Source organism: Bidens hawaiensis, unplaced genomic scaffold (genome assembly GCF_021521415.1).
Source record: "Bidens hawaiensis isolate Kalapana, Puna unplaced genomic scaffold, B.hawaiensis_p1.1 tig00012550_1, whole genome shotgun sequence".
Classification (NCBI taxonomy): Eukaryota; Viridiplantae; Streptophyta; class Magnoliopsida; order Asterales; family Asteraceae; genus Bidens; species Bidens hawaiensis.
Window position 1 is genome coordinate 268,204 of NW_027492026.1, and position 72,089 is coordinate 340,292.

General features: G+C 38.4%; 1 protein-coding gene and 2 pseudogenes across 1 annotated transcript; 1 reads left to right on the plus strand and 2 right to left on the minus strand.

Annotated features, from left to right (window-relative positions):
* The first annotated feature begins 5,523 nt into the window (after positions 1-5,523).
* LOC143541327 (histone H3-like centromeric protein CENH3) lies at positions 5,524-7,723 on the plus strand. The gene is made up of 5 exons (XM_077034177.1): positions 5,524-5,569; positions 5,867-5,991; positions 6,884-6,958; positions 7,051-7,126; positions 7,662-7,723. Exons 1-5 carry the CDS (start codon positions 5,524-5,526, stop codon positions 7,715-7,717), a joined length of 378 nt encoding a protein of 125 aa, XP_076890292.1. The 3' UTR covers positions 7,718-7,723.
* Positions 7,724-8,237: 514 nt separating this feature from the next.
* On the minus strand, positions 8,238-27,772 carry LOC143541328 (bifunctional protein FolD 1, mitochondrial-like; annotated as a pseudogene).
* A 7,759-nt stretch (positions 27,773-35,531) lies between these two features.
* On the minus strand, positions 35,532-35,632 carry LOC143541334 (small nucleolar RNA R71; annotated as a pseudogene).
* Between the last annotated feature and the right edge of the window lie 36,457 nt (positions 35,633-72,089).

Here is a 72,089-nt window from a genome sequence, read left to right on the forward strand (position 1 = left end):
CACTGGCATTCGCCAGCAGTCTTCTGGTCATCAGTATCTTGAGAAGACATGGTGGAAGAAAGACGAAAAGAGATTTCAGGGTAATGCTTTACTGAACAGAAAAATTCGCCGGAAATTACTTGAGAAGAAAAGATGAAAGTGGAAAGTGTGAATTGCAAATAACCCTCTCCCCCTTTATATAGTAATCGCAATTAATGCGGTGAATTTAATGCGGAGGAGAGAGAAATCAAATGTGCAATGAAACTATGACACGTGGCAAAAAGCAAGCTGGCAACAGCTGTTGAAAGGACGTGTGCCAGTAATTTCGCGGCCACGCGCCCGAAAAATCGCTCCCACGCGCCTGAAAAAGCGACTGGAATGACCATGTTCTGTCACGTCACCATAACTTCCTGCACGTCCTGACACAGTCAGAAGAAACCGTCGCACGACGTTTCAGAGGTTTATCTTTTCACCAACTCTTCGAATTTCAAAATTCAAAATTCGAAAGTATTAAAAAGTAAGCGGGAAAATACCCCTTACCCCTTGGCAAGCAAGTAACCGTAAGACGGATGCGGGTACAGTGTAAAGGCAAAACCCTTCACATACCTAGCACCCGCAGGGAATTGAAGCCAAATAAACCTTGGCAAACAAGTAACCGTAAGCCGGCTGCGGGTACAGTGTTAAGGCAAAACCCTTCACATACCTAGCACCTGCAGGGAATTGAAGCCAAGAACCTTGGTGAACAAGTAACCGTAAGACGGATGCGGGTACAGTGTTAAGGCAAAACCCTTCACATACCTAGCACCCGCAGGGAATTGACGCCAGGAGTACCTTGAGAGTAAAGTAACCGTAAGACGAGCGCAGGTACAGTGTTAAGGCAAAACCCTTCACATACCTAGCGCTCCGCTGGGAATTGAAACCAAGAAGGATCTTCTGGGCAATGCTTGCGGAAACGGAAATAGCATCCCCGCATAGCGGGAACATCGAGAACTACGTTGTTTGAAGCTCCAGGATGGAATTGGTGGTCTTAACATAATTGATCACTATGTTCAGAACTACCAAAACCTCATGGAAAATACATACAACTGGGACTCAATGCTCCTGACTTGCGAGGAGGTTACAGACCTACCCGCATCATACCCAAAGACCAAGCAGGAAACTCGGGCATTTCTGCAAGTGACAAGGACTTCCGCGGAAAGAATCCCCATGGAAAACCTTACAAAACCCTTTTCAAAACCCCTTGCTTAAAGTCCAAAAGTTCACCTCACTTCATTAAACACTCATGAGAAGAACATTGGACTGGGGGGACTTGAAGAGGTAGGTCCCAGCAGAGCCCAGTTGGACCCGCAAGACTCACCTTAAACAGGGACGTCTGCGCAGAGACCAACTGGATCCGCAGGACCAACCATGCTCAGAGACGTGACGTCCTTACGCGCAGTACGCAAGCTGGTCCCGCAGGAAATGCCTCCCAATGGTGAAGGACTCCGCCTGTCCCCGCAGCCTCGGATACAAGCCATTAGGGAAGGCCACCCGCGCAGCATGGCTACACGCACAAGGCACTTAGCTCTCAATCGTTCAGTGTCACCTGAAGGAATGAGCCAAGCCGGGAGCAATCCCGCACAGAGGCGGGAGGGGGAATACTCCCGCCCAAATAAGCCAGTCCGTATACTGAAGGATCTTTTACTGTACCTGACGAGGTATGGGCAAAAGATCTGATCAGAGATGCGACAGCTCACTGACAGCAGCATGGCAGACAGCACGCCACAGCACTGTGACCAATAGCCGCCGCCTACCCACCAACTCCTGCCATACCACGTGCCTAGCCTGTAGTTGGCAGAAGAGGAAGAGTGCACGACACGCCTGCTCTCTGTCAGACGCTACCTATCCACCACTCACAGGCAGGGCACGTGCATAGGTTACAGTTGGTAGCGTGTTGGGCCGGCTAAACCCCTTGGAAACCTACCTTCGGCTATAAATACCACAAATGGTATGATCATATCTTATCATATTATCATCATATATACCTGATATCTGCTCTAGCAATCTCTTAATATACTTTTATATTTAAAGAGCAATCTAGTCTGATTCTCACGCCGGAGGGTGGTCACAAGGAGGAACCCCCCCCTTCTCAGTGACGAGCTCACGGTGTCTGTTTTGCAGGTTATCAGAAGAACCATCTTCCAAGGGTCTAACCCCTCGTGGGAAACAGCTCTCCAACCCCTAGGTTACCAGTAACCTGCCCGGGGTCCGGTTAGTGTTTCTTCATTAAGCTTATAACTTAAAAGTGACATGTTCAAACTTTGTGGCTAACATCCATTTCTTAACAAATGTTTTATTTATTTAAACCTAAATTTAATGTTTTCTTTATTTACTGTCTTCTATAATAATTCTTATATCAAAAAATAATTACATATTTAAAAATACATAAATCTTTGACTTGATAAACGGCATACATAAAACTAAAAATAGTCATATCGTCTTCGAATAACAAACAAAGTTATCATAGAGTTTCAATTTCTTTTATTTAACTGTCATCGAATTAAATTACAACCAACCATAAAATCAACAACAGCAAAAACCACTAGTTAAGCAAAATAATACCAAGAATATAGGTTTAATTTGGCCATGTGGAGCAGGTTCCTTTTACCCTTCACATGGGCTTGATCCTTGATATCAACAAGGGAACCAGGTGGTCAGATTTAGTGACCCTCGCCCGGGGCCGGTCCTGAATTCATAATATGTGATAATTTAGAGACAAACTCGTATTTAAGCCGACCAAGTGTATGTGGGATTTTGTGCCCTTCACCTGGTGCCGGTCCTGAATTCATGATCCGTAATACTTTGTGCCCCTCACCTGATGCCGGTCCTGAATTCATGATCCGTGGTATTTTGTGCCCCTCGCCTGGTGCCGGTCCTGAATTCATGATCTGTGGCATTTTGTGCCCCTCGCCTGGTGTTGGTCCTGAATTCATGATCTGTAGCATTTTGTGCCCCTCGCCTGGTGTTGGTCCTGAATTCATGATCTGTAGCATTTTGTGCCCCTCGCCTGGTGCCGGTCCTGAATTCATGATATGTGGCTTTTGGTGCCCCTCGCCTTGTGCTGGTCCTGAATTCATGATTCGTGGCATTGTGTGTTCCTCACCTAGTGCCGGTCCTGAACGCATCTCTTGCACTGTTGATGTATCAATGTTGATGGATGGAGTTCTATTCGAAGCTCCTGAGCGCATAACTTTCCATTCCAATGCCTCGGTTGAATGCTTAGACATTTGCACTACAAATAGAAGAAGAAAACCAGTCATAAACAGGACAATTTTCATGATTATTGTTAGCAAGAAAGAATAGATATATCTTAACAATTTAATGGATGGTTATAAACTCAAAGCACTTGTGTATTTATAAGCATTTTGAGTCTTAATCATTTAATGTGTATACTTTCTGCTACTATAAACTCTTTTACTTATTATGGTTATAACTAATTTCTAGCTATTTTTGCCAGAAAAGTCATTAATTTTCACTTAAAACAAGTAATATTAATCATTGATGACGAATATCTCTCATCAATTAAACATATTTGGGTTTAGTTTTTTAATATTATGGTAAAATAACATATCAAGAATTCAATCTTTGTAAATGAAGTCTTTAGACGTAACCTCACCTCAACCAACTTATGAATTTACTAAAATGCTAACATAAAAGTTATTTCCCATTTTTAGATTATTTGTAAAGTTATTATACATTATGTGATTTGTTACTTTATTATTATTTATTTACTGTTTGGTCATATGAAAATATCACAATCCGATGTTGTTCCTTTCATCTTTTGGTTTAAACATTTAACTTTTGTCTATTTCGGTTTTATGGGAATGTAGCTTAGATTTATATGTTTGATTTAGTGTAAGGCTAAAAATTGTCAAGTAAAATATTCATCATTCAAAAGGGCCTTAAATTTTTTATCTTGCTTTATGTCTATAAAAAGGTTGAGCCAGCCATACATCAAGTAATAACATCACTACTTATTTGCTAGGTTCGCGGGCACTGAGAGTACTTGTTTGTGGTCGTATGTTAGTATGTGGTTATAGTTTACTCGTTGGGATGCCCATTACCTATAACTTGTTTTAAAGTTACCCAAAAAGTCGATATGAAAAATCAAGTACTCAACTACACTTCTAGCATATTCTGAAGTTAAAATAAAAGAAATATAACTTATATATTTTTTTTTCATGTTTATCTTTTGTTTAAATTTTATTTATAGATACTTTTATATTTGAAAATTAAAGCAATTAATATAGTTTTGAGATCTGTTAATGACACAATCAAATGAGAATATTACATAACACTAAAGTTACCACGAGTCTTCTGATATAGTATTAGACCAGTTGTTTGTTTTAGGAGAGGTTGTTGATTCAAGCCTTAGCACATGCGAAGGGGTTGGGGGAGGCTACTTTACTCGGTTGTCGCTTCCCCCTTTTATGAAAGCCAGCAGATTGCTTGATTTTGAAATGAAGGTCTCTCATTGATTTAATCTAAATTCATGGGGATGGGTCTTACCAAAAGCAGATAGCTCTTAAACGGGTTATAACATCTCATTAAATTAAAAATTAATATTACCAATTATTTGAGATGAAAAATCCTATAAAATATAGATATACTAAAACTTAATATCCAATTTAAAAAGAAAAAGATATTATTTATAATTAATAAACAATTTTATAGTAAAAAACATAAGTGGGTCATGGGTCACCAAATCCAGATAACTTTTAAACGGGTTATAATATATCATTTATTTATGAAATCATTTCATCATCAAACCCTAAGTATATTATTAACTTTCTTATAATAAAGAAAATTAAAATCCAAAAAATAAATATTAAAAAACGAAAAATGTAAAACAACCATTCGCTCAAACCACCAGATTGCTTTATTTGTAAATGAAGGATTCTCACGCATTTGACCTGAATTCACGGGTAAAGGTCTTACCAAACTTAGATAGCTCTTAAACGAGTTATAACATCTCTTTATTTTAAAAATTAATCTCATCAAATATTTGATATGAAAATCCTATAAGATAGGAATATACTAAAAATTAATATCCTATTTTATTTAAAAAAAGATATTATTTATAATTAAAAAACAATTTTATAATAAATAAAATAAAAGGGTAATGGTTATCACCAAACCCAAATAACTTTTAAACCGTATTACAACATATCATTTATTTGTGAAACCATTTTATCATCAAACCTCAAGTATACTTTCTTATAATAAATAAAATTAAAATCCAAATATATATATATATATATATATATAAATATTGAAAACGAATAACGTAAAACAACCCCTGATATAAAGTAAAATTCCAGTAAAGCCCGGATCCAAATTAACCTCGACCCGAATTCAAGATCCCCGTACCCGAAATATCAATATCAACCGGGTAGAGAATCGACCGTTGTTATCACCTTAAACCGCTTCTTAAGGATTCGAAATTATAATAACACAAACTGCAGTCGACCGTTATCACACCAAAAACCGTTTCAAGATTCAACAATGGCAAGAACCAAACACCCCGCTAAACGCAGCAATCGATCAGACGGTAATTAATTAATTAAATATCCCCCTCTTCGATTCGCTTTTCGATTCCAATTTTGATTCAAAGCCCCGATTTGCAGGTCGAGCTTCCGCTTCAGCCAACACAAACACAGTAATCCTTTCTTCATTAACTTCTTTTGATCATTTTTAGTTATTATTTTGCTAATTTGTTTTTTGAATTTGAGTCTGGCAGCCGAGAAAAACTCCGGCGAAGGGTCAATCGAGTGAGTGATTACGGTTTATGTACATTTTGATTTGGGTTTGTGAAAATTGAGTGTGAATGTGTGATATTGGGATTTAGGTTCGGGAAGAGGGGAAAACAGGAAGCCTCATAGGTTTAAGCCCGGGACTAAGGCGCTTCGTGAGATTAGGCGGTTGCAAAAGTCCACTGAGCTTCTCATTCCGGCGGCTCCGTTTATTCGAACTGTGAGTTTCTGTGGGAATGTTTTGTACATCTAGAAATGAAGCATGTGTAAACGAAGCAAACGAACGTTCTGTTCTAAGGGAGGTTTGTTTATGTTTGTTGCTTAAAAAACGAACAAACATGAAAATAAAATTTGTGTTCGTTTAGTTAAACGAACAAACGTGAACTCGTGTTCGTTCACTCATTTATGTTCGTGAACACGTTCGACTGTGTTCTATATATGTTCGTTTATCCGTGTTCAGTTATGTACATTTATGTTCGTGAACTGTTTGTTTAGATTAAAAAAAAACGAACACACACATGTTTGTTTTTAAAATGAATAACATGAACACAAATATTTGTTTGATTAAGTTTTTGTGTTTTTAAATAAGTTGTGATGAATACGTATTGTGGAGTGTTTAATCTAATATTTGACTAACTGTATTGTGGCTTTTTAACTTGGATTGTTATATACACTTTTTATTGCAAATCTCATCTTTTGCAAGAGAAAAGATAACATATGATAATTGATAAATACATCAGTTTTAGGTAAGTTTTTCTCTTTACTTTTGAACTGTCTAACTTAGTAACTTTTTGATTTGATAAATTCTATGTTACTCACTTACACATATTGAATTTGACTATCTGAGATTAGAAGAACACACATTTAACGCGTGCACAACTTAATTACAACTCATTCACAGCCACCAACCTGTCAAATTATTTGACTCAGTTAGATATAGGGGTTACACTTGTTTTTTAACTGTGTCCGGGTTAGGTTTGGTGTCTCTAACACGAATATATATATATATATGGGACGTGCTCGGTTTCATCAATTCAACCCACTAACTCAAAACATATCAATTAGTGAACCTGACATGAATAAACTAAATGCTGTTTATTAATATCTTGCAGGTAAGGGAGATAAGCAACTACATGGCTCCCGACGTCACTCGCTGGCAAGCTGAAGCTCTACAAGCCCTTCAAGAGGTAAGTTAATTAATATGTCATAATCTTTTAAATTCCATACTTAGATTGAATTGTTTCTAAATATATAACCAAGTAGCCTCATCATGTTTCAGGCAGCAGAAGATTACTTGATTCAGTTGTTTGAAGATTCAATGCTATGTGCGATTCATGCTAAGCGTGTTACCCTCAGTAAGTTTTCATAAAACTCTAAATGTGAGAATCTCGACCCATTTACTATGAATAGATCGATTTAGATCGGTTTAGAAAATTTTCCAACATGGCAATTTTCGACACTGATTGAAAATAATCAGGTTTTGGGTTGTCATACTTAACTTGTTTAAGATATAGCTCTTGTTCGGGTTGACTTGTTTAATTAAACAGGTCGTGTTTGGGTTGACCTGTTTTAAACAGATCAGCCCGTCAACCTTTAGTTAAATAGGTTGACCCGCTAACCCGTTTATGATCCGCTTAATCCATTTTTACAACCCATCAACTCGATTAACACGTTTACCACTTGGTTATCACCCGTCAACCTGCTTGACATGTTTAAATAAATAGGTTAAACGGTTTGTATGCGCGTAAGAGTTGGTGTTTTTGACACGAATAAAAATACATGTGTTCGTGTTAAACAATTCAACCCACCAGCCGACACAATTAGCACTCCTAAACTAATTATGCATTAATTCAATCTGTACTCGTGTTTTTATTATTGCAATTTTTACAGTGAAAAAGGATTGGGAGTTGGCAAGGCGGCTTGGGAAGAAAGGGCAGCCATGGTAGCTAATTAGATGAAGCAGAAAATTGTTGTAGACTGCAGTGTGTATAAGTAGGCATATTTTTATGATGAGACATAGCTACATCATTAGCCTATTAAACTTTTAAGTTGGAATATTGGTTATTCTGTAATTGCTCTATATATATAGTCTGCAAGTTTTATTGACTTTTAATGAAAAATGTACTGTGGTTTCATGGGTCTTCGGGTTCATGGCAGATTTAGGTGATTTAAGACTGTGACCGGTAAAAGTTTGTGTTGTATATTGTGGTTTCGTGTTTCCCATTCATGTCGCTAAAATGAACGTTACTTCACACTGCTTTATCACATGTGCACACCAAGAATGTTGAGTTAGCGGTGTGTAATAATGCTGATGTAGATAATTACAATCAAGGAAAAATGTTCATATAGATAATTACAGTAAACAACACTTTCAACAACTATATTTACCTACCCTGAGTTAGTTTCCAATCTACATGGTATATGTGTTGAATCCCCTTATCTACAAACTAGTCTCATAACAAACTGTCATGATTTTTCATTCCCACTGATACGCTTTGCAGCTTCCACTGAATTCCAAAGTGGCATCGAGATAGTAACGGGTCCCACACCGCCTGGGACAGGAGTAATTAACGATGCTTTACGTATCGCCTCTTCATAACAAACATTTCCAGTCACTCGGGAACCACCTTTGCTTCCTTTGAGCGGGCCCCACCAGATTTCAGTTATTATGGTTAAAGCAGAGAATATTTCAAAATAATCCAAGAAATAAAACTAAAGAAACAAAAATGTACCGTGACCAATGTTGACCCCATGTCGATTATTACGACCCCAGGTTTTAACCAATGACCTTGAACTAGATTTGGAACTCCTACGTCTGAAACTAGAATATCAGCTTCGCGTGTTATTGCCTCCGGATGCTTTGTGAATGAGTGTACTACACTCACTGTTGCATGATGCCTCTGCATGTACAAACACAAGTTAAGAACAAGACTGTCTAATATATGTAAACATAAAACCGAAAAAATAACCGAATTGGTTTAGAAACCGAAAGTTCGGTTATGATTTCTTTGATGACCGAATTAACCAAACCAGTTGATAAACCAATACTTCGGTTATGATTTCTTTAATAACCAATTTTTATGGTTTAATTATGATTATATGTATATAAACGAACTAACCGAACCTGTTGGCAAACCAATAGTTCGGTTATGATTTTTTTGATAGCCGTTTTTTATGGTTCAGTGATGATTATATGTGTATAAGTAACCAAACTAATCAAACCTACGTTAAAGTTAAAAGTTAAAACCAATGCTTATGCCTTTTATAAATAGTTAGTTATAAATTCAGAAACTTTCGTTATATTTTTTATAAATAACATATTAGTTTAATTAACAGTAGTACTAATTTTTATTTAGCTAAATTTATTAATTCACATTAGCTTGAATATACTTAAGGGTGGCAAAACAAACCCATTTGGGTTGTTTTGGGTCAATTTGGATAACTTTTAAAATTGAGATGGGTCAGGATGGATCAAAAGAATTTTGCAAGAAGGTCAAAATGGGTCGGGAAAATACTAGTGAGTTTTGGTTATAGGTTAGAATGGGTTTGTTTATGGGTTAGAATGGGTTAAAGCAAGTTTTATCCAATTTTATTTCACAAAACCCACGGAACCGAATAGAAACCGAGAAATCGAAACCGAAATCGTTGAAACCGAACATATACCGAAACCACCCGAAATGAAAAAAAGCAAAACCGAAGCGAAAAAAAACTGAAAAAACCGAACATGAACCGAGACAAAACCGAGTTTTTTTTTTTTTAAATGAATGAGGAATACGGGAGAAACATTTTAGTTATTTTACTTTTTGCGTTTTCGATTTATATTTTGAGTTATTATTTTTTTATTAATTTTTTTGAATATTTTTTTGAGGGGTTTTTGAATCCTTTGAATTTTAACCATTACTTGGTTCAAGATAGGGGTTAACTTTACCCATCTTGAGTTCTTGACCTATATCCATCCTAAACCGAATGAAACCGAGAAATCGAAACCGAACAAAAACCGAAAACATTGAAACCGAATAGATACCAAAACGAAAAAAAGCAAAAATGAACCGAAAAAAAAAACCGAGCCTAAACCGAGACAAAACCGAGTTTTTTTTTTTTTTATGAATCGAGGACAACGGCGATGACATTTTAGTTATTTTACATTTTGCGTTGTTTATTTATATTCTAAGTTATTAATTTTTTATTAAATTTTTTGAATATTTTTTTGAGGGGTTTTTGAAACCCTTTGTATTTTAACGTTTATTTGGGTCAAAATGGATTAACTTTATCCATCTTGACCCATACCCATCCTAACTCCCTATTTCCTGACCCAAACCCATCACCCAAATCCAACCCAACCCAGTCATATTGCCACCTCTAAATATACTAATGTCTAAACCGAATCATTGGTTGTAGTTTCAGTTTTAGCTCATAACCGAACTGACCCGACCAATATTGATAACACTTTAAATTAACAATTACCTGCAACAGCAACGAAGTGGGCAATCCCGTAATTACTATTCCCAATTACCAGCTTTCTTACCTATAATTTCCACACCATATCGGTTAAGCACCTCGATACACCCACTAGCTGCGCACGGAATAAACAGTGATTCCTTGTGATTCAGCATTGAAACAGCATCAATAACTTGAGATTCTGTCGAATCTTCAGGAAGATCTATTACTAATGAGGTGATCCCGACGTCTTCACAAGCTTTTTTCTTGATGCGGATAAACGAACGGGAATCCTTTTGTTTGCCTATTAATATTATGGCTAATCCGGGTGTCTTTCTGACTGAGTTTTTCATGTTATTAACTGTGGTGGCTAATGCAGCTTTAATGTCGTTTGCTATTGATTTCCCGTCAATTTCTATTGTTGTTTGATGTAATGGAGCATTTTAGAACCTTCTATGTTACCCTTATTCCTCCAGTTTTAACTTATGTTTCTTTTAACTTGAAAAAAAAAAAAAATAAAAAAAAACAAAAGTGCCGTGCATTTATGCATATATCATATATGATTTGTGATTGTTATATTATTATCATTATTTATCTTAATATTATTATCATTATTATTATTAGTATTAGTTTATCTCTTAATCTTTAAACAAGTTTTATCTTTATCTAAATTAAATTCAAACCTTAATTTTTGGCCTATAAATAGAGCCCCTCATTCTCATATTTTTTTCACACCAAATCTCATTCTCTCTAAGCATAATCAAGTAAGTTTTATATGTTTTCTTAGTTGTTCTTCATATATCTTTGATTTTGATCTTGTTCTTTTGAATTTCGTTTAGTTTGTTCCTATGTTCTTGAGTTTTTTTTTGAAGCTTCATAATTGTTCATATACTCTCACCATGATCATCATAAATTGTTAATAAAACCCTTACTTTTTGCTCTAAAAGATTATGATGATCATGTTATTCCAAGAAATCATAATTGTTTTCTCATAATCTTGGATCAAATTATAATTTTTCCATGAACAACTATGAATATTCTTATGATCTTCAAAAAAACTTAAAAAGTTATCATAACTAAAAATTATATTTACATAATTGGTCCTTATACTTTCATAAATGTCAATAAATATCCTAAATTATAATATTTACACTTTAAACCCTATACTTTCATAAATGTTGATAAACATCCTAAACTATAATATTTACACTTTGAACCCTATACTTTCTTAAATGCCAATAAACACCCAAACTATATGATATTACACTTTTAACCTCGTACTTTATTATTTATGAAAACCATTCTAAAACATTTTGAGTTAGTATACAAATAGAGTATAAACCGGGTATGTATGTATCTGACAAGCAAACGGTTCTGTCTAAGGCAAGAGTGGCGTAAATAATCCCATTGGACCCGTGACTCTTACCTGGGAATCAACTTGATGGAGGTCATGCTCTTGGTTTAGAACATTCTAGTATGCGACACTCTAACTAATTTAAAAATCAAACTTAATCTAGGGCATCCCGTAACCGGTTCAACAAACTCTTGCTCGTGTTCGTGTTCATCCGTCAAGCAAGGTGAGTTCATAGCCCCTTTTCATGCTTTTAAACGTTTTATACTTCGGGGTGGAAACATGCAACTTATTTACTTTATGTTTTATACATGCTATTTGATTCAAGATTTATTTCATTATATTCGTTATGTGTAATCATTACAAGTGTATACTTAATCGCATGTACAACCATTAACTTGTTAAGCCCGTGGTAGTATGATGATAGATCTATTGGCCCGACCCGCCTACTCAGGCCTCGGGTAGAGGCATGTGTGTTCAGAATCAGACGATCGTTAAACATTAAACATAATAGTCTAATCGTGGATTAGACGACTCGCTAAACGTGTCAGAGGTTTGGTTGTAATCACTAAAGTATACAAAGTAACTTAACACATATGGAATGTTTTCAACATAAAACTTATTTTTTTTTTCAAAACCTATGTTCTCACCAACTATTTTTAGTTGACACTCTCGCATGTTTTTCAGGTGATGGAAATTAAGTTATGAAGATTCTTGAAGTTTCATATAGGGCATGAGTCAGACTTAGAAGTTGAATGAATAAAGTGCTATGTCATATTTTCTATTTGGATTATATTTGAATAATTCGTTGGTTTCTTTTAATAGGAGTTTTGACATTTAATACCATGTACATGATTTCAATCTACGCACACCCCGGCGTTTCCGCCTTCGGCCGGGGGGTGTGACATTTGATGATCATTATCTGTTTTAATACACATTTTGATCCTTAACCACTTCAAAATAAAATAATTTAAATACATATTATTTAATATAATATTATTAAATTGAAAAGGCACGTTTAGCGCACGAATGGTATGAAGCAAAGAGAAAGAAACGTGCAATGACGATTTCTTAGTTACTCTAAATTAAATAATTTTGCTATAACAATATACAATGTGAGTAATAACAATTACCATGCACTTTATAAGTTGTGTAATTGTTATTAATCTAGTTCATTTTATTATTTTACAACAAAATGAACTAGATTAATAATAATTACACCAGACTAGGTGTAAAGTGTAACGCAATTATGATTATTATTATTATTATGTCTTAATGTAGTTACTCTATTCAGATTAATTACGAAAATGCCCTACTTTTTCTTCACTTAGTATACTTCATACCATAAATATTGTTTATACTTGATCCTAACACATTTGTAGGCCAGTAAACAAAGTTCATTTATGTTCATTTATTTAATAAACCAACAAACATGATCTTATGTTTCTTTTGTTCATTTATTTTCGTTAACTTTCGTATATGTTTGTTCATATATGTTAATTACTTTCGTTTGTGTTTCTTTGTGTACATTTATGTTTGTTCATGCTCATTTAAGTAGGTCCATATACATTCAACTTTCAAAACAAATGAAATATTTGTTGGATTAAGTGTGTGTCTTTGTTTAAAGTTAAATGAACAAACACGAGCATACTCATAATGTGTTCTAATTCGCTGTTTAAACACTGACCTCAAAATAAGATAAGTATATAGTAATTAATAAAAACCATTGGCCGGCCAAAACAAAATTATTATTATTATTATTATTATTACTAACTTTCTATTTCTATCCCTATCTATCTGGCATCTGGAAGATAAGAAAGAGCTTTCTTTAACTTGAACAACAATAGTCTCATATATAAAAAAAATTGTCAAAAATTAAAACCCAATTTTGTGTAATGTAATATAGCAAATGAATGCTGCTGCTTCTTACAGTAGGGTGTTAGAATTGGAGAATCTTGTGGGGGATGGGTTTGCCAGATATCCGGGCGGTCTAAGGAAACAAGAGGGAATCTGGTTGGCTTTGGCCTCACACAAGAAGAATTGAATGATCGGTTGCACACTAGTATGCGCAAACAAACACTTGGCAGCTTAAACATGGAGAAGAAGAATATTATTATTATGAGTCAAAGCAATGATTCCATATATTTCTTAACAGTACCTTCGATTTTTTTTTTTGGTTGGTTTGTGACGAGGTGTTACCGATGCAAACTATAATCTACGAGAGTGTTATTGATTGAGTCAAACTTTTATTGGGTTTGGATTTTTCAAAGCAACTACATAATTTTTTTTAAACAGAAATTCGGATATCCGTTTCACTATCCGAACGGATATTTGAAATTTCGGATATCCGAAGCTCTGGGATATCTGACTTTTCACCCCTAATATGGACAATGAGTTTGTTGCAGGTCAAGTTGCGTTTAAGGTGGAATCAGGCAATGTTGTAAAACACGATAAAACTTGTATAGAAAATCAACGCGTATTGTTTGTCCTTTTACCTTTGATGCATTTGCTTTGTTAGGCCTCAAGGTTATGGACATTTGGACAGGGTTTAGCAGGTCATACGTAGTAATTTTTCTTCCCTAAAACCCAAAATTTTATTTATTTGAAAAAAGGTTGAGAGCAGCTTATTGCCCGTTTACCTACTCATTATAATTATAATTGTTTGGATGATATCTTTGAATCAGTCAATGTTAATTAAATGTAAATTTGGGCAAATATCATAAAGAAAAATCAATACCTTCCTCTTAAAGAAGATATATTAATTTACAATCCTTTTCGTAGAACAACAAAAGGTGAGACCAATCTTTGTTTCATTGTTTGCACACCTAAATGAAGAACCGAGCCCATATTGTGATGCCCAATTACCCTAAAGCCCATCATCAAAAAAGGTGTTCTTCAACCCACACGAATTCAACGTCCATTTCCTAACAAATATTATATAGCTTTTCACATGAGGTTGGTTTTAAATATCAACCGTCGAAAAGTTAGAATCATTTGAAAACATAAAAACCACTTTTGGCTCTAGGATCTGTTTGATTAATATTTTTAGCACGTCACTCATAATAATTTGAATTATGAATACAATATAGTTTATAATATCGTATTCGCAATGAATATATTGTAGTTTCTAATAATATATCCAATTTGTGTTTAATTTTACACACCTGAATCCGCTATATATGATCTAAAAAATGCTAGCAGCATAGCTTGTTGCATGTTTGTCTTCTGCATCAATTTAAACACTATTTTTATGTACTTTAATTCTTGATAAGAAAAAGATTTATTTTGGAGGAAAAATAAATTTCTTTTGATTAGTTATGGCAACATGACACCAATCACAAACTGATTCAAATTTCTTATTAATTTTGTAATTAACGTTAATTTCTTAATATAATAACAATCATGCACTTATTTAATTATTTTTATTTTGTTCATTTAATTTGCTACTTAATTCTAATATAAAAAAAGGGACATATATGAATATGATATCATATTCAATCTCCATTTGTAGGGCATCTTAAAAGATTATGTATTCGCTGGAGATATTTCAGAACATCACTATCCAACATTTAATGTTAAATAATTTTATTGTTAGTATAAAAGACTATATGAACTTTTTAAAAGCATTTTAACTTTTTAAGAGAGAGATTTAATTTCAATTTAAAACGATCATCAATGGGCAATGAGTTTTATCACCGGTATTGAGAGGAGAAGTGAATATTTGAGCTGGATGCTGCAAGTTTTCAAATTTGAATCTGTTGTCAATTAAATTTTACTACGTTGGACTTTCGGCTGGTTTCATAGAGATAGTGAGTTTAGGCTACCCAATGGCCAGCACTGTCTAGAAATGAGAATGTATAATGTCGTCTTTTGATACTGAATTACCCCAATTAATTGTGCTATATTCATTAGTGATTAAAAAAAACGCTGACTATGGAAAGGTAATAAGAGCGGGCACACTTTGCCTTACCTAAAATGTAGAAACTAGAACTAGAAACCCAACCACAACTTACGAGTCATGCTTCCGGACGGCAAAACTTGTTTGACTAGCCCTAATACAGGCAGTGTTTTGTCTTTTTCATACATAATCTATATAAACAAGGTTTTTGTCTATTTTTAGTACCTTGGTACGGAATTTATTAGAAAAAGGAAAAAAGTTGGAAAAACTTGTTAAAACATTCATACAAATTGCTTATCAAATAAAGTAATCTATATGATCGAACAAGATGCTTGTCTATTTTTAGTACCTTGGTATGGAATTCAATAAAAAAATTGAAAAAAGTTAGAACTAAATAAACATTCATGCATATTGCTTGTCAACTACGAAAGAGTGTTAATCATGTCAGGTTGGCATATTGAGTATTTTGAGTTGATGGAATGAATATAAAAACCCGAATCAAACCCACATATATTCGTGTAATGTTCGTGCCAAATACACTTAAAATCAGGTCTTGTTTTTGTCGAGGTTTTGGTTGACTCGTTTAATTCTCATTCATGGAAAATTTATAGCATCTTATGACTTGGTAACAAATTAATAAACCAATAAATAAAGCTCAAATAAACAATTTTTAGTTTTATTTTTTAGAACGACGACTTTCTTGTATTTAGGCTACTGCACTCTCCAAATTTGGAGAGTTCCAATGCCCTACTCAGGCCAAACTATGTTGTCTTAATCGGGTCCATGCTGGATTCAGAGTTTGGATTGGGCGTTCCCTCGGGAAACCATACCGTCGACTGCCACTTGGCAGTCGTTGTGCCACCACAAGAGCAGAACTCTCTAGTGTAACACATAGTGAAACGAAAACCCAGGTGAGCTCAGGGTTCGAACTGACAACCTTTGCATAAGACTAGCTCAAATCCTTCATTGCCAATATTCTTCAAAAAGTGACACAAGTGAAGTTCGAACTTGAGTCTCCACTAAAAAATCCAAGCCTCCTTCAATTAGACCACATGTGAGGGCTACACATTTTTTTAGTTGATGTCTTTTTAATGATTTTTGTTGCTTACTTATTCCCATTTCTAAATTACCAAATATAACCAGGCAACATAGATATAAAGGTCATAACTGTAAGTGTGTGCGTCTTTCCAACTTCACAAACGGACTCTACACATGGAATCCCTACACTAGTGCATGGGTTTTAACAAGCTGCGCGTGCAATAACGTGCTTCACACCACTTTCTATCAAGAACACATGCATGATTGAAGATTGAATTATTAAAATAAATGTTTCATCAACATAGAAAAGAGTAGAATGCATTATCAAAAACATAAACACTATCACTTTACTAAAAATAAATTATTAATTCATGCTAAGCTTCATCTTTACCCAAATTACACAAGAAGTCTATCTAAGAATGGTCATACTAAGTTATTTACAAGCAATTATCATGGAAGAGATCATGGTGAACAAGTTCCTTGGGGTTTCTCTTGCTTTTCTTTCTTACTTATAACTACAACGAGCGTTTATGGAGAGATGACAAGCTCCAAAGGCTATTCACATAGCCTAATAGGGTGAAAATATCGATGTACTGGTGTGGAATAAGATGATTGAATTGCTGGATATGTACCATACTGGCATACTTCTAGGCCAAGTCGGTTAAAAAGGCACGATCGTGTTTAGGTGAGCACAACCGTGAATATCCTTTCTATCCCCCCAGTGAGTATATATTATCTCATCCTATAGATTCCTGTCCATTAGAGGCTTGGAAGCACGCACGTTCTTGCACTTGCTTGGCTACCTGGAATAACGACTTGTCAGCTTTGTCAATTTTAAAAACGTCTGGATTTTGTCTTGACTTGAACACGCCCATTATATGCGAACCTAACACGTGTTTGAATGGAATTAAATCCAAATCCCATTTCAAATTATGTGAATTTCACAAACCAAACGAGACCTTAAAAGAACTAAATCAATCAACAACATTATAATTGATTTGTTAAACTAGTTAACAACCTTGAAGAATTAACAAACCCTAATTTGTTGGATAAGTTTATTAGAAAAACAATTTTTAGCGCATATATTAAGTTCGTGGTCTATGTCATGTAAAGAGGATTAAAACCACTTCACAACAATGAATAATTTTCAAATTTTATTAAGATGAACAAAACATAAGAACACAAACAAAATTTTAACACAGTGTCCCAAATATAACCCAACGATGTAGGTATTACAAACGCTACTCGGTATTAAGGATAAGTAGGTGCCTGACCTTACCTCTAACATGCAATCACACCACATTCACTACATACGAATGTTTTACAAAGACGTTGAAAATAAAAAACAGACCATGTTAACTAATTTGTACACAATATGCGTACCGCTAAAACATCTTATAGCTAAACAAACACAAAATACACTCCAACCCTTGAGCTAATAAAAGTTGCGCACTTTGAACCCTTAACTATCCGCAACCATCCACATATAAACCAAACATCATTTAACAGGAATTAGAAACAACATAATTAATTGTAAAAAATATTCAAACCTACACAAAAAAATGAATTAGAATTATTATATAATCTAAGGCAATTGCATAATTTTTTTAACAGCTCGTGTACTATCTAATTTTACTCTTAGATTACACCCATTTTTTCAACCACGAGACTTGAACTCTTGCCCCATAGATATGCAAAACTTTATCCAATATCTTGATATTGTTAGTCAAAGTCCTTTTTATTTATGAAAAGAAATGTATAAAAGATGATGGTAGTTTCATGACAGAATAAGAAACATATAAATTAGAGGATGCTGATAAATGAAACTAAATTTCTATACCAACTCCACCATTTGGGAGAGCGGGTGGGTTGGAGCAAGCGGCGGTCCCGATATTTTTTTTACGGAGTTAGTTTTCATTGCTTTGATGCCTTATAACACATGGTTCGAATATTCAGTTCAGGTCTCATAGAGAAAGATAAATTACTTTTACTATTGTGAAAAAAAAAACTAAGAGCTAATTGAGTATTTTAGGTAATCATTATCACATAAACAGTAAGTATTTTGAAATGATAAATGAAGTACTCAGAGCATTCTTATTTAATTCTTCATCTCTATCTCTATCTCTATAATTATACTAAAAACACTATCTTTTCTCTCTCATTTTCAATTAAATAATATTTTTTTTACTTTTATCATTACCTATTATCTCTCATTCACTCACAACCACTTTCAAAAATATTAAAAAATTATAGAGATGAACAGTACGTTTCTTCAAATTTAACCATAAACAGTAATATTTTATCTTTCCTCCTCTCACAACCATTTTTAACCATCTCTAAAAAATAGAGAACCCCCTCACATAATCTAGGGAATCCTTTGAGAATGCTCTCAATGGAACGTGAGACTAATTTTTTTATTCATTTTTTTTTTCAAACGCAAGGCAGTTAGATTCATCTTTCATAAGAAAGTTGAAAACTTTGATGATCAACTTTCCAAAATTTTAGTGGTTGGTCGAAAAACTGTAATATAAGTTACACACATGAAGTAAAAGAACAGTGTCGGGTTAGTTTACCCAGACCCTATAGCAGGTCCTCACATGGTTGAAGCTCCATCGTTTAAGGATGTGGTTATTGGACCAACTTCCCAAATTTGTAGGCAAAATTAGTTTAAAGTATAATAAACCGACTACAAACACACAAATTTTCACATCAGAAATACACATCCTCGTCAGCAACTTCTATTATATTCTTTCACCTTTATGTTAATAAATTCTCAAGTTATGTGGTGTTCATACATTCTCCATAGCCGAGCATCTTGCCTTAGCCTACTTTAATTCTGGTTCAACCAGTGAGTCGGTAAGTTGACCGGTTCGTTGTCCGGTCCAATTGTAAAAACATTGATCATTGGATGAAAAAGGAGTAGAAGGGCGTGGCCATGAATTTTCTATTTCTGTTTTAACATATTTATCTTTTAGAATTCTTTATCTTTTGGCATTAAAAGTGAAATAGAGATTTTGCACTCACTTGAAAGCAAAACTTAACGGGAAATTCCCATAATAACCATTTTAGAATCTGCTTTTTTAAATTTGCCCATCTTTTATAAAGAATTCCTAAAATGTCCATTACAAAATAGGCGGGATGACTTTTTAATAATTCAAGACCACTAGTAAGTAGAGCCAATAAAAAACGAACACATGTCCATAAAGCTAACGCGACGATTGGTTCGTGTAGCCAATTTAAGTGCCAACAAAGCAGTTGGCCCGACGACTGCATTCATGTCTATGTCGGGCCGACTAGATCGTGAACATGCCGACTGGATCATGAAAACGCCGATTAGTAAATTATGTTGGACAACTAGATCATGTTAAATGAATATTTTGAAAAGGCGTTATCAAAAATTAGGGACGACTAGATCGTCAACATGGGCTAGATCGTGAACGTCGACTAGATTGTGAAAATGCTGAGTAGATCGTGAATGGCCGACTAGATCGTGAATTTTTCAAAAATGCCTACAATATATCAGTTAATATAAAGTCACAAAAAATTAACAAAGTTATATGATTAATATCATTGAATTTCCTGTTACAAATATATCAATGACAATCTCAAATTTTTAAAAACAAAATACATGATATTTAAATAAGTTGGTGTGCGTGATTGGAACCAGCGACTAGATGTGTCGCTTTCTCTACATCCTTGACTTTGGCGACATAAACATCATAATGTTGGGTGTTCAAGGTTTCAGTTGGGTCGCCTCTCTAATTATCCAGCATGACCCCTCGACGAAACCTTCCCGGCGAAATATGACGGATGGAGCAAAGACGGTGGTACCTGGAGTAGTGTGATATGGTGTACACCCCCATATCCACACTTATAGCTCACATCCTAATTCTAAGGCCACCTAATCTAGCAATAGAGACGAACCATACTAACATATGTTGATTTTGGGTCTGAACGTGGTTTTGTTTTTTTACAAATCTCGAAGACATTTTGCAAGGATATTGGTTTTGGGTATATTTTGATTGTTCATATTATCTATCCCGATTCTTGCCTATTTATAGTATAAATGTTGGTATTTTTTCAATTTTTAAAATGTTTTTTTTTTACTATACACCCGTAACTAAAACCATTTACAAACCATTTTAAAATGATAATCTAGTCGTCCCGTGTGTTTTGTATCATGATCTAGTCATCCCGGTTTTTTTGTATAATCATCTAGTCGTCATGTTCACGATCTAGTCGTCCCTAATTTTAGATAACGCTTTTCAAAATATTCATTTGATATGATCTAGTTGTCCAACATAATTTACTAGTCGGCTCGTGTTTTTAACAATGTGATCTAGTCAGTTGTGATCTAGTCGGCATGTTCACGATCTAGTCGGCCCGACATAGACATGAATGTAGTCGTCAGGCCGATTGCTTTGTTGTCGCTTAGATTGCCTTCACGAACCAGTCGTCGCGTCAGCTTTATGGGCACGTGTTTGTTTTTCATTTGCTCTACGAACTAGTCATCTTGGATTATTAAAAAGTCGTTCCGCCTATTTCGTAATGGACATTTTGGGAATTATTTGTAGAAGATAGACAAATTTAGAAAACCACTTTCTAAAATGGTTATTATGGGAATCACAACTACACTAAATGAGCCGAGCCTTAGACTACTTTTATTCACAACCCAACCCAACTCAACTTCTTAATAAAAAATTATTTTCTTCCTCTTCCACCTACACAACCTAACCCAACCCAGCTTTTCACTTTTATTCACAACCCAACCAAAATCAATTATTTTAATACATATATCTTATTAGCTTTTAATTTATTCTATAAAATTTAGTAAAATTAATAAAAATATTTATTTTTTAAACAATATTATTTAAGTATAAAAATCATTTAAAAAGATAATATCAAAATTCTATTAAAAAAACCTTGAAATTTTTACAACTATTAAAAAAAACAAAATTTTATATATAATAATATTAAAAAATACATATTTTTAAAAGTGCTCCGTTTCTAATAAAAATGATATCGAAATATTCATAAAAATAAACTAAACAAGACTATGTTTTTAGATTTTTGAAATAAGTCAAATAATATAAATTATTAAATAAAACTCAAATTATATAAAAAACAAATTGTTGGAAAGAAAAAAATAAAAGAATATTTAATTAAAATATGGGTTGTGACCTAGGTTGGGATTGTAACCCGGGTTGTAGTGTGAACATGATTTAATCTTTTTATTTATTCTTTAAATAGTGTCATGACCTCCTAAGAGGTCACCAATAAAAGTAGTATTAAGGACAGTATGCATGGTAATGTTATCTTGAGTAAAGAACCGTAGTGTAATTTTTCATGCCTGAGGACCAAACATAATGTGTGGCCGTATGGGTAAGCCACACGTACAATTAGCTTTATTTTCCAGATTAAAGGGGTAAGACTATCATCTAAGTATCTAACATATACTTAAAATGGGTAAATGTTTTTGTGAACCTTTTAAAAAACCTCATTTGCTCACGAGCAAAGTTAAAAGGGCAATTTGTTTATATAAAACATATTAAGACATGAATGTTCCAACTATAGCTCTTACGGAATCACCGTGATATGCTTTTTGATCAATTCGGTAAACAACGATTCCGAACCGTATCTGTATCGCACCGATCCCGGAACTCAAATAGTTGGTACCGAATCGGTACCAACGGTACCTGTTTGTACTGATTTGGTACCAATTTCATAGGTAAATACTGGTACCAGTACAATATCGATCCCAAAACCTCAAATAGTTGTGCCCGAATCGGTATTTACGGAATCGGTACCGACGGTTCCCGTTTCGATACTGGTTCAATACCGATATCATGTACCATTTGCTTATCCTTGGTCGTACGTGTATACTCAATAATGCAAATGACAATCATTTCGCCTAGAAGACAAACTTCACATTTAAGAGGTTTATCATTACCTGAAAAGTCGTTAGGATGATATGACAACTCATAATTTTTTTGCACAAACTTTATCTTCTCCAAGTAAATCTGTTAATGTGTTTTGAATCTTTGGTTTAGGCTTGTCACCTGACATCCATATCACTATTCACTACTTGAATTAGGAAATGTTAAAATACAAAGAAAGATAAAAATTGTGGTTTAAAAAAAACTTTTAAAAATAAATTCAAGAAAAAAAATATATATATATATAACTCAAAATACAAATCAAAACAAAAAAAGATAAAGAAAATAACAAAAACAAACAAAAAACACAATGATAAATAAAAAAAAGACACAATATAGTAAAATAGAACACAATGTCAAGCAAAATATAATATAATGTTGAGTAATATAAAACAATATTAAGAAAAATAAAGGCACAGTGCCAGGAAAAAAAGACACAATCAATGACGAAAATAAATAAAAAAACACAATGAATAATAAAGACACAATAATTTTTTTTTCTGAGAACAAGGAAATCGAATGAAACAGTTTAGTTTTTTAGTTTTTTTTTTGAGTTATTATTATTTTTTTTTATTTTTTAGGAGTTTTCTTTGTGGTCATAAATCATTCTAATTTTTGTCCCCATTTTTAGATTAACTTGACCCTTGTATAAATATGCAATAAGTATATAATATAATGTTTGGTAGTATTTTAATGATTTTATTAAAAGGTTCTCTTTGAATTGGTCAGCACCAATATACGTTTGATTCATTAAAAGAAAACTTTTGAATCAATTATGAAGCCTCTTACCCGACCATATTTATAAACATATTGAATGAAACATCTGAATCAGTCAGCCTTCTTAGAGCATTCTCAGCTCATTCCCTATATTTTTGTGATGGGGGTTTTGTAAATTATATGGTATTGTTATGAGTGGTTGTGAGTAGAGGAGAGAGAAAATGTTATAGGGGAAAGTAAAATTTGGGGATTCACTATTCATACCGTATAATTTTTTAATATTTTCTAAAAGTGGTTGTGAGTGGAGGAAAGAGAACAGATAATGATAAATATATAAAAAATATTATTTAATTAAACAGAAGAGAGAAAAAAACAATGATTTTTAATGTAATTATATGAAATATATGGATATAGAGTAAGAAATAAGCTAAGAATGCTCCTAATAGCTCAAATGGTAGATTTTAAACAGCCCCTAACTTATATATTCATGGTTATCAATTTAATTTAGTTATATATTGTTAAGAATCATATGATTGTTTATAACATCTTATGAAAAAATCTAAGGCAATACTACGAGCGGTGTCGAACCACATCTAAGCCACCCGAGATCATCTTAATAAAAACTTGATGAAACGTAGGTTAAATGAACTCGAGGCTCAGATGAAGGTCATTTATTAGAACTCGAGGCTATAATGAAGCTCACTTAATAAACAAACTCGAGCCATTAAACTTATGAGCATAAACGAGTTTATTACCTTCGTAAATACACTACTTTTATACAAAATCATATATAATAAGATTATTATTATTACTATTATTATTATCATAATAAAAACTATATTACATTACATTATCTTAATTAAGTTACATTATATATAACTTTAATTTAAGTATATTTAGAAAAAATAGATTTTAATCCCACCTATTTAAGATTGCCTGATAATAATCACACTTTAGATAATTTTTGCCACTCGTTACACCTTTAAACTTTAAAAAGAAAATTTCTTAACGTTGCTCCAAATGACGAAACGATGCTTCAATCGGGTGTCCAAACTTCCAATTAACAAAAAAACAAGCATCTTGAAACATCGTTTCGTGATAAGCTTTACGTCAATCGACTCATATCCTCCTACCAATCAAAAGCCCTAAATCATCAGTTTTAAATAGGGAAAAACTAAACAGAGTTAAGTCTTTTTTTTAATGGGTGTCCAATTAAAACAAATAGTGGGAAATGTAGGACCGGTGGCAACAATTTTCTGAGATGGGATTATTATCGGCTAACCTAAAAAATATTAGATGAATAAAATCCAATTTTCCTATTTAAAATATATTAGAATAAATATATAAAAAAAAATAAGCAAGCCGAATTCGTGCCTATAAAATTAATTACGAGTCATGCTCAAGCTTAATACTAGACTCGATTTAACCTACGCTCACAAGTTCTCCATCCCACGTGTTAAGATGAATCACAGGACAATCGATAGGGATGACAATGAAACCGAACTCGGTGGGAATACCGGAAACCTAAAATGAGAGTATGAGACCGAGTATGGGATTACTTTTGAAAAATTTTTACAGGTATGAGATTTGTGATGATCTTTAAACAAAGGAATTTTCTTTAACTTTCGTTGGGATCTGTTTGTTTATATTTGGATTTTGGCACTCTAAGTAAGGATGTTGAAAGTAATAAACTTAGATATAGGATTTAAGCATATGAAAAGATATAATAGTGCATACTCTATTGTCAAATTGGTGTCCAATTCATTCACGTGAGTAATTAGTATGTACGTATGGATATATGTAGGGGTGTGTGTTTGTTAGAATTAAAACTAAACATAACATAACTAATAAGAATTTATGAATATTCAAACTATAGGTGTTAGTTAAATAAAGAATTGGTTGGTGTTCTGAGTAAAGTTATGCCATGTTATCCTACTTCTTGCATGACAAAAAAAAAGGTTTTTGTAATTCAAAGTTATATATATAAATGTTTATATTTTGAAAACTTAAAACTTTTGGATAATTAGTAAAACGATTATATGACAAGTAGTTTTATTAATAGATCATGATTTATAAGTGTGGCCGTCGCGGGAAAATTAACGAGTCGCCGAATTTAATTAAGTTATATATGTTTAACTCGTAACATAAATGTAAATAAATGATAGGTTCTTATACGTGTTATGGACGACTTGTTCATTTTTGCTTTGATTGCTAAACCAAGGTACGGTTTCTGTTTTTGTTTCCTCTTAGTACTATTTATATTCCGTTACTTTGTGGTACGGATTCTGTTTTTCTTCACTCATAGTATATTATATGTCGTTACTTTGTAGTACGGATTTCCGTTACGCGTCGGTTATATTTTGAATTCAGTTATGTTATATTATATAATATATTTTTATAGCATGCAATAGATTATCTATTTTATACTCCTTATTGCATGTTCCGGTTTGAATATGCTTAGTTATATGATTTTAGTTTTTGTACTCTGTTACCCGAGCAAATTCTGACTTGTCGTTTGGGCGTCAACGAGATGGCACTTATCGTGACAGTGCGTAATCAAAGTTCACGGCGTCTCTGGCAGTACTCATGTAGTACCTTAGCCATTTAGAGGCGTATAGATCGATCTTAGCTCCGACTCCTGACTCCTGACTTCTGTTTGAGATGGAACAATGTGTGCACGCCACCCACACCGTCTCCTTGGTGCATGGACTAGCTAGCTGTGTACCCCTCTGTTTAGGCTCTGGGTGCTTCCGTATTACACGACCTATTTATTTTAACATCATCGTCGTGTATTTTAGTAATTATATTTTGTTTCGCTATATTTCTGGTTCGTTTTGATATGTGTATACGCATTTGGTTAAATTTGAGTATATTCAGATTACGTCCCGATCGTGTATCGGATTATGTTTCGCATCTAATTATAGTTCGGTCTAAAACGTGGTTTTATATCCGCAATAGTTTCAGTTTTATTTCAGTATGTGTTTTGTCTTATGTATGCCTTTACCTGTACTATTGTTCTCTCCGTTACTGGGCAATTTTTGGCTCAGCCGTATTTTCTTGTTTGTGTCTGTCTTATTTGCTATCAGGTAATTCGGGAAATCGGGGAGATCAGTGATGAGAGTAAAATGAAGCTCAAGAATAAGGACTTGATTTAATTTTCTTTAAGCATTTAATAAATTTGACTTAGAATTTCTTTCAGTGTTTTTAACTCTTTTGGTTGCCATGGGATTCTTTTCATTTCATTTAAATGGTTTTTGTTTGGTCTATGATATCTGTAATAGTGACACGTCAGCCTGCTCCGGGTTGGGGTGTTACAATACGTGAAGTGCGGATTCCTTTGTTGTGTAGTATTGGTTCTAGTCCATTTTATATTCGATGTCCGTCACTTCGTAGTGCGGATTTTTGTTATCTAGTTCGGTTTATTCGTATGATATGGTTATATTAATTTTATAGCATGCAACTGTAACATCCGGCCCCTCGCACCACCAATATTGTCCGCTCTGCCCACGAAGAGCTCACGGATTTGTTTTTGGTTTCCCAAAACGCGTTGGTGATGTTAAGAGGCAGGACATTACTTATGAACCAGTGATCTCTCTTGTCCACGGCCGATGTGGGATAGCCTAAGAGTGGGACGATGTTGTGTTTGCCAAGGGTGTTACAGACAACCCCCCTTTGGACTCATCGGGCCTCGATGAGGCGTGTCCCAACATCCCGAACGGCACAAGAGTGGCTTTGATACCAACTGTAACATCCGGCCCCTCGCACCACCAATATTGTCCGCTCTGCCCACGAAGAGCTCACGGATTTGTTTTTGGTTTCCCAAAACGCGTTGGTGATGTTAAGAAGCAGGACATTACTTATGAACCAGTGATCTCTCTTGTCCACGGCCGATGTGGGATAGCCTAAGAGTGGGACGATGTTGTGTTTGCCAAGGGTGTTACATACATAAACGAACGTTCATGAACATAAATGAACAAACGCAACATGTTTTCATATTCGTTCGTTTAATTAAGCGAACACAAATTTTTTATTCGTGTTCGTTCATTTATTAAATAAACGAACATAAACGAATTTCCCACCGAACGGTTCACAAATAGTTCACCGAACGTTCGGTTCGTTTACAGCCCTAGGAAAAGCACATATCGTAAGGAGAAATTCTTTAATAAATACAAGCTACATATTTATTTCTATAGTGATACAATAATACAAGTCATTCTATACTATCTAATAAATAAAAGTCTCTCATAACCCGAGTCGTATTCATATCCTTTTGCCAAGACATCGCCGCTTGAAAACTCCGGTAATCACCTACCCTCTTCTCTGGCAACCACCAACCCTCCAATAAACAATGACGTTTTCCGGTCGACCAGTACGGAAATTATCACCGCTGGTGGCCGTAATTCACCATTTTTTTAGCTACGGCTCAATAGGCCTTGAAGAGTCTCAACATCAACACCTAAGCAACGGAGGATATGATCTTGATTCTCTCTAATTTCAATAATTAGCTATCTAATGTTTATCTTCCGGTATCCTCGAAATTACCTAGACCAACGAGGCCAAAATCCATCAACATGCAGCCTCGTTCAACCATGCCAGCTGGCATATTCTCGTCAAGATACCCCATGATGTCCTCTGAAGTGCATATCAAGGATGATATCCCTATGCAGACGTCACCTTATCCTGAGGATAACCTCGACAAAGGAACTGGTCGCCAAGGCTCAGGATACCAAGGGCCCAGCCACGATCTCGGTAACAATTCTTTTAATGCAAATTTATACACTAACCGTGGATCTGTGCAAGATAAGGGAATATCCCCCGAGATAGCCAGGGAACTACAGAAAATGAAGGATATGATTTCCAGTATCCCAGGGATAATACGTCCCATAGCTGAAGTGCCCGCAAGTAGCCATAAGTTATCCAGGTTTACTTAGCCTATATGCGATGTGGAGATCCCCAAGAAGTTCCAGACGCCCAGCATGAAACTCTACAACGGCACTACGGATCTTGAGGAACACGTAGCTCAGTACAGAGAAAGGATGGAGATCAACCCTATCCCCATTAACATCAAAGAAGCTTGCCTATGCAAGGGATTCGGTTCAACATTAACGGGGCCAGCCCTCAAATGGTTATTGAGTATTCCTTCCAACACAATTACATCATTTTCTCATTTGATTAATTTGTTCAATAACCAATTTTCTTGTAGTAGATCTTTTGAGAAGATGACAGGTGACTTATATAGAACTGTTCAGCGTAATAATGAATTCTTAAGGGATTACATAACCAGATTTAGCAGGGAAGCTTTGGAGATCCCCAACCTTGACATGGCAGCTGCTGTCGAAGCCTTCAAGATGGGACTAAGGAAGGATTCTCCTTTCTATGATAACCTTGTCATGACTTCATGCAGGAACCTTGATGAAGTCAGAAACATGGCATTAAGATATATTCGGCTAGAGGATGATAAGAAAGCTCATGGAAGCTCGGTTATCCCAAAGTATGAATCTACCAATAGAAAGTCAGACACTCCACAGAAGTACACCAGGCCCAAGCCTTATTCCAAGCAGGATAATCCCAGGATAAATGATGTGGAAGAAGATGAGGATGATGAAGAGTATCATAAAATCTCTGAATATTGTTTTAATATTGACATTAGTGGTGTGATTTGTGCAATTCAGGATCTAGGTGACAAGGCCAGATGGCCTAAGAAAAATGAAAAGCCCGGATCCATCAAAGACAAGTCCAAATGGTGTGAATTCCATGAAGACTTCGGCCATCGCACTGAAGATTTCCTAGCACTTCGGAAAGAAATAGGATATCTTCTCAGCAAAGGATACCTGAAGGAACTATTTGGGAAAAACAAGAACAAGAGTCAGGATCCTGTCAAGATACCTGAAAGGGCACCTTCTCCTCCACCCGGAGCTAAGGTTGTATCCTTTATCTCGGGAGGATCTGACATCTGTGGAACCTCATATTCAGCAGCTAAGAAGCGTTCAAAAGAAACAAAGATGGACAACGGGGAAATACCTCTCCGCACTTCCACTTTGACAACTCAAAGAATCATATCCTTCGATGAGGAGGATCGATGTGATCTTGTGGATCCCAACCATGATGGTTTGGTGATCACTTTATGTATAGCTAACTGTTTTGTGCGTAGGATACTAGTTAATGGAGGAAGCTCTGTGAACATTATCCAAATGGATGCCTTGAAGAAGATGGATATCCCAGAAACGGAGATTATCCCGAAATCCTCAGTTCTCGTAGGATTCAGTGGCAAGACCAAGAACACTTTGGGAAAGATCAAACTTCCAATATATATTGAAGGAATTAACTCCTTACAAAAATTTTGTGTTATTGACTCATTGTCTTGATGTAATGTGATATTAGGCAGGCCCTGGATCCACAGCATGAAGGCAGTACCCTCAACTTATCATCAATGTGTGAAACTCCCAAGCCCTTGGGGAGTTATCAAAATTGAAAGTGATCAGCAAGATGCCAAGGAATGTTATGCTTCATCTATGAAGTGGACTACGAAGCCTACTCAAGCATAGCAATTACAGAAACAGCCATGGAAGGTCTTGCAAGCAAGAGAACAGGATGTAAAGGAAGTACCTTTGGATCCTCAAGATACTGAGATCAAAGTATTGTTAGGATCAAGTATTCCTGAGGATATTGAGATGGAATTGATATCCTTCCTAAAGAAAAGAGCTTCTACCTTCGCCTGGAAACATGAAGATATGACAGGTATCTCTAAATCTATAATTACTCATAAACTTGGTTTAGATATATCTTTCAGGCCGGTACATCAAAAGCGAAGGAAGTTTGCTCCTGAGAGAAATGTTATCATACAAGAGGAAGTGTAGAAGCTGCTCAAGACCAAAATGATAAGGGAGGTCCATTATCCTAGATGGTTGGCAATCTAGTTGTGGTCCAGAAGAAGAATGGAAAGTGGAGAGTATGTGTGGACTTCATAGACCTGAATAAGGCCTGCCCAAAAGATCCATTTCCACTCCCACACATCGACTCAATGGTGGATGCAACCATTGGCCATGAACTGCTAACCTTCATGGACGCATCCTCATGATTTCAACAGATTCAAATGGAGCCTTCAGATCAAGAAGATACATCCTTCATGACTCCCACAAGTACATACTGTTATACTGCAATGCCTTTTGGACTTAAAAATGCAGGTGCAACATACCAAAGGCTCGTCAACATGATGTTCAAAGACCAATTGGGAGACACAATGGAAGTCTACATAGATGACATGGTTGTAAAATCAAAAAAGGCCGAGGATCATCCCAAAGACTTGGCAATAGCATTTGATATCCTGGATGAATACAACATGAAGTTGAATCCAGCAAAGTGTCACTTTAGGGTCAAAGCAGGAAAATTCCTAGGATACATGGTCACCAAGAGAGGAATAGAAGCAATCCCATAGCAGATCAAGGCTATCCTGGATATCAAATCACCAAGAAATGTCAAAGATGTCCAAAGGTTGACAGGTAGAATAGCTGCTCTCAACAGATTCATCTCAATATCTTCAGAGAAGTGTAAAGACTTCTACGATATCCTGAGGAAGAACCAAAAATTCGAATGGGGAGAGAAGCAAGAAAGGGCATTGGTATCCTTGAAGGAATACTTATTCTCAGCACCACTCCTGATGAAGCCGGTTGATGGTGAACCATTATCCTTGTACTTAGCTGTTTCTGGAAGTGCAATAAGTGTTGTCTTAGTCAAAAAAATCATGAAGGTCAACAGCATCCAATATATTATGTAAGTAAAAGTGTACTAGATGCTGAATCCAGGTATTCTTATCTTGAAAAGTTGATTTTAGCACTTATAATGGCTTCTACTAAATTAAGACATTATTTTGAAACTCATGTTATTCATGTAAAAACTGACTATCCTATTAAAGCTGTTTTGAGAAAACCAGAAATGTCAGGTAGGATGGCAAAGTGGGCTGTGAAGCTTAGTGCATACGATATCTTGTATGAACCAAGGACAGCCATAAAATCTCAGGCACTTGCCGACTTTGTGGTTGGTTTTAGCCAAGATATACTTGAAGAAGTTGAAATGGAAGTTCAACGATTGGACGTCAAGGAAAGTTGGACATTGCATACTGATGGTGCCTCCAACATAAGAGGAACAGGTCTAGATATCCTGCTAAAATCGCCACAGGGGGACATAATACCTCTATCTAGTTTTAGACTACTAATAATGAGGCTGAATATCAAGGAGAGTTGAACTTTGCATACCGATGGTGCCTCCAACATAAGAGGAACAGATCTAGGTATCCTGCTAAAATCGCCACAGGGGGACATAATACATTTATCTATATCTTGTGAATTTTAGACTACTAATAATGAGGCTGAATATGACGCCTTAATAGCTGGTTTGCAATTAGCTAAGGATATGAAGGTCAGGTATCTTCAAGTTTATGTTGATTATTTGTTATTAGCTAATCATTTTAATGGCTCTTATGCAGTGAATGCAGAAAACTTAGTAAAATATTTAGAAATAGTTAAGAAATTAGCTATGTGTTTCGAAACATTTGATATAGTACAGGTACCAAGGGAAGAGAACACTAAAAGCAGATGCCTTAGCAAATTTGGCATCATCTCTCAAGATACTAGATGATGTCAAGATACCTATCGTGCATATCTTGACTCCAGCAACGAAGGAGAACCAAGAAGTCCTGGAGACTTCGAATCCTAAAGATAATCCAATATCCTGGACCCATCCCATAATGCGGTGTCTTCAGGATAACGAGATTCCAGAAGGAGAAAATCCAAGAGCTTTCCGAATGAATGTAACCCAGTATATTATCCTAAATAATACTTTATATAGAAAATCGCTTGCAGGTCCATACTTGAGATGCTTGGAATATCAAGAAGCAGAAGAAGTTCTCAAGGGTATACATGAAGGTGATTGTGGAAACCACACTGGGGGCAGAGCCTTAGTATCCAAGATACTGAGGACAGGTTACTTCTGGCCAACAATGAAGAAGGATGCAATGGATTTCTCCAATAAGTGTTACGCTTGCCAAAGATATAGCAACATATTGCATCAACCAGCTGAACCATTATATCCCCGTGGCCATTTATGAAATGGGGTATAGATATTGTGGGAAAGTTGCCCAAGGCTCCTGGTGGAAAGGTCTTTATGCTGGCTATGAAAGATTACTTCTCCAAGTGGATCAAAGCAGAGGCATTTGTCCAAGTTAAAGAAAAGGATGTGATCTCATTCATCAAACGCAATATCCTGACAAGATTTGGTATCCCGGTAGAGATTGTCTGTGACAATGGATCACAGTTCATCGGTGGTAGAACAACCAACTTTTGTGAAAGTTGGGGAATCAAGATGGTGACTTCAACTCCAGTACATCCTCAAGACAATGGTCAAGCAGAGTCAAGTAACAAGATCATCATCAACAATTTAAAGAATAAATTGGGATCCAAGAAGGGAAAATGGGCTGAAGAACTACCATTTGTTCTTTGGGCTGATAGAACCACTTCAAAAAATGCAACGGGACAAACACCTTTCTCCTTGGTGTTTGGGGCCAAAGCTGTTATCCTTATGGAGATGGTGATCCCCACAGCAAGAACCAGCATCCAAAATACTGAGTCCAACAACCAAAGCCTTACTGAAGACCTAGATACCATTGATGAACTTAGAGATCTCGCCAAGATCAGGATGGCAGCATACCAACAAAGGATAGCCAAGTCCTACAACAAGAATATCAGAATTCGAAGATTCCAAGTAGGAGATATGGTGTTAAGAAAAGCATTCTAGAATACCACTAATTCAGCAGATGGAAAGCTGGCTCCACCACGCATGATTTAAAAATCAAATTTCAAAAATTTTACAGCTGTAAACCATATCTACAACTGTCAAATTTGGGGACAATTGTTAAGCATGACGGGTGGATTGTAGAGCCACCCTTAAGTGTCGTAATTCGAGTTAAAACGTGTGCGTTTATGTATAAATTCAAGGATTTGGATTACTGCACTATGTTGTGTTAACGCATGTACAAATGAGGAAAAAGGTTGCTCGAGTGTTCAGATGAAAATGAACAAGAGAGTCAATGCGGGAAGTCAACTCCCAAGAATTGATAAAGAAAAATGGAATTTTGAACTAGGTCTACCGTAGCTTACTGTAGCCACCGTAAGCTACGCTAGGGGTCTGTCGTAAAAAGCCACCGTAAACAGAAACTTTCCACCGTAGGAACTTCAAGGCTACCGTAGCTAAGGGTAGCCACCGTAGCTTACTGTAGCCTCAGCATTCTGATGTCGGTTACAACTCGAAAGAGTGGTTTTAAAGGACTTTTGGGTTCCATTCTTTGGCATTCCGACTTAGATAATTGTGTGGGGTGATTTTGGTGCTTTGGAACAATATTTTGGGTGTTTCTAATTGAAGGTTAACATCATAATCTTGGATTACTTCGGATTAAACTTGGTATGATGATTTCAATTATGTGTGGCTAAAACTTCTAGTATTTCTCTTGGTTGTAAGGTTATTGCAATACTCTTTTTGTTTATTGTTCTTGCACTTAGATTGATTATCGAATCGTTTAGATTAATATAATTATGTTGTTTGTTTGATTGTTTGTAATTTGTCCATATCGTTTAACCTAGTTTCGTTCTATACGTTCTTGGTGTTGTTAACAATCGAGATTTAGTAGAAGAAATTAGGGTTAAGATTATATTGATTACCAAGTAACGACCTCGCGTTATAGGAATCCGAGTACTTAGTTCTTGATTAATCACAAACAATTACACTTACACGAAATCAAGATATTATGATTTATCCACTAAACTTAAACAAAAGAGTTGCGTAATAACCGAACTCCAAGAGGAATGCTCATTTAATCAATTGTTTACAACCTTCGTTTAGTTTTTTTAGTTTATAAAATCAAATCAAAACCAATTTGAGAATTACTTTTTCGTCATTTACATTTATAATAGCTAATTGTTGAGCTACTTTGTTAACACATATTCCACTAACTCTTCGTGTTCGACACCCACTTACCGCTATCTAGTTAGTTGTAATTGGTTTATTTTTGCGCGAGTCTTCGACCTCGTGTCAAATTTTGGCGCCGTTACCGGGGAGTAGTGCGCAACGTGTGTTATTTTTGTAGTTTTTATTTAAATTGTTATTGTCAGTTTTTCGCGGGTTGTGTTAGTGTGCAGGTACTTACAGGTATATGCATACAAGACGCTCTCGGTCTTCATCACCGTTAGCGTTTGATCCTGAAATCGAGAGAACCTTTCGTCAGAACCGGATTTTACAAAGGGAAAACAAGGTTATTGGGTCGCCAAGCACAAAAAGTCGAACAACTGACACCACAATCATGGCTTCGAAACAAACCGTACCGCTGATGCCACCACCCATTAATTCATCAAACCCACCATCCATTGTACCTATTAGCACCACCAGTTCCACAAATGAACCAAATTCAGTTGTATTTAGCTTTCAACCACCAATCAACCTTCCACCCTTGACAAGTTTTATGCCCATTCAAGGACAATCTTCAAATTCATCACAACAATCACCTTTTCACTCTCAACAATACCCACTTTACAGTCAACAACCATACACATTTTCTCAAGACCCACCCATAACCCATACTTCACCGGGTCAGAGATCGGGCCCGCATTTGTTTGGTGGGCCACGGTATGGTTATGGCAATGAAGGGTATGAAGATTTTGAAGAAGGGTATGCAAGTGGGGTTGATGGGAGTCAATTGAGGATTCAAGGGCAATTCGGGTATGGACCCGAAAGTCAACCGCAAAAACAAGTGCAACAATGGGGTGGACCTCCAATTATTCAAGAACAACCGCAACAACCACAACCATTGCAACAAGTTCCACAACAACCGCAATATCAACAACCTCAATTTCAACAACCAATTCTCCAATCGCAATTTCAACAAAATGTGCAACAAAGGCCTGTTTATCGGCAAATGGGCCAACCAAGAGTACCATTGGGGGGTACCAAGACGTCATGCAAGAGAGATGGTTAGGGGGATTGAAGCTCATTTTTTACCGGTTATCACCAATAACCCGTCTCTGGTGGTTATTCCTCAGAATCAAAATGGAAGAACGTTTGAGGTTAGAACCAATGCGCTCCAAAGTTTACCATAGTATAAAGGTTTAGCAACGAAAGAACCTTATTTTCACTTGGAGGCATATGATTCTATTTGTAACACAATCGGGGGTCAAGGTTTTACACCGGATGAAGTTAAATTGGTTCTATTCCAATTTTCATTAGAAGATAAGGCAAAGAGATGGTTTTACACATTGCCTTCTATATCAATTTATACTTGGGCCGAGATGTAACAAAGATTTTTGGAAGAGTTTTACACGGCCCAAAAGACTAATGATGCAAGACGAAGTTTGAGAAGCTTCCAACAACAATCGGGTGAGATATTTCATGAAGCATTTGAGAGGTTCAATATGATGATCAAGAATTGTCCTCACCATGGTATAGCTCTTTGGGAGTTGTTAAATGCGTTTCATGAAGGGTTGAATGCGGAAGATGAGAGGGATTTAATGTCAACCACAAATGGTACATTCGGTACCAATTATGAACAAGATGATTGGGCATTATTGGAGCAAAGGTCGGTCACATCAAAGAGAAAGGCTCAAACCGCAAGAAGAGCAAGACCGGCAATTGGAAGACCGCAAGTCCATGCCGTAGAAGATGTAGGGGTACAAACCACTAATCAAAGAATTGATGTTTGTACAAATTGCAACAAGTTGGGTCATGTGGCGGATGTGTGTACGGTGGGACAAGCACAAGTGGAGGAGGTGAATGCACTTCAAGGTCAAGGGGGAGGTGGTCGAAATTATAATATGAATTCAAACACTTACCACCCGGGGTTAAAAAATCATCCCAATTTTAGTTATGGGAATCCGGCTACTCAATCCAATTCGAATTTCCATGGGAATCAAGGAAATTATGTTCCATGCCAACAATACAACAATGAAGGCTTTCAAAGTCAATTTCAACAAACAGGAAGTGGTCAAAGTGGGTCTTCGGGTCAAAGTTCTTCAAGTGGGAATGAAGTCATGGATATGCTTAGGATGATGCAACAAGACATGCAAATGAGAAATCAACTTGATGAAGTGCGCATGCAAAAGGATGAAGTTCGTGACAAAGCCATTCAATCGTTGACCACTCAAATGGGTCAACTTGCAACCGATGTTGAGAATTTGAAGAAAAACATCTTGAGCTTAACGAAGGGGAACAACGTTCATATCAATGAGGTAAGTCTTTTACCTAATTTTGGAATTTCTAGTGTTCAAGCTGATCCTACACCATAGTTTGTTGAGGGGGTGGTGGAAGATATTAGTGATGAGATTGAAAATGTTGGTAATTATGAAACAATTTTCCAAAATAACTTTGAATTACAACCGAATGAAACATCTTTTTGTGAAAATTGTTCTTGTGATAAATGTTTAAATGACAAATTAACCAAAATAAGGGATAAGAGGGTTGATAATAATATTATCCCGAGTAAACTTCAAGACCCAAGAGTGCCCCTTTTATCAATCCAAATTGGTGAATTTAAAACTGATCGGACATTGCTAGATCTTGGAGCTTGTGTTAGTATCATGCCCGGTAGTTTATATGATCAGTATGAGTTTGGTCTGATGCAAAAAGTAAGCACCACGTGGTTTTAGCGGATCAAACCCATACACTTTCCCGAGGCATGATATATAATATAATGGTACATGTGGAGGATTTCTGTTACCCAGTTGACTTTTTAGTACTTAATGTGTGTCTAATAACCCTATAAATATAACCCTCACAACTAAGCTTTAATATTAAAACGAAAATCCTAAAACCACACACAACCGGAAAGTGTACCGATCGCAAGTAGTATAGACTTAGGAAGTCCGAGTATCGAACACGTGGACACGTAAGACGCCAACGATCACTAACCCTAGACAAGACCTACCTTAGAATAATATTTAATTGATTTTTGATTTTTAATTACTTAACTGAACTAACAAGACTGACTGACAAAAGTTACCTAAAATAGACAACTTAACGGAAAACTAACTGAGTTGACTTCGGATGGAGAAAAACGTCTACGTAGGTCTGAATCAAATTGTAGGCCTAACAAGCTAATGGATTGGATGACTTCAAGACACCGGTCCCTAAAGATGACACGACTAAGGATCGCTCGGGCTCACTGGATTACCTCTCAGTCTCACTCAACAAGCCTAAACTACTCAAAATCGCCTAAAACGACCAAACCGGGAAATAATTGCTAACGTGTTCTAATGAAGGATCACCTCTCGGTCTCACCAACACTCGACCCTAATGGTAATGAATACTACACAACCAAGGATAGAGGAACAATTCAACTTAAACCAAAATAGATCAACTAGTCGCTCAAACTTCCTAAACCTGACAATAAACGAACTCGCTCTCGCGCAATCCCTATTCTAGCATGCAAAGGCAATGAGACGACCCTACTTCCTATCACCTCTCAGTCTCAAGAAAGATGTTTAACCGCTGTACTTTAATCACAAATTCACGCAACAAAAACCTACGGTTGTTCCTACCGCAAACAAACCCTAAACACAAAGTCTAGAATCAAATAATGCACCGATCAATCAACACACAACTAATTAACCGACACACGGGGTTCAAGCAATGAATAACCAAAATTTCCAGCCACTAAACATAACCTATTTCAAGTCCAAATCAAACTTTACAATAGCAATTCAATTCCATCCATTAAACTCATCAAAACTCAACAATTTTCATCTTCCCTAGGTAGAACTAACAAGTTTAGCCGAACATAGTTTTTGGACAGCAGCTAATGATCAAATAAAACATCATAAAACTCCTACTAATCATCTCAAATATCATTCAACAATTAACAATACTCATAAACAATTCAATCTCTCAATCAATTGCAAAAACTAGTAAACAATTGAACAAGATAATCAAAGTAATGAACAATATGAAAAGATAAAGGATATATGATGAATTCCCGGCCGTTCCTTGCTGTGTAGACTGATGTCGAACCTTCCCGAGGCTTGGTTCTTGTGTCTTCTTCCTTCCCTAGCCGCTACACGATCAAACCCTAGCTCCAAAAAAACTTTTTCTCTTTTTTTCTTTTTCCTCCTGCTGCGATCGGAACCCCTGTAGCAGCTTAGGGTTTTTATTTTTTTTATATAATATAATATAATATGGTCTTGGGCCTCCATGATGCATACAGGTCGGGCCTTAAGTTGTTTACTAGAAAACGTATGCGTAAAATGCTCGTAGAATGCTCGAAAAGTCCCGGTTTCTTCCTTTCTTTTACCCAAAACCAACAAGATTAATAAATGTATGTAAAACCTATCTATAACGAGTTAAAACATATAAAATATAATATAATACGTAGATAAAACGTGCAGAAAATACGAGTGTTTTACAACACATCAAATATCCCCACACTTAAGACTTTTTCGTCCCTGAAAAAGAATACTACACATGATCATACCCGAGTTCAACCGACAACTCTTGGTTTTATTTATTTACTTTTATTATTAATATTTTTTTTTCTTTTTAAAGTATTATAACAAGTGACCCGTTACCCCTTCCAACTTTCACCTAATAAGCCAGATCAGGTCGATTGCCGGTATTTCTGTCCACTTTAAACCCATGCCCCTAATACTTACCGAGGCAAATAAGGCGTGACAATTCTATTAATTTGTATGACTAAGTGGAACCCACACCTAAAAGCCTTGCTGCCACTTCACCAATTCCATTATGGTTTTATCGGGCCGAGCCACCCCAACTTGACTTAAACCTTTTGCCACATGATTAAAACATTTCGACTCGAATACAACCTATAAACTCTAGCTTGGTCAAGATCGACCGACAGTAGTTTCCTTCACGGTGGTTTTGATTTAAAATATTTTTTTTTCTGCCTTTGGCTGTTTGCATTTTTTTTAAATACACCATGTTGGACGAAACTACAGAAATGCATCAAGGCTTAGATCTGCGCCACCGCGCAACAGAGGGCCGAGCAAAACTGTCTTCTGCTAGCATCAACGTTCAGGTCTGCGCCACCGCGCAACAAAGTACGGAGCTTCACAGGAATAGACACATATACAAAAGATTATAATATACAGACGATCATGCGACTCGAGGCTTGAGTATGACCCGACTTTTGATTCCAGTCCTGTCACGAGCTTAGTTAAACAAACAAAACCCATACGATGTTTCCCACTATAGTCAGGCCATTTAAGAGGTTCAATTAGGTCAACAACCAAACCACCCTTTCATTCTCAAAGGCTGAGCCTACCGACACACGATTATTGAGTCTAAACCGTTCGGTTACCATACATTACGTGCGGGTTTAATGGGCGCTATTCTTATTTATTATATATATATATATATATATATTATGAAAACACCAAGAAGTTATGAAACAAACACTATTCGGTAATAATATCATCTCTTGTTTAACGTAGAGAAAAAAAATTTCAAGGGACTATTTTTTTTTATTTTTTTTTTTAAATATTTTTTCAAATTTTTATTTTATTTTATTTTATTTTATTTTTTTATTATTATTTTTTAAAATTTTCCTACAACTAAGTAAAATAAACCCCATCCCCACACTTAGAACGAAATCGTCCTCGATGAGTATAAGGAAAAGAGTTAAAAATAAAACAGAAAATAAAAATAAAGTATACAAGACTAAAACAAAGAACGGGTTACTCCCCTGGTTTGTGTGCAGAATCTTCAACAGCTGAGTAGTGTCCAAACGACCGTTTAGCATTTCATTCGCGGCCGCAACCTCGGGAGAACCTGTCCACAACGCCATCGTAGCTACTATGCGCAATATGTAACCTGCAAAACTCAAACTCGCTCGCATGTAGCGGCGTACAATACGGAAAACAGAAACATAAAGAAAAAAAAACATTTTTTTTTGTATATAAATAGGATACTCCTTAAATCGACCAACTCGAATGGAGATTGGGTACGAGCGGTTTCATCTTGGAACAACATGAAATAGAAAATAAACAAAGAAAACAGATAGCATCACACAAATACATACATACAAACTCTACAACTCGGGCAGTCTCCCGAGTGTGCATCCATCGCGTCTAGGTCACGGAGAGCGCGTCAAGGTAGAATACCTCTACCGTCTGATCAGTCACAGGCTCTCCTATGTAGTGCTTCAATCTATGACCGTTCACCTTAAACTTCCCACCTTTATCCTTTATTTCAACGGTGCCGTACGGGAAGACCTCGGTGACCGTGAACGGTCCCGACCATCGGGATTTCAACTTTCCCGGGAATAACCTCAACCGGGAGTTATACAATAAAACCAAATCCCCACACTTGAACTGCTTGCTACCCTTCAACTTCCTATCGTGCAGTTCCTTCGTCCGCTCCTTATACCTAAATGACTGCGCGTAAGCGTGATCTCTCAGCTCCTCTAACTCGTGCAACTGGTGGAAACGAGTGCTCTCTGCGGCAGAAATATCAAAGTTGACCCTCTGTAGGGCCCAAGAAGCACGGTGCCCCAACTCGACAGGCAGGTGACAGGCCTTACCATAAATCATCCGAAATGGTGTGGAACCGGTCGGAGTCTTGTAGGCTGTACGGAAGGCCCACAACGCGTCATCCAACTTGTCGGACCAATCCCGACGATTTGAACCAACCGTTTTCTCAAGAATACGTTTGATCCCCCGGTTACTCACCTCTACCTGCCCACTAGTTTGTGGGTGGTAGGCGGTTGCAAGCCGATGGGTGACCCCATAGCGACGCAACGCCTTCTCCATCTGCGCATTGCAGAAGTGAGTTCCTCTATCACTGATCAACGAGCAAAAAGGCTCTTGAGAAAACGTAGTACAACTCGGGCATCATTAGTGGGTAAGGCCTTGGTCTCAACCCACTTCGAGACATAATCGACCGCCACGAGTATATACTTGTTCCCACGCGAAGATGGAAACGGTTCCATGAAATCAATGCCCCAAACATCAAAAACCTCACAAACCTGAATAGCATTCTGGGCCATTTCATTTCGCGAAGAAATGTTGCCGACCCGCTGGCAACGATCACAACTCCTCATAAAAGCGTGCGCATCTTTAAAAATCGAAGGCCAATAGAATCCACAATCAAACACCTTCTTTGCCGTCAAACTCGCACCGTGGTGACCTCCTGTCGGTCCAACATGGCAATGGCTCAGAATCTGTCATCCCTCCTTAACGTCAACACACCTCCTGATCAACTGGTCAGCACCTACATGAAAAAGACACGGGTCGTCCCACAGGTAAAACTTAGCATCAGCAAAGAATTTCTTCTTTTGATGGTTAGACATCTTCGGGTAGAACCCGTCAGCAAGATAGTTCGCAAAGTCGGCGAACCATGGGAAACCCTCATCCTGAGCCGAAACAAACATATGACTCTCTGTAGGAAAGTGGTCATTAATCCTGACCCCCGGCTCTCCTAACTCAGCTCCCACAAGACGCGAAAGATGATCGGCCGCCACATTCTCGGCCCCCTTCTTATCATGGATTTCAATATCAAACTCTTGAAGCAACAGGATCCATCGGATAAGGCGTGGTTTAGCATCCTGTTTGCTAAAGAGATAACGAATGGCGGAATGATCCGTGTACACAATCGTCTTGGACAGAACAAGATAAGACCTGAATTTGTCGAATGCAAACACCACAGCTAAAAGCTCTTTCTCGGTGGTGGTGTAACTCTCCTGTGCACCATTCAGGGTCCGGCTAGCATAGTAAATCGGATGGAAGTGTTTATCCTTCCGCTGTCCAAGAACCGCTCCGACTGCAAAGTCGCTCGCATCACACATCAACTCAAAGGGAAGCGACCAGTCGGGAGCAATCATGATCGGGGCGTTAACGAGTTTGTCTTTTAAAAGATCAAACGCCTCGATACACTGCTCATAAAACACGAACGGGGCATCCTTCTCTAAGAGTTTGGTCATGGGTCTCGCAATCTTAGAAAAGTCTTTAATGAACCGGCGATAGAACCCAGCATGACCCAGAAAACTCCGGATGGATCTCACGGAAGTGGGCGGGGGAAGATTAGAGATGGTATCGACCTTCGCTCGGTCAACCTCTATCCCCGCACTCGAAATACGATGCCCCAAAACGATGCCCTCGCGTACCATGAAGTGACACTTCTCCCAGTTAAGTACTAGGTTGGTGTCAACGCATCGGGCCAACATCCTCTCGAGGTTAGAGAGACACTGATCGAAAGAACTCCCAAACACAGAAAAATCATCCATGAACACCTCCATAGAGTCCTCGATCATGTCATGAAATATAGCCACCATGCACCTCTGAAATGTGGCTGGAGCGTTACACAGTCCGAACGGCATACGTTGATAGGCAAACGTACCGTATGGGCAGGTAAACGTGGTTTTCTCCTGGTCATCGGGAGCAATAGGAATCTGAAAGTACCCGGAGAAACCATCTAAGAAGCAGTAGTACTGCTGACCTGCCAAACGCTCCAACATCTGATCAATGAAAGGTAGAGGAAAGTGGTCTTTCCTCGTGGCATCATTCAGTCTGCGGTAATCGATGCAGACTCTCCAACCGGTCACAGTCCTAGTGGGAATCAGCTCGTTCCTTTCATTGGTGACGACAATCATGCCACCCTTTTTGGGAACCACTTGGACTGGACTAACCCACGAACTATCGGAAATGGGGAAAATGATCCCCGCATCAAGGAGTTTGATGATCTTCTTCTTCACGACCTCCTGCATCTTCGGATTAAGCCGCCGCTGCGGCTGAACGACAGTCCTATAATTGTCCTCCATGAGGATTTTATGCGTGCAAAACGAAGGGTTGATACCCTTGATGTCGATAATCTTCCATGCAATGGCTTCCTTGTGCTCCCGAAGCACCCTCAACAATCTCTCTCTCTCGACCTCCGTCAAAGCAGATGCGACAATAACCGGTAAATTCCTCTCTTCATCCAAAAATGCGTACTCCAGATGGGCAGGTAACTCCTTAAGCTCTAAGGAAGGAGGGGGGCTCTCGACAGAAGGTCGGTCCATCGGATCGTCACGTACGATCTCAGCAGATACTTCAGACTCAGGGTGATGTGACTCAGCGTCATCTTCCGTTGACTGATCGGTCATGGCAACCATCTCAATCTCCGGAATGTCCCTATCGAGAATCTGAGTGTCAGAGGCAGATCCTCCACAGATCTCGCTGAAAAACTCCCCAACATGTTCCATGATGGTATCAATAAAGTACAGGGAGTCATCAGTAGACTTGGGGTGTTTCAGTGACTGTCGAACGTCAAAGGTGACGTTCTCATCCACAACTCTCAAAATCAACTTACCCTCACAGACGTCGATCAACGCCTGTGCAGTGGCAAGGAATGGTCGGCCTAAAATCAGTGGTACGCTATCATCGTCGTTCATGTCCAGAATGACAAAGTCCACCGGAAAGATGAACTTGTCGACACGAACCAGCATGTTCTCGACCACCCCTCGAGGGTATTTCACAGAACGATCAGCAAGCTGGATACTCATCCTGGTAGGCCTCGGTTCGCCTAAACCCAGCTTGCGATACACAGAATACGGCATGAGATTAATGCTGGCACCGAGATCAGCCAGCGCATGAATAACCGTATCATCACTCAAGATGCAGGGAATCGTGAAACTCCCTGGATCGCCATCTTTTCCGGTAATTTTCGCTGTAAGACAGCAGAACAGCTAGCACTCAATGGGATGGAAGCGACCTCAGCAAGCTTCTCCTTATTCGAAAGAATAACCTTGAGGAATTTCGCGTGTTTAGGCATCTGAGTCAGTGCCTCAAGGAAAGGAATGTTAAGGTGAAGCTGCTTCAAAAGATCAAGAAATTTGGAACTCTGTCTCGGCGGAGTCTTCCGGGGTATGGTACTCTGGGCTTGTAGACTCTCGGCGGCTCACTCGGTAGCTGCTGTCTCTCGGCCTGTGCTGAACTCCCTGGGCTGCTTCTCCGATGCACCTGGGCCGGTGGAGATTCCATATGAATCTCCTCATCCACCTGCTCCTCTACAACTACTGCAGGCTCCTCGACTACTCCTCTCTGCTGAATCCCGGGCTCCTCTCATGCCCCTGCACCGCTCCTTGTTGTCATAGCTTTAGCGAATCCCTTTGAGTTCTGCTCGGTGTTACTTGGTAGTGAACCCTGCGGCCTCTCGTTCAACCTACTCGCTATCTCTCCCATCTGCCGCTCGAGACTTTGAATCGACGCTCCCTGATTCCTCATGAACTGCTCGTGCTCTCGAAGCTTCTCCTGCGTCTCCTTGTGTCGGGAATCCTCTCGTGACATAAGCTGTGACAGCATATGTGTTTGTTGCGCCATCATCTCCTCCAAAGTGGGCTTCTTTTCCCCACTGCTCGCTCCCTCACCGGCATCCTGAAATAGGCTCTGACGTTGCTGAAAACCGGACTGGTTGCCGCTCCTCCAGTTGAAGTTTTGATTTCCCCTCCATCCCGAATTATACGAATTGAAAGAATTTGGATTTCGGTTTGGATTTCCTACGAAGTCTACGGCCTCCTCTTGGGAACTGACTGGGCACTGAACGGTATCATGCCCCTCTCTGCAGCTCACACAACTTACCCTTCGTCTGCATATCCTTCACCATCTTCGCCAACGCCTCGACCTGTGCCGTCAGTACGGTGGTCGTGTCCACCGAATGCATGCCTCGTGAGATGGAATCGATGGTCTTGCCTCCTCTGGCGGGTGGTCTCTGTTACCCACTCATAGCTAACCCATTGAATAAAGCGATACACTCATCGGGGTCCTTTGTTGTCAATAGATTTCCTCCCGCCGCCGTGTCAAGCATACTCTGCGTCGCGTATGTCACTCCATTGTAGAACTTTTCGACGACCGCCCAATCTTGCAAGCCGTGGTTGGGGCACAACGCTAATAGATTCTTGAACCGCTCCCAGGTCTCGTAAAAACTCTCTGTGTCCTCCATCTGAAAAGAATGTATCTGGTTACGCAAACGGGCGGCCTTAGCCGGAGGATCGTATTTTTCAAGAAATTGGGTCTGCATGGCAGCCCAAGTAGCTATAGAGCCCTATGGGAGGGACTCGAGCCACAGACTCGCTTGATCAGCGAGTGAAAACGGAAAGACGTGGAGCTTAACGGCGTCTTCGGAAACGCCCGCAAGATGGAAAGTGTCGCAAATACGCACGATGCGAGTGAGATGGGAGTGCGGGTTCTCATGAAGCAACCCGTGAAACTGAGCAGAATGAGCAATGGTATTCAGAATGTTCGACGGGATCTGCCAGTTCGTCGCAACTCCAATGGCGGGTGGTGCGATGCTGGATCTCGCGCCAGCATTGGCCGGTCGGCCCGGTCCGCAACTGTCCTCCTCGGTGGTGGAATGTCACCCATGATCCTATCCCTATCGTCGGGGTCAACGGATGAAGAAGTGGACGAGGGTGAAACGGGACGATGTCTCTCACGAAACTCTCTCTCTGGCTCGGGAAATGCTTCAGTGGCGGGTGGTCCACGAGATCGAGTCTGTCGCATAAATACTATAATTAGAAATAAGATTATCTAAACTATTCTAACAAATAAGTAAAAATAAAACAAAAAATAATTACAAGTAGCACAAAATATAAGTCCTAACTCGGATTGCTCTCAAAACGCCTAAAACCGTGTCCCCGGCAACGGCGCCAAAAACTTGATGTGTGTCTAATAACCCTATAAATATGACCCTTAAAACTAAGCTTTAATATTAAAACGAAAATCCTAAACCACACACAACCGGCAAGTGTACCGATCGCAAGTAGTATAGACTTAGGAAGTCCGAGTATCGAACACGTGGACACGTAAGATGCCAACGATCACTAACCCTAGACATGACCTACCTTAGAATAATATTTAATTGATTTTTGATTTTTAATTACTTAACTGAACTAACAAGACTGACTGACAAAAGTTACCTAAAATAGACAACTTAACGGAAAACTAACTGAGTTGACTTCGGATGGAGAAAAACGTCTACCTTGGTCTGAATCAAATTGTAGGCCTAACAAGCTAATGGATTGGATGACTTCAAGACACCGGTCCCTAAAGATGACACGACTAACGCTCGGGCTCACTGGATTACCTCTCGGTCTCACTCAACAAGCCTAAACTACTCAAAATCGCCTAAAACGACCAAACCGGGAAATAATTGCTAACGTGTTCTAATGAAGGATCACCTCTCGGTCTCACCAACACTCGACCCTAATGGTAATGAATACTACACAACCAAGGATAGAGGAACAATTCAACTTAAACCAAAATAGATCAACTAGTCGCTCAAACTTCCTAAACCTGACAAGAAACGAACTCGCTCTCGCGCAATCCCTATTCTAGCATGCAAAGGAAATGAGACGACCCTACTTCCTATCACCTCTCGGTCTCAAGAAAGATTTTTAACCGCTGTACTTTAATCACAAATTCACGCAACAAAACCCTACGGTTGTTCCTACCGCAAACAAACCCTAAACACAAAGTCTAGAATCAAATAATGCACCGATCAATCAACACACAACTAATTAACCGACACACGGGGTTCAAGCAATGAATAACCAAAATTTCCAACCACTAAACATAACCTATTTTAAGTCCAAATTAAACTTTACAATAGCAATTCAATTCCATCCATCAAACAATCCATTAAACTCATCAAAACTCAACAATTTTCATCTTCCCTAGGTAGAACTAACAAGTTTAGCCGAACATAGTTTTTGGACAGCAGCTAATGATCAAATAAAACATCATAAAACTCCTACTAATCATCTCAAATATCATTCAACAATTAACAATACTCATAAACAATTCAATCTCTCAATCAATTGCAAAAACTAGTAAACAATTGAACAAGATAATCAAAGTAATGAACAATATGAAAAGATGAAGGATATATGATGAATTCCCGGCCGTTCCTTGCTGTGTAGACTGATGTCAAACCTTCCCGAGGCTTGGTTCTTGTGTCTTCTTCCTTCCCTAGCCGCTACACGATCAAACCCTAGCTCCAAAAAAACTTTTTCTCTTTTTTCTTCTTCCTCCTGCGGCGATCGGAACCCCTGTAGCAGCTTAGGGTTTTTATTTTTTTTATATAATATAATATAATATGGTCTTGGGCCTCCATGATGCATACAGGTCGGGCCTTGAGTTGTTTACTTGAAAACGTATGCGTAAAATGCTCGTAGAATGCTCGAAAAGTCCCGGTTTCTTCCTTTCTTTTACCCAAAACCTACAAGATTAATAAATGTATGTAAAACCTATCTAAAACGAGTTAAAACGTATAAAATATAACATAATACGTCGATAAAACGTGCAGAAAATACGATTGTTTTACAACACATCAGTACTTGATTATGCTAAAAATGTAACTAATACGCAACCCACAGTCATATTGGGTAGACCCTTCCTCGCCACTTCACTTGCAGTAATTGATTGTGCTAAGGGGACACTGGGGATTAAATGTGGGAATCGTGATAAACGGTTATTATTATTGAAAATACTACTTACCCTCTCATTGATAAGGAAAGCCTGAAGGCGGATTTTGTTAACAAGTGTGCATCCTTGAGAAAGGATCACACGGAAATGGAGTGTTTTGTGATTAACAGGTCAGTTGATAAGAATGAAGTTGAGCATCAACAGAGTGACAAGGTGGCAGAAAAATGTGGCCGACCAAGGAAGACGAAAGTGTGACATCCACCTAACCTGAATGATCCAGGGTGGAGGATGAGGATGTTCGGGCCAGACCCTGGTTTGCCAGAAGATTGGCAACAGCTTCTTGAAAAAGAGCGTGCTTTTTGTATATTTTCATTTTTATTTTGTTTTATAATTTCTAGTTTGTTTGTTATTAATGGTATTTTAAGTTACCATCTTAGCAAAAACCAAGTGTGGGAAATTCTTATGGATTTCTCTTTGACATATGTTGGGGGAATTTTTCGTTTTCCCAAAAATCCTACATGGAGAACAATGTATCTCAAGTGTGGGAATGAGGGATGAATATCAAATAATAATAATAATAATAATAATAATAATAATAATAATAATAATAATAATAATAATAATAATAAATAAAAATATTTTTATAAAATAAAAATAAAGAAATAAAAAGAAAATTTGAAAGAAAAACCGGAAAGTGGAGAGATGGCGGGGTAAAGTTTTGGTCCATTTTCATCGTCACAATTCCTTTAAAATTAAGTATGCTTAATTGTGTTAAAAATGAGATCGAGTAGTATTTTAGTCAAGGTTAGCATGCTTTCGGTATAATAGCCTGCATAACATGTCCATATTCACTTGAGTTTGGGGAAAATAAAGAGCGGTGATGGAATGGTTATTCTCCGTTAGAACTTGTACTATTAATGCATTTCGAGACCTTAGCTTGGCATAAGTGCAAAAGTGATAGAGGCAATTAGGTTGAAGCCTCGTCTGGATGAGCGCGAGTTTGGGTTTTGGGGGTTGGGCCTCATACATTACACATATGAGGGAGGGCAATGAGAGGGGCGGGGGGTTGGTTCCTTTAGTAGACTTATTTGGACTTATTCCTCTTATTTAATTAACCCCGATGTATGTTGTGAGACAATCCGGCCTGATAGGTTTTTCTTTGTAATTGTATTTGTTTTTCTATTAATCAATAGAGAGTAGTAGATTTCATGTTTATGTACAAGTCGATGTTAAAAAAAATGATGAAAAACAAAAAATAAAAAAAAGAAAGAAAGAAAAAGAAAAAAAAAAGAAAAAATTGGGATTCAATATCCAAAGTGATGAGTATCGAGTTTGTAATGCAAGTTGGTAGTGTATATAGTAGTTTATTTTATTGCTTATTTAGTTTTGATGTGACAAGCCGGATCGGATCAGGTGATCACTTTCAATATTCCCATTCCATACCTTCACACCTGGCCCCATTACAACCCGTTTTAAGACCTCATGATTTGCATCTGTGTTAAAGCATGAATAGGTGGAGATTTGACGGTGGCACAAGCGTATGCGAGGAGAATTGAGTATTATTGGAAAATATGGAACAATCACCGATAAGAGAGTTAATGAGTGACGGTGTGTTATGTGTGAATAAAAACCGAAAGCATGTTAAGGTTGACTAAAATTCTATGTTTTAAATATAATACTTAACATATTTTCCAATAATACTCAATTCTTGTTAGGCTTGTTGGTATGATTGGGGACCTTGACTAACCTGGGCTTGTTGGTATGTTTGGTGGGGTTATGGTTTAAAACAATTGATATGAAGTGTTGCTTGGGGGCAAGCAATGTGTAAGTGTGGGAATGTGACGGGTGGAGTGCAGAGCCACCCTTAAGTGTCGTAATTCAAGTTAAAACATGTGCGTTTATGTATAAATTCAAGGATTTGGATTACTACACTATGTTGTGTTAATGCAGGTACAAATGAGGAGAAAAGGTTGCTCGAGTGTGTTCAGATGAAAAGGAATAAGAGAGTCAACGCGGGAAATCAACACCCAAGAATTGATAAAGAAAAAATGGAATTTTGAACTGGGTCTACCGTAGCTTACGGTAGCCACCGTAAGCTACGCTAGGGGTCTGCCGTAAAAAGCCACCGTAATCAGACACTTTCCACCGTAGGAACTTCAGGGCAGCTTACTGTAGCCTCAGCCTTCTGATGTCGGTTACAACTCGAAAAAGTGGTTTTAAAGGACTTTTGGGTTCCATTCTTTGGCATTCCGACTTAGATAATTGTGTGGGGTGAATTTGGTGCTTTGGAACAATATTTTGGGTGTTTCTAATTGAATATTAACATCATAATCTTGGATTACTTTGGATTAAACTTGGTATGATGATTTCAATTATGTGTGGCTAAAACTTCTAGTATTTCTCTTGATTGTAAGGTTATTTCAATACCCTTTTTGTTTATTGTTCTTGCACTTGGATTGATTATCGAATCGTTTAGATTAATATAATCATGTTGTTCGTTTGATTGTTTGTAATTTGTCCATATCGTTTAACCTAGTTTTGTTCTATACGTTCTTGGTGTTGTTAACAATCGAGATTTAGTAGAAGAAATTAGGGTTAAGATTATATTGATTGATTACCAAGTAACGACCTTGCGTTCTAGGAATCCGAGTACTTAGTTTTTGATTAATCACAAACAATTACACTTACACGAAATCAAGATATTATGATTTATCCACTGAACTTAAACAAAAGAGTTGCGTAATAACCGAACTCCAAGAGGAATGCTCATTTAATAAATTGTTTACAACCTTCGTTTAGTTTATTTAGTTTATAAAATCAAATCAAAACCAATTTGAGAATTACTTTTTCGTCATTTACATTTATAATAGCTAATTGTTGAGCTACTCTGTTAACACATATTCCACAAACTCCTCGTGTTCGACAACCACTTACCGCTATCTAGTTAGTTGTAATTGGTTTATTTTGCGCGAGTCTTCGACCTCGTGTCAGGGCATGGATTTTCAGTATCCTCAACAAACGTTATATTCAGAACAAGTCTAGGATGCGGTATCCTCTAAGGTAACAGGTATCCTAATTATGTTATATAACTAACGCATTGTCTGCTACTTTCCTTGTTTACCAGGTCAAAGATAGTTGCATAAATTCCCCAAAGACTCGCACTTTCGGTTAATAAAGCATGGCAAGAAAGGAAACGTGCTGATTAGAAGGTTAACGGCTAATTGGACTGATTCCTTAGTTTCCTAAATTATAGGCAATAGTTGTTAGGCTTTGTTTATTATAAATAGAGCTCTAAACATTGATCATAACACACACTCTAGCACTCGAGAACTTACTAGTACTCGCATTCTCTGTAATCACGATCAAGTTTGAGTTCCACACTTGTAATCACCTTTATTATTAATAAACCGGTGGTGATAGTTTTCGCCACCCGTGGTTTTTTTCTTGTTATCCTAAGGATAGCAGGTTTTTTCCTCGCAACAAATCTCTGTGTTCATACTATCTTTACAAGCACCTAGTCCCGATTTACTAAATTGGTTACGAAATCACTGTTGTTAATTTTTGACCAAAACAGAGGGAGTAAATTCTATTCAAAAATTTTGTGTTATCAATTCCTTTTCTCGTTGAAATGTATTCTTGGCAGGCCTTGGATACACAAAATGAAGGCGGTTCCCTCTACCTACCACCAATGTGTAAAACTGCTTTAAGTGCAGTCCTGGTAAAGGATCACGAAGGTAACCAACACCCTATTTACTATGTAAGTAAAAGTCCCCTCGATGCTGAGTCCAGGTACTCTCATTTAGAAAAACTTATTCTTGCTTTAATCATGGCTTCAATTAAGTTAAGACATTATTTTGAAACTCATACTATTATTGTAAAAACTAATTATCCCATGAAGAATGTCCTTAGAAAACCGGAAATATCGGGTAGAACGGCCAAATGGGATGTGAAATTAAGTGAATATGATATTCGATATAAGCCTATAAATGCGATTCACAGGCACTAGCAGACTTTGTGGCTGATTTCAGTAGTGACATAGAAGAACAAGCCAATCTTGAAGTTCAACAGCTTGAAGAGACCAAGGATCCTTGGACACTCTTCACTGACGGAGCCTCAAATGTCAAAGGAACAGGATTGGGAATACTACTGAAATCGCCACAAGGGGACATACTACCCCATTCAATAGCTTGTGAATTCCAGGCCACTAACAACGAGGTAGAATACGAGGTACTCATTGAAGGTATACAACTAGCCAAAGGTGTGAAAATCAGGTACCTTCAAATTTTTGTAGATTCATTATTAATTGCTAATCATTTTAATGGCTCATATGCAGTCAAAAGTGAAAAATTAATGAAATATTTAGATATAGTAAAGGATCTTGCAGGATCCTTCGAGTATTTTAATATTACGCAGGTACCTAGAAAAGAGAATGCAGGGGCTGATGCCTTGGAAAACCTGGACTCAGCCTTAAAGCTCCCCGAGAACATGAAGGTTCCTATCATTCATGTCTTATCTACTACAATTGAGGAACTCAAAGCAATGGAGGTAGATGGGAAAGTACTTATGGATCCTTAGGATCACCCTCGTGCTCATTCATCCTGGATCCTTCAGATAACGAAGTGCATTCAAGACGGGGAGATCCTGAAAGGCAAAAATCCCAAAGCTTTCAAAGCCAAGGTATCTTAATATATCATTATACGTAATGTGCTATACAGGAAATCCCTGCAGGTCCATACTTGAGATGTATCGAAGAACCCGAGACCCAACAAGTTTTAAAGGATTTCCATGAAGGAGATTGTGGCAATCATACAGGGGGCAAAGCATTATACTCCAGGATCCTAAGGACTAGGTACTTCTGGCCTACTATGAAAAAGGATGCTATGGAATACTCCAAGAAGTGCGATGCTTGTCAGAGGCATAGCAACATCCTACATCAGCCGGCAGAACCCCTATACCCCATTGTCTCCTCATGGCCATTCATGAAGTGGGGAATGGAAATACTCGGCAAACTTCCTACAGCTTCAGGGGGGAAAAGTCTTCATCTTAGCAATGACAGACTATTTCTCTAAATGGATCGAAGCTGAGGCTTTTCCTCAAGTTAGGGAAAAGGAAGTTATATCCTTTATCAAACGTAACATTATTACTAGATTTGGAATTCCCTCTGAAATTATTTGTGATAATGGTTCCCAATTTATAGGGAAAAGAACTACTAACTTTTGTGGCAGTTGGGGAATCAAGATGATCACTTTGACACCAGTCCATCCACAAGCGAATGGCCAAGCAAAATCAAGTAACAAAATCATCATCAACAATCTGAAGAAAAAGCTTGGAGCGAAGAAAGGCAAATGGGCTGAAGAACTGCCCTATGTGCTTTGGGCAGATAGGAATACTCCAAAGAATACCACAGAACAGACGCCATTCTCACTAGTCTTTGGAGCTGAGGCAGTGATCCCCACAGAAATGGTGTATCCAATAGCCAGAACAAGCATCCGTGATCCTCAGACAAATGACGAGAGTCTTGTCCAAGATCTAGATACTGTGGAAGAGCTTAGAGATCAAGCAAGATTCAGGATGGCCGCCTACCAACAAAAGATGGCTGGTGCATACAACAAGAATATCAGAATTAGAAGATTTGAAGTTGGAGATTTAGTTCTTCGAAAGGCGTTCCAGAATACAACTAATCCCGCTGACGGGAAGTTAGCATCCAAATGGGAGGGTCCTTATCTAATTGAAGCCGAAGCTGGAAAGGGGGCATATCGTTTGATGAATTTGGAAAGTGACATGCTCCCAAGGGCTTGGAATGCAATTCATCTAAAAAAGTATTTTTGTTGATCAGGATCCTGGATCCTACTCAGTCACTTCAACTCAGTATTTGGTAAAATGTTACTTTATGTACATGTTTACACTAATTATGTTAAGCCTTTGTTTTGTCAAATATGTCAAGCTTGCAGAAATGCCGAGCAATAAGGCCCACAAGTGGAAAAAACGGGTTGGCCAACTCTCTCCTAAGTTTAATCGGCCTTGTCACCAGGTTTATAAGGTTATCACCTTATCTCACGAATTAGGGTTTCTACACCCTCGCCTGGAGCGCATGTTTATCCGGGTATGATTGGAGGCCGTGGGACCAGTGCATTATACGTGGCTGACAATTTCATGGTTAAAAAGCATATCTTGGATCCTACGAATTAAATGGTAGACGTACCATATACACAAGTTAAAGTCAACGCTGGGTTTGGATCGTCACCGCGTACAGTTGGGCCAACGCCAAGGATTGGCTCGTCGCTCGTATTTATTGGGATTGTCCCCACGTTTTATTGGGCTTGTCCCCACGTTATGTTTGGCTTGTCCCCACGTTTTGTTGGGCTTGTCCCCACGTTTTGTTGGGCTTGTCCCCACATTTTATTGGGCTTGTCCCCATGTTTTATTGGGCCTGTCCCCTCGTTTATATTGGGCTTGTCCCCACGTTTATATTGGGCTTGTCCCCACGTTTTATTGGGCTGGTCCCCAAGATAGTTGGATTTGAATCCAACTTTTCTAACTATTACGTTTTGTTTTGATTATTTTCTCTAATAGGTAAATAATACAAGAAGAAAAATTCCAAGAATAAAGGATCCTATATCCTGGTGACACAACAAAACGTGGACCATCCACCCGGATCAAGCTACGTCAAGTTTATCACAAGTTCACGCAAAGCAAAGAGAGAAAGGCGGTTAAGGCTTCATCCTCAAAACAAAGGATCCCTCCACCCTAACCACCTTTCATAATTGTCTTAAGGATCATCGATCCTGAGAATTACAACTACTATTGTTCGAATAAGCCACCATCAAGAAAAACCATTAAAACATCATAAAAAATGGGCTCCGACCTTGTCTATAATATCCTTCATCGCCCATTGTCGTCACCTACTCCTTAGCCTCACCCCCGTCACCATCACCAACATCCCTGACCTCCAGAACATCCTCTTTTGCCCCGCTCGTCCCAGCATCGTCATTTCCTTTATCGCCTCCAGCATCCTCGCTCTCTTCACCAAAGCTAGCCAATTTCTTCTCCGTATTGGCCACGTTCTCATCGTACAAGGCTTTGAAGTTGGCTAGAGCCTACAAAAAGGCAATAAATTAATGAAGTGGCCAAACCATCTATACCTCTGAAAGCTGGTCAAACACATGCTGAGCACTATGGACTTCTACTTTAGGATCCCTCTTTCTCTTCACACTGGCTTTGAAGCGCGTCATCATGGTCTTCGATGGTGCAAGGCTAGAGCTCTTCATGCGCTTCTTCTCAGAGGAGCGAGAAGAAATAAGGCTGTCCACATCCTCTAACTGGAATTGGCCTAGCAAATTCTTGGAAGGCTTGGTCGCTGATTGCTAGGCACCTACAAAAATAAATAAGAATAAGATAAGTTTCTCTTGGCCTGTTATCTCTCTACTTGTAAAATATTTATGATTAAATACAGAATTTTAACTTACTTGACATGGTTTCTGAGGAGCTTGCAGTCTTGATCGACGACTCTTCACCAACAATCTTGAAGGTCCGATCAAAAAGATCCAGAAACATGAACGCTTTCGCCCTCTTAACACCGTTCGAATTAGTGGCAAGATTTGCGAAGTTGGATAATGCACAAAGAGCAACAAGATTATAATTAGTCAATCAGTAATAGAAGGATCACATATCCTCTGGATCCAATATCCTACCCTTGAGGATCCAGTGGGTTGGCAATGAATTCCCATTTGGGATAGAGTCTCTCAGGACAAAGAAGAACTAATTCTTCCAACTCTGGTCATTGTGTGTGGTTTTGCTGATTGGAGGGGGCTGGAAAGGTGACGGTCACATCTTATTCTAATCGACGGTTGCGATGCAGATTTCTTGGGATAAACATGATAGCTGTTATCCATTCACACCTATCATGTTTGGGGGCAATTGTTGGGACCAGGATTCTTGATCCTTGAGGATCAGCAATTGTTGGAAGAATTAGTTCTTCTTTGTCCTAAGAGACTCTATCCCAAATGGGAATTCATTGCCAACCCGCTGGATCCTCAAGGGTAGGATAGCGGATCTAGAGGATATGTGATCCTTCTATTCTTGGGATAAACATGATAGTTGTTATCCATTCACACCTATCATGTTTGGGGGCAATTGTTGGGACCAGGATTCTTGATCCTTGAGGATCAGCTATTTTTGGCAACTGCTTCCGGGACTAAGGATTCTCGGTGGATCAAGGATCCTCAACAGTCGACTTCAGTTATATTCAAATCTATTTTTGCAGGTAAAACACGTACTTACTGGAATTCCTATTTTTATGGATGGGATATTTTACCAGGTCTTCCTTGCTGACCACGCTCTGAAACGGCCATGAAGAATTAGTAAACAAAATGTGGCTAAGATAATAGCTAAATTAGTTAGTAGACGTTATAATTTTTTATATATATACATTGAACCATGGCTGATCGAGGAAAACACCTGAGCACTTAGAACTCTTAGCAGAAACACTTGTAATCACGATCAGCCTTGATTCCACCTCTTGTAATTCTTTTGAGCTCAATATAATTGGTAGTGATAGTTTTCACTACCCGAGGTTTTTATGCCGGTGGGATATTAGTTACTAAGGGCTTTTCCTCGTATAAATCTTGTTGTCCAACCTTTGCAATTACTACTTTGATTATTTTGTTCATACAAGCACCAATCCTCACATACGAATTTGGTTACGTGATCCTTAGACCAATTTTTGGCCAAAACAATACACATGTGTAATACAACGGTATCGCACAATAATACGTATGTGCATTATAGCGGGTTTTTTTAATTTTTTTATTTATTTTTATTTCTTTTTATTTTTTTCAAGAAAAGGGTAAGAAAATATAAGAATTATAGAAAAAAACATAAATTTGAAAATATTTTTTTACTTTTAATTAAAAATAATTCTTTAGGAGTTTTTAAATTTTCTCTCTAAAGATGAGTTTTCTCTTAATCCTCTCCCATATATATGTATATATATATATATATATATATATACATATAGGGGATGGTTCAGGAGAGAAATCATTTTAGAGCGAGAAGTGTGAGAAGTGAATCTCGACTTTTGATTAAGTTTGATCCATGCTTAATAATAAAATGGCATTTTTGTAATCATTAGTTTCTTAATTTTAATGAATGTTAATATTAAAAGGGTAGTTTAGTATTTTTTTTTAATATAGAATCAAATTAAGAAACATTGGAGTAATAAAGACCTCCCTATTTTTCTCCAAGATCATATATCAATATTAAACATTAAAAAAAAACTCGACATCAGTGGGTAGAAATTTAAAATGCATGGATAATTTCAAATCTTTGGTATTTGGTAATAAAATATTTCATTTTTATGATATTAATTTCGGTAATATAGGAATAATAACGTAAAATGTGTAGGATTATATTACATTGTGTTGGAAAAACTTGAAAAAAATGCTTACGTTTGCTTAAATATTAGTTATTGTTATTTGGTGTTTTAGCAGACATTAGAATATTTTGTGGTTGTATATAGTTAGATTATTTAGTAAACAACTATACACTACAATATATATAAGAAATATAGGAATATCATTGTTACTTTGTAGGATTAATTAAGTTACGTTATTGATGTGTTGTAAAACACACGTATTTTCCGCACGTTTTATCTACGTATTATATTATATTTTATATGTTTTAACTCGTTTTAGATAGCTTTTACATATTAATCTTTATTTTGTAGGCTATGGGTGAAAGATTGAAAAAACCGAGCTTTTCGAGGAGTTTACGGCCCTTTTACGCATTAAATTTCAAGACAAGACTCAAAGCCCGGCCCGTGTACATCATGAAAAAGCCCAAGACCCTATTATATTATAACATAAAAAATAAAAAGTTAAAAAACCCTAACCAGCCAAAAGGGGGCCGATCGGAACTGGGCAGCAAGGGAGGAAGAGAGAAAAAGTTTTTCGGCTTAGGTTTTGATCGTGTGACGGCTAGGGAAGGAAGAAGATACAAGAACATGCCTCGGTGAACGTTTTTCATCAGTTTGTAGTAGCCAAGAACAGCCCATAATCATCTTATATCCTTTCTTTTTAAACATTGTTCATCATCTTTTTATACATGTTCAATTGATTACTAGTTTTGCGATTGATTGAAAGATTGAAGTGTTTATGAGCAGGATTGATTGTTGAATGATTTTTGAGATGATTGGTATGAGTTTGATGATGTTTTTATTGAGTATATGCTGCTGTCCAAAAATTATGAAAGGCTAATCTTGTTAGTTCTACCTAGGAATGATGTTAATTGTTAGGTTTTGATAGGTTTTATGGATTGTTTGATTGATAGACCTTAATTGCTATTGTAAAGTTTGATTTAGGCATGAAATAGTTTGTGTTTAGTGGCTGGAAATTTTGGTAATTCATTGCATGAACCCCGTGTGTTGATTGATTAGTTTCGTGTTGATTGATCGGTGCATTGTTTGATTCTAGACTTTGTGTTTAGGGTTTGTTTGCGGTAGGTACCACCGTAGGGTTTGGTTGCATGAATTTAAGGTTAAAGTACAGCGGTTAGGCACCTTCCTTGAGATCGAGAGGTGATAGGAAGTTAGGGTCGTCTCATTACCTTTGCATGCTAGAATAAGAATTGCGCGAGAGCGAGTTTGTTTCTTGTCAGGTTTAGGTGTTTTGAGCGACTTGTTGATCTATTTTGGTTTAAGTTGAATTGTTCCTCTATCCTTGGTTGTGTAGTATTCATTTCCATTAGGGTCGAGTGTTGGTGAGACCGAGAGGTGATCCATCATTAGAACACGTTAGCAATTGTTTCCCGGTTTGGTCGTTTTAGGAGATTTTGAGTAGTTTAGGCTTGTTGAGTGAGACCGAGAGGTGATCCAGTGAGCCCGAGCGATCCTTAGTCGTGTCATCTTTACCGGTGTCTTGAAGTCATCCAATCCATTAGCTTGTTAGGCCTGCAATTTGATTCAGACCTAGGTAGACGTTTTTCTCCATCCTAAGTTAACACAGTTAGTTCCCCGTTAAGTTTTCTATTTTAGGTAACTTTTGTCGGTCAGTCTAGTTAGTTCAGTTAAGTTAAAAGAAATAAAAAATCAATTAAATATTATTCTAAGGTTGGTCTTGTCTAGGGTTAGTAATCGTTAGCGTCTTACGTGTCCACGTGTTCGATACTCGGACTTCCTAGGTCTATACTACTTGCGATCGGTACACTTGCCGGTTGTGTGTGGTTTTAGGATTTTCGTTTTAATATTAAAGCTTAGTTGTGAGGGTTATCCAACGCACAACAGTTATACTAAACAAATCTAAAGTAAAAAAATTATCCTTTAGGTGTGGGTTCCACTTAGTCATACAAATTAATAGAATTGTCACACCTTATTTGTAAGTATTAGGGGCATGGGTTTAATGTGGACAGCAATACCGGCAATCGACCTGATCTAGCTTATTAGGTGAAAGTTGGAAGAAATATTTGGGTAACGGGTCACTTGTTCTAATACTTTAAAAAGAAAAAAATATATATTAATAATAATAATAAATAAATAAAGCCAAGAATTGTCGGTTGAACTCGGATATGATCCTGTGTAGTATTCTTTTTCAAGGACGAAAAAGTCTTAAGTGTGGGGATATTTGATGTGTTGTAAAATACACGTATTTTCCGCACGTTTTATCTACGTATTATATTATATTTTATATGTTTTAACTCGTTTTAGATAGCTTTTACATATTAATCTTTATTTTGTAGGCTATGGGTGAAAGATTGAAGAAACCGAGCTTTTCGAGGAGTTTACGGCCCTTTTACGCATAAAATTTCAAGACAAGACTCAAAGCCCGGCCCGTGTACATCATGAAAAAGCCCAAGACCCTATTATATTATAACATAAAAAATAAAAAGTTAAAAAACCCTAACCAGCCAAAAGGGGGCCGATCGGAACTGGGCAGCAAGGGATGAAGAGAGAAAAAGTTTTTTCGGCTTAGGTTTTGATCGTGTGACGGCTAGGGAAGGAAGAAGATACAAGAACATGCCTCGGTGAACGTTTTTCATCAGTTTGTAGCAGCCAAGAACAGCCCATAATCATCTTATATCCTTTCTTTTTAAACATTGTTCATCATCTTTTTATACTTGTTCAATTGATTACTAGTTTGCGATTGATTGAAAGATTGAAGTGTTTATGAGCAGGATTGATTGTTGAATGATTTTTGAGATGATTGGTATGAGTTTGATGATGTTTTTATTGAGTATATGCTGCTGTCCAAAAATTATGAGAGGCTAATCTTGTTAGTTCTACCTAGGAATGATGTTAATTGTTAGGTTTTTATAGGTTTTATGGATTGTTTGATTGATAGACCTTAATTGCTATTGTAAAGTTTGATTTAGGCATGAAATAGTTTGTGTTTAGTGGCTGGAAATTTTGGTAATTCATTGCATGAACCCCGTGTGTTGATTGATTAGTTTCGTGTTGATTGATCGGTGCAATGTTTGATTCTAGACTTTGTGTTTAGGGTTTGTTTGCGGTAGGTACCACCGTAGGATTTGGTTGCATGAATTTAAGGTTAAAGTACAGCGGTTAGGCACCTTCCTTGAGATCGAGAGGTGATAGGAAGTTAGGGTCGTCTCATTACCTTTGCATGCTAGAATAAGAATTGCGCGAGAGCGAGTTTGTTTCTTGTCAGGTTTAGGTGTTTTGAACGACTAGTTGATCTATTTTGGTTTAAGTTGAATTGTTCCTCTATCCTTGGTTGTGTAGTATTCATTTCCATTAGGGTCGAGTGTTGGTGAGACCGAGAGGTGATCCATCATTAGAACACGTTAGCAATTGTTTCCCGGTTTGGTCGTTTTAGGAGATTTTGAGTAGTTTAGGCTTGTTGAGTGAGACCGTGGCTTTCATATCTGCGACACTTTCCATCTTGCGGGCATTTCCGAAGACGCCGTTAAGCTCCGCGTCTTTCCGTTTTCACTCGCTGATCAAGCGAGTCTGTGGCTCGAGTCCCTCCCACAGGGCTCTATAGCTACTTGGGCTGCCATGCAGACCCAATTTCTTGAGAAGTATGATCCTCCGGCTAAGGCCGCTCGTCTACGTAATCAGATACATTCTTTTCAGATGGAGGAAACCGAGAGTTTCTACGAGACCTGGGAGCGATTTAAGAATCTATTAGCGTTATGCCCGAACCACGGCTTGCAAGATTGGGCAGTTGTCGAGAAGTTTTATAATGGAGTGACGTACGCGACACAGAGTATGCTCGACACAGCTGCGGGAGGAAATTTGCTGACAACGAAGGACCCCAATGAGTGTATCGCTTTATTCAATGGGCTAGCTATGAGTGGATACCAGAGACCACCTGCCAGAGGAGGTTAGACCGTCGACTCCATATCACGCGGCATGCATTCGGTGGACACCACCACCGCACTCACGGCACAGGTAGAGGCATTAGCGAAGATGGTGAAGGACATGCAGACAAAGAGCAAGTTGTGTGAGATCTGCAGAGGTGGGCATGATACCGTTCAGTGCCCAGTCAGTTCGTAGGAAGAGGCCGTAGACTTCATAGGAAATCCAAACCGAAATCTAAATTCTTTCAATTCTTATAATTCAGGATGGAGAGGCAATCAGAATTCCAACTGGAGGAGTGGTAAGTCTGGCTTCCAGCAGCATCAGAGCCTTTTCCAGGATGCCGGTGAGGGAGCGAGCAGTGGGGAGAAGAAGCCCACTTTGGAGTAGATGATGGCGCAACAGACGCAGATTTTGTCGCAGCTTATGACGCGTGAGGATTCCCGACACAAGGAGACGCAAGAGAAGTTTCGAGAGCACGAGTAGTTCATGAGGAATCAAGGAGCGTCGATTCAGAGTCTCGAGCGGCAGATGGGGGAGATAGCCAGTCGATTGAACGAGAGGCCGTAGGGTACGCTACCGAGTAACACCGAGCAAAACCCGAAGGGATTCGCTAAAGTTGTGACAACGAGGAGCGGTGCAGGGGCACGAGATGAGCCTGGGATTCAGCAAAGGTCTAGGGAAGGAGTCGCCGAGGAGCCTGCAGTAATTGTAGAGGAGCAGGTGGATGAGGAGATTCAGATGGAGTCTTCACCGGCCCAGGTGCATCAGAGGAGCAGCCTAGGGAGTTCAGCACAGGCCGAGAGACAGCAGCTACCGAGCGAGCCACCCAGAGTCTACAAGCCTAGAGTACCATACCCCGGGAGACTCCGCAGAGATAGAGATGAGGAGCAGAATTCTAAATTTCTTAATCTTTTGAAGCAGCTTCACCTTAATATTCCATTCCTTGAGGCACTGACTCAAATGCCTAAACACGTGAAGTTCCTCAAGGATATCCTTTCGAATAAGGAGAAGCTTGCTGAGGTCACTTCCATCCCATTGAGTGCTAGCTGTTCTGCTGTCTTACAGAAGAAATTACCAGAAAAGATGGCCGATCCAGGGAGTTTCACGATTCCCTACATCTTGAGTGATGATACGGTTATTCATGCGCTGGCCGATCTCGGTGCCAGTATTAATCTCATGCCGTATTCCGTGTATCGCAAGCTGGGTTTAGGCGAACCGAGGCCTACCAGGATAAGTATCCAGCTTGCTGATCGTTCTGTGAAATACCCTCGAGGGGTGGTCGAGAACATGCTGGTTCGTGTCGACAAGTTCATCTTCCCGGTGGACTTTGTCATTCTGGACATGAACAACGATGATAGCGTACCACTGATTTTAGGTCGACCATTCCTTGCCACTGCACAGGCGTTGATCGACATCTGCGAGGGTAAGTTGATTTTGAGAGTTGGGGATGAGAACGTCACCTTTGACGTTTGACAGTCACTGAAACACCCAAAGTCTGCTGATGACTCCCTGTACTTTATTGATACCATCATGGAGCATGTTGGGGATTTTTTCAGCGAGATCTGTGGAGGATCTGCCTCCAACTCTCAGATTCTCGATAGGGACATTCCGGATATTAAGATGGTTGCCATGACCGATCAGTCAACGGAAGATGACGCCAAGTCACATACCCCTGAGTCTGAGGTGTCTGCTGGGATCGTACGTGACGATCCGATGGACCGACCTTCTGTCGAGAGCCCCCCTCCTTCCTTAGAGCTTAAGGATTTACCTGCCCATCTAGAGTACGCGTTTTTGGACGAGGAGAGGAAGTTGCCGGTTATTGTCGCATCTGCTTTGACAAAGGTCGAGAGAGAGAGACTGTTGAGGGTGTTTCGAGAGCACAAGGAGGCCATTTCATGGAAGATTATCGACATCAAGGGTATCAACCCTTCATTTTGCACGCATAAAATCCTCATGGAGGATAATTATAGGACTGTCGTTCAGCCGCACCGGCGGCTTAATCCGAAGATGCAGGAGGTCGTGAAGAAGGAGATCATCAAACTCCTTGATGCGGGGATCATTTTCCCCATTTCTGATAGTTCGTGGGTTAGTCCAGTCCAAGTGGTTCCTAAAAAGGGTGGCATGACTGTCGTCACCAATGAGAGGAACGAGCACATTCCCACTATGAGTGTGACCGGTTGGAGAGTCTGCATCGATTACCGCAGACTGAATGATGCCACGAGGAAAGATCACTTTCCTTTACCCTTCATTGATCAGATGTTGGAGCGTTTGGCAGGTCAGCAGTACTACTGCTTCTCAGATGGTTTCTCCGGGTGCTTTCAGATTCCTGTTGCTCCCGATGACCAGGAGAAAACCACGTTTACCTGCCCATACGACACGTTTGCCTATAGACGTATGCCGTTCGGACTGTGTAACGCTCCAGCCACATTTCAGAGGTGCATGGTGGCTATATTTCATGACATGATCGAGGACTCCATGGAGGTGTTCATGGACGATTTTTCTGCATTTGGGAGCTCTTTCGATCAGTGTCTCTCCAACCTTGAGAGGATGTTGGCCCGATGCGTTAACACTAACCTAGTCCTTAACAGGGAGAAGTGTCACTTCATGGTACGCGAGGACATCGTTTTGGGGCATCGTATTTCGAGTGCGGGGATAGAGGTCGACCGAGCGAAGGTCGATACCATTTCTAATCTTCCCCCGCCCACCTCTGTAAGATCTATCCGGAGTTTTCTAGGTCATGCTGGGTTCTATCGCCGGTTCATTAAAGATTTTTCTAAGATTGCGAGACCCATGAACAAACTCTTGGAGGAGGATGCCCCATTTGTGTTTTCTAAGCAATGTATCGAGGCGTTTGATCTTTTAAAAGACAAACTCGTTAATGCCCCGATCATGATTGCTCCCGACTGGTCGCTTCCTTTTGAGTTGATGTGTGATGCCAGCGACTTCGCAGTCGGAGCGATTGTTGGACAGCGGAAGGATAAACACTTCCATCCGATTTACTATGCGAGTCGGACCTTGAATGGTGCACAGGAGAGTTACACCACCACCGAGAAAGAGCTTTTAATGGTGGTGTTTGCATTTGATAAATTCAGGTCCTATCTTGTTCTGTCCAAGAAGATTGTGTACACGGATCATTCTGCCATTCGTTATCTCTTTAGCAAACGGGATGCTAAGCCACGCCTTATCCGATGGATCCTGTTGCTTCAAGAGTTTGATATTGAAATCCGTGATAAAAAAGGGGCCGAGAATGTGGCGGCCGATCATCTTTCGCGTCTTGAGGGAGCTGAGTTAGGAGAGCCGGGGGTTATGATTAATGACCATTTTCCGACAGAGAGTCTCATGTTTGTTTCGGCTCGGGATAAGGGTTTTCTATGGGTCGCCGACTTTGCGAACTATCTTGCGGACGGGTACTACCCGAAGATGTCTTACCAGCAAAATAAGAAATTCTTTGCTGATGTTAAGTTTTACCTATGGGACGACCCGTATCTCTTCCGTATAGGTGCTGACCAGTTGATCAGGAGGTGTGTTGACGTTAAGGAGGGATGGTAGATTCTGAGCCATTGCAATGTTGGACCAACAGGAGGTCACCACAGTGAGAGTTTGACGGCGAACAAGGTGTTTGATTGTGGATTTTATTGGCCTTCGATTTTTAAAGATGCGCACGCGTTTGTGAGGAGTTGTGATCGTTGCCAGCGGGTCGGCAACATTTCTTCGCGGAATGAAATGCCCCAGAATGCTATTCAGGTTTGTGAGGTTTTCGACGTTTGGGGCATTGATTTCATGGGACTGTTTCCATCTTCGCGTGGAAACAAGTACATACTCGTGGCGGTTGATTATGTCTCGAAGTGGGTTGAGGCCAAGGCCTTACCCATGAATGGTGCCCAAGTTGTACTCTGTTTTCTCAAGAGCCTTTTTGCTCGTTTTGGTGTCCCGAATGCGTTGATCAGTGATAGAGGCACTCACTTCTGCAATGCGCAGATGGAGAAGGCGTTGCGACGCTATGGGGTCACCCATCGGCTTGCAACCGCCTATCACCCACAGACTAGTGGGCAGGTAGAAGTGAGTAAATGGGGGATCAAACGTATTCTTGAGAAAATGGTTGGTTCGAATCGTCGGGATTGGTCCGACAAGTTGGATGATGCGTTGTGGGCCTTCCGTACAGCCTACAAAACTCCGACCGGGTCCACACCGTTTCGGATGATTTATGGGAAGGCCTTCCACTTGCCTGTTGAGTTGGAGCACCGTGCTTCGTGGGCCCTACAGAGGGTCAATTTTGACATGTCTGCCGCAGAGAGCACTCGTTTCCACCAGTTGCACGAGTTAGAGGAGCTGAGAGATCACGCTTACGCGCAGTCACTTAGTTATAAAGAGCGAACGAAGGAACTGTACGATAGGAAGTTGAAGGGTAACAAGCAGTTCAAGTGTGAGGATTTGGTTTTATTGTATAACTCCCGGTTGAGGTTATTCCCGGGAAAGTTGAGATCCCGATGGTCGGGACCGTTCACGATCACTGAGGTCTTCCCGTACGACACTGTTGAGATAGAGGATAAAGGCGGGAAGTTTAAGGTGAACGGTCATAGACTGAAGCACTACATTGGCGATCCGGTGAATGATCAGTCGGTCAAGGTATTCTACCTTGACTCGCTCTCCGAGATATAGACGTGATGGATGCACCACTCGGGAGACTGTCCGAGTTATAGAGTTTGTATTTTTGTTATATGTTTGTGCTATCTGTTTTATTTGTTTTTGTCTATTTCAGGATATTTCAAGATGAAACCGCTCGTACTCAATCTCCATTCGAGTCGGTCAATTTAAGGGGTGCTCCATTATTGAAAAAAAAATTATTATAAAAACCAAAAACACAAAAATATGTTTATTTGTTTATGTTTTTGTTTTCCGTGTTGTACGCCGCTACATACGAGCGAGTTTGAGTTTTGCAGGTTATATTATGCGCATGGTAGCTACGATGGCATTGTGGAATAGGTTCTCCCGAGGTTGCGACCGCGAATGAAATGCTATATGGTCGTTTGGTTACTACTCAGCTATTGAGGATTCTACACACAAACCAGGGGAGTAACCCGTTCTTTGTTTTAGTCTTGAATACTTTATTTTTATTTTCTGTTTTATTTTTATTTTATTTTATTTCTTTTCCTTATACTCATCGAGGACGATTTCGTTCTAAGTGTGGGGATGGGGTTTATTTTACTTAGTTGTAGAAAATTTAAAAAAAAAAACTTGAAAAGTTTTGAAAAAAATAGTCCCTTGAAATTTGTTTTCTCTACGTTAAACAGGAGATGATATTACTACCGAGCAGTGGTTATTTTATAACTTCTTGGTGTTTTCAAAAATATATATATATATAATAAATAAGAACAGTGCCCATTAGTCCCGCACGTAATGTATGGTAACCGAACGGTGTAGACTCAGTAATCGTGTGTCGGTAGGCTCGGCTCGTGACAGGGCGGTTTGGTTGTTGACCTAATTGAACCTCTTAAATGGCCTGACTTTAGTGGGAAACATCTTAAGGGTTTTTTTTGTTTAACTAAGCTCGTGACAGGACTGGAATGAAAAGCCGGGTCATACTCAATCCTCGAGTCACATGATCGTCTGTATATATTAGCTGTTTTATTTTTTGTATTTGTTTCTTTTCATGCAAAGCCATGTACTATGAGTATTAAAAAAATGCAAAAAGCCAAAAGGCAGGAAAAAAATAATAATAAAAGAGATGCATTTGTAATTGTGTGCACTTAAAAGAGAGCTAGAGTTTATAGTTTGTATATGAGTCGAAATGTTTTAATCATGTGGCAATAGGTTTAAGTCAAGTTGGGGTGGCTCGGCCAGGTAAAACCATAATGGAATTGGTGAAGTGGCAGCAAGGCCTTTAGGTGTGGGTTCCACTTAGTCATACAAATTAATAGAATTGTCACACCTTATTTGTGAGTATTAGGGGCATGGGTTTAAAGTGGACAGCAATACCGGCAATCGACCTGATCTAGCTTATTAGGTGAAAGTTGGAAGAAATATTTGGGTAACGGGTCACTTGTTCTAATACTTTAAAAAGAAAAAAATATATATTAATAATAATAAATAAATAAAGCCAAGAATTGTCGGTTGAACTCGGATATGATCCTGTGTAGTATTCTTTTTCAAGGACGAAAAAGTCTTAAGTGTGGGGATATTTGATGTGTTGTAAAATACACGTATTTTCATATATAAGAAATATAGGAATATCATTGTTACTTTGTAGGATTAATTAAGTTACGTTATTGATGTGTTGTAAAACACACGTATTTTCCGCACGTTTTATCTACGTATTATATTATATTTTATATGCTTTAACTCGTTTTAGATAGCTTTTACATATTAATCTTTATTTTGTAGGCTATGGGTGAAAGATTGAAGAAACCGAGCTTTTCGAGGAGTTTACAGCCCTTTTACGCATAAAATTTCAAGACAAGACTCAAAGCCCGGCCCGTGTACATCATGAAAAAGCCCAAGACCCTATTATATTATAACATAAAAAATAAAAAGTTAAAAAACCCTAACCAGCCAAAAGGGGGCCGATCGGAACTGGGCAGCAAGGGATGAAGAGAGAAAAAGTTTTTTCGGCTTAGGTTTTGATCGTGTGACGGCTAGGGAAGGAAGAAGATACAAGAACATGCCTCGGTGAACGTTTTTCATCAGTTTGTAGCAGCCAAGAACAGCCCATAATCATCTTATATCCTTTCTTTTTAAACATTGTTCATCATCTTTTTATACTTGTTCAATTGATTACTAGTTTTGCGATTGATTGAAAGATTGAAGTGTTTATGAGCAGGATTGATTGTTGAATGATTTTTGAGATGATTGGTATGAGTTTGATGATGTTTTTATTGAGTATATGCTGCTGTCCAAAAATTATGAGAGGCTAATCTTGTTAGTTCTACCTAGGAATGATGTTAATTGTTAGGTTTTGATAGGTTTTATGGATTGTTTGATTGATAGACCTTAATTGCTATTGTAAAGTTTGATTTAGGCATGAAATATTTTGTGTTTAGTGGCTGGAAATTTTGGTAATTCATTGCATGAACCCCGTGTGTTGATTGATTAGTTTCGTGTTGATTGATCGGTGCATTGTTTGATTCTAGACTTTGTGTTTAGGGTTTGTTTGCGGTAGGTACCACCGTAGGGTTTGGTTGCATGAATTTAAGGTTAAAGTACAGTGGTTAGGCACCTTCCTTGAGATCGAGAGGTGATAGGAAGTTAGGGTCGTCTCATTACCTTTGCATGCTAGAATAAGAATTGCGCGAGAGCGAGTTTGTTTCTTATCAGGTTTAGGTGTTTTGAGCGACTAGTTGATCTATTTTGGTTTAAGTTGAATTGTTCCTCTATCCTTGGCTGTGTAGTATTCATTTCCATTAGGGTCGAGTGTTGGTGAGACCGAGAGGTGATCCATCATTAGAACACGTTAGCAATTGTTTCCCGGTTTGGTCGTTTTAGGAGATTTTGAGTAGTTTAGGCTTGTTGAGTGAGACCGAGAGGTGATCCAGTGAGCCCGAGCGATCCTTAGTCGTGTCATCTTTACCGGTGTCTTGAAGTCATCCAATCCATTAGCTTGTTAGGCCTACAATTTGATTCAGACCTAGGTAGACGTTTTTCTCCATTCTAAGTTAAAACAGTTAGTTCCCTGTTAAGTTTTCTATTTTAGGTAACTTTTGTCGGTCAGTCTAGTTAGTTCAGTTAAGTTAAAAGAAATAAAAATCAATTAAATATTATTCTAAGGTTGGTCTTGTCTAGGGTTAGTAATCGTTAGCGTCTTACGTGTCCACGTGTTCGATACTCGGACTTCCTAGGTCTATACTACTTGCGATCGGTACACTTGCCGGTTGTGTGTGGTTTTAGGATTTTCGTTTTAATATTAAAGCTTAGTTTTGAGGGTTATCCGATGCACAACAGTTATACTAAACAAATCTAAAGTAAAAAAATATCCTTGCTTGTTGTTTTGGTTAAAAATCAGTCTAAGGATCAAGGAACCAAATTCGTAAGTGAGGGTTGGTGCTTGTATGAACAAATATGATCAAAGTAACAATTATAGACAATGAGCACGAAGATTTATAAGTGGAAAAAACCTTGGTAACTAGTATCCCGCTGGCATAAAAACCTCGGGCAGTGAAAACTATCACTACCGACTATATTGAACTTGAAAAGATTACAAATGGTGGAATTATAGCTGATCGTGAGTACAAGTGTTTCTGCTAAGAGTTCTAAGTGCTTGAGTGTTGTGTGTTTATCAGCTATATTTCAATCTATAAATACAAGTAAATATAACGGCTAGTAACAAACTAAGCTATAAACTCGGCCACGTTCTTTTTACTTCGTCAACTTGACCGTTTAAAAGCTTGGAAGAAGAGAGAAGATTAGGTAAAATAACTCATCTGCAAGAATAGGGGTTCCAGTAAGCACGTGTTATACCAGCACAAATAGATAAAAAAAAAGTCAACTATTAAGGAACCTTAAACCACTGAGTATCCTTAGTCCTGGTAGCAGTTGCTAATGATAATTGATCTTCGAGGATCAAAGATCCTGGTCTCAACAATTGCCCCCAAACATGATAGGTGTGAATGGGGAACAGCTGTCATGTTTATCCCGAGGAGTTTTTTGAATCGAACCGTTCCTAAAAACGTGATGTGACCGTCGCCTGCCATTGCATCAATATCCCTAATAAATAGGTCCTCAATCCTTATAACTTCTCTTTTATCATATTCAAATTCATACTTTGGCAACCATAATCCTCATGTATTCAACATTTTTCTCTCAAGTCTTTCTTTAATTATTTTTTGTTTTTCCAACATCTTCAATCATGCCGAAGAAAAACTTGAAAGCCACCTATTGTTTGAGCCCTAGGGAGGTAGTTCCCGAACTTAGGTCTCAAGATATTCTCAAAGACCCTGCATCCGAAATCTGTAAATTCACTGATGAGGAGATTGAGAGTATTTCCACTTGCTTTCCCGAGGGAACCATTTTCAGGCACTGTGACCCTCAGGTTAGAAGTGATTGTATCTCCAGCGACTGGGTTTGTTTTCCAGCACTCCCTTTCCTAATCGGTTTCTCTTATCCTTTCTCTGACCTAACAAAAACCCTATTTTCGTTTACCGGCATAAGCTATATTCAGGCCATGCCGATAATATGGAGAACTCTGCACACCGTCGAGAGATTGATTGAAGAAAGGGACCTTGATTTCAACATCTCAGCTCTATCTTATCTGTATACCTTTGTCACCCATGGCTCTAGTAGATTTGTGTTTAAGAGTAAACCCTTTCAACCTCTTCCGATCACCAAAACCACACACAATGACCAAAGCTAGAAAAACTAGTTCTTCTTCGTTCTGAGAGACTCCATCCCCAACAGGAATCAGCTACCAACCAGATGGATCCTTAAGGGTAGGATAGTGGATCCAGAGGACAGATGATCCTGATATTATTGATTGGCTGACTGTAGGTTTGTTGTTTCTTGTGCAGTGTCCAACTTTCAGATCTTGCCACTGACTCACACGGTGTTGAAAAGGCAAAGGTGTTCCTGTCTCTGGATCCTTTTGATAGGACCTTCAAGACTGTTGCGAAAGAGGTAAGCGATTCAGACGGGGAGACTGCAAGTTCCTCAGAAATGATGTCTAGTAAGTTAGAATTTATCCCTTAATCATAAATTTACTAAATAAGGAAAAACAATAGATTATAAAGAACTTATCTTTTTTCGGGCAGGTGCACAGAAGTCCTTATCCAAGCCTTTTAGGAGTTTGCTAGGTCAATTCCAGCTAGAATATGTCGACAACCTTATCTCATTTAGTTCATCCGAGAAGAAACTGATGAAAAGCTCCAGCCTTGCACCTCCGAAGACCATGACTACCCGTTCCAAGGCCAGCATGAAGAGAAAAAGAGATCCTGATGTGGAGGTCCACGGTGCCCAACATGTGTTTGATCAACTTTCAAAAGTAAGGATCCTTTTTCCACAGGCATAAATGTTTTGGTTGTATCTTTAACTTTTTAACTTCTTGCAGGCTGTGGCCAATTTCAAGGCTCTGTACAATGAAAATGTGGCCAACACTGAGAAGGAGCTAGCAAAGTATCGCGCCGGGATATTTCTGAAGGACAAGCTGATCATGGAACTTCATTCCGAGAAGAGTGCCTTGGAGGATAAGTTAGCTCTTGCTGACACCCGAGCTCATGAGCAAGTGGTTGAGGTCACCAAGCAGGCCAAGGTGTGGGCTAGCAAATCGGTGTTAACAGCCAGGATCAAGATTGTTGAGGAGGCCGAAGATGCTGCCTTTGACAGGTCCAACTGGAATGTATCTTTGTGGAAGAAGACACTGGCCAGGTTTGGTGACGAATATGAGGATGCTATAGGCGACAAGGAATATGAGGATGCTAGGAAGAGTGGGACAAAAGAGGATGCTCTGGAGATCAAGGGTGCTGGTGAAGGCGATGGAGGTGAAGCGAAGGAGTAGGTGACGACAACGGGCGATGAAGGATATTATAGACAAGGCCTGAGCCCATTTTTTATGATGTGTTAATGTTTTTTTATGGTGGTTTGTATGGACAATAGTAGTTATAATCCTCAGGATCGATGATCCTTAAGACAATTATGAAAGGTGGTTAGGCTGGAAGGATCCTCTGTTTTGGGGATGAAGCCTTAATCGCCTTTCTCTCTTTGCTTTGTGTATGAACTTGCGATAAACTTAACGTAGCATAACCCGGGTGGATGGTCCACGTTTTGCTGGTGAAGCCCGGATCAACACTTGCCTATAATAATATAACTCTTTTGATTCTGCATTATAATTTGTGTCACTAGGATAGAGGATTCTCAATCCTTAGAACTTTTCCCTTTATGATATTTACCTGTTAAAATAAATCATCAAAAGAGAATATAATAGTTAGAAAAGCTGGATTTAAACCCAACAATCTTGGGGACAAGGCCAACAAAATGTGGGGACAAGCCCAATAAAACGTGGGGACAAGCCTAAGAAAACGTGGTGACAAGCCCAAATAAATACGAGCGACGAGCCGATCCTTGACATTGGCCCAATTGTACACGGTGACGAGCCTAACCCAACGTTGACCTTAACTTATGTATATGGTACGTCTACCATTTAATTCGTAGGATCCAAGATATGATTTTTAGCCATGAAATTGTCAACCACGTATAGTGAA

Bases quoted from the DNA above. Each gene is read 5' to 3' on its own strand.
- LOC143541327 (XM_077034177.1), top strand. From the start codon at position 5,524: ATGGCAAGAACCAAACACCCCGCTAAACGCAGCAATCGATCAGACG. The intron at 5,570-5,866 runs GTAATTAATTAA...ATTGGGATTTAG, and splicing joins ACGCAGCAATCGATCAGACG to GTTCGGGAAGAGGGGAAAAC. The intron at 5,992-6,883 runs GTGAGTTTCTGT...AATATCTTGCAG, and splicing joins CGGCTCCGTTTATTCGAACT to GTAAGGGAGATAAGCAACTA.